The 71,144-nt window shown below is 44.8% G+C and overlaps 4 protein-coding genes across 5 annotated transcripts; all 4 read right to left on the minus strand.

Moving 5' to 3' along the window:
- Nucleotides 1-11,346: 11,346 nt before the first annotated feature.
- On the minus strand, nt 11,347-17,557 carry LOC133141935 (serine/threonine-protein kinase PLK2-like). The gene is made up of 14 exons (XM_061262767.1): nt 17,342-17,557; nt 16,942-17,049; nt 16,716-16,832; nt 16,424-16,553; nt 16,134-16,317; nt 15,812-16,010; nt 15,066-15,213; nt 14,735-14,823; nt 14,217-14,355; nt 14,017-14,097; nt 13,350-13,509; nt 12,982-13,111; nt 12,597-12,707; nt 11,347-12,206 (listed from the first exon to the last, which is right to left on the minus strand). Exons 1-14 carry the CDS (start codon nt 17,528-17,530, stop codon nt 12,015-12,017), a joined length of 1,977 nt encoding a protein of 658 aa, XP_061118751.1. The 5' UTR covers nt 17,531-17,557; the 3' UTR covers nt 11,347-12,014.
- A 4,815-nt stretch (nt 17,558-22,372) lies between these two features.
- On the minus strand, nt 22,373-43,041 carry LOC133141609 (MLX-interacting protein-like). The gene is made up of 15 exons (XM_061262174.1): nt 42,605-43,041; nt 38,560-38,666; nt 36,020-36,105; nt 35,537-35,623; nt 34,615-34,656; nt 33,760-33,985; nt 31,801-31,893; nt 31,204-31,280; nt 29,721-30,252; nt 26,755-26,876; nt 26,531-26,641; nt 25,447-25,574; nt 24,604-24,727; nt 23,329-23,458; nt 22,373-22,498 (listed from the first exon to the last, which is right to left on the minus strand). Exons 1-15 carry the CDS (start codon nt 42,916-42,918, stop codon nt 22,377-22,379), a joined length of 2,301 nt encoding a protein of 766 aa, XP_061118158.1. The 5' UTR covers nt 42,919-43,041; the 3' UTR covers nt 22,373-22,376.
- Nucleotides 43,042-47,711: 4,670 nt separating this feature from the next.
- LOC133105511 (B-cell CLL/lymphoma 7 protein family member A-like) lies at nt 47,712-57,077 on the minus strand. Of its 2 annotated transcripts, none has more exons than XM_061215655.1 (6): nt 56,752-57,077; nt 52,340-52,421; nt 50,974-51,067; nt 49,599-49,742; nt 49,083-49,186; nt 47,712-47,995 (listed from the first exon to the last, which is right to left on the minus strand). In XM_061215655.1, the coding sequence occupies exons 1-6, from the start codon at nt 56,841-56,843 to the stop codon at nt 47,921-47,923; spliced, it is 591 nt and encodes a 196-aa protein (XP_061071639.1). In that variant the 5' UTR covers nt 56,844-57,077; the 3' UTR covers nt 47,712-47,920. The 2 variants fall into 2 exon arrangements, with proteins under 2 accessions (XP_061071639.1, XP_061071638.1); XM_061215654.1 differs by having other exon boundaries at nt 47,719-47,995; nt 50,974-51,070.
- Nucleotides 57,078-62,523: 5,446 nt separating this feature from the next.
- On the minus strand, nt 62,524-70,913 carry LOC133141610 (butyrophilin subfamily 2 member A2-like). Its single transcript, XM_061262175.1, has 5 exons — nt 70,631-70,913; nt 68,457-68,798; nt 67,706-68,074; nt 64,901-65,392; nt 62,524-62,626 (listed from the first exon to the last, which is right to left on the minus strand). Exons 1-4 carry the CDS (start codon nt 70,911-70,913, stop codon nt 65,271-65,273), a joined length of 1,116 nt encoding a protein of 371 aa, XP_061118159.1. The 3' UTR covers nt 62,524-62,626; nt 64,901-65,270.
- Nucleotides 70,914-71,144: the final 231 nt, after the last annotated feature.

Raw genomic sequence — 71,144 nt, forward strand, 5'->3', positions numbered from 1 at the left:
TGGAAGTAATCGTGAAAAGGGGTCTCCACTTCACAAATGAGCAAAAATAACCTGATCAAACAGTTTATCTTCTGAAGAAGGACCTGAACCTGTACAATAAAGTGACCCTGTTGAGATTGATTCTGTTAAACCAGGTTTCATTTTTAATTTGAGCTAAATTTTCACTTATTGCAACAGGGCCGTTTCCCGGTTCCTACCATATCTCCTAGCCTGTGAGTATTTCCAGAACAGGAAACTGAGGCCTGAAGGAGAGCACACTGTTGATCATTTAGTGCCGCAGTTCTGCCACGCGAATGTTCCCTCAAAGACATGCCCATATTTCCCAGATTCCAGAGGGGCATGCAACATCCTTTGAGGGTGTTTTCCAATACTCAAAAAATGGACCTGCCTCTCCTCCCCCATACTGGCCGAGGAAAGGAGAATACATTTTTTTGATTATTGGGACACAACCTTAAGGCGTTGCGTGAGGTATCCTTTGTGTTCGGACACCATTGTGTGATATTTCTTAGTGATGGAAAACTACGGCATACGGAACAGGTAACAGACCACCGAACCTGTTCCCGGAAAGCCCCAGGAGGAGCTGGGTTTTTACCGCAACACGTACTGGATCAACTGACGGTGTCGATAACGCACTGAAATCACTCGTTTTCTCATTTGAAGGGTTTGTTGACGCAAAAGTGGAAACAGATCAGCACCTCTGTGATGGGTGAACCTACCCCATGCTGTTGGACGGGTATGAGTCAAATGGAAAGCCTTTTAGTTCCCATCCGTTACAAATACAATTAACGTAACACTGTTTGTGCTATAGTGAGGTAGCAAGCTAGCTTCCAATATCAGGCTCACATCTCATTTGAACACCAGCCAGGAAAATGCATGAAAATGAACTTTGTCCGATGCCTCTTCAACACTGGTTTCTTCTCATCCATCTTAACAGGATCTCAGCTGACATCTATTTAGGCTCAAAGGAAAGGTGAATGAGAGGGAATTGCAACGAAACAATGAGGCAGCACACCTACAGGAGGCTTGTGTGGAAAGACGGGATGGGGGTTATGCTGAAGTCTATCCCAGCATGCATTTGCTGAGAGGCGGCCATCATAGGGCACCCCTGCAGTGAGTCCAGCTATGCCAGCTTCACCAGCTTGAAAATTTAGCTGACCAACCAGCTAGTGCTGGTAGCTCGGCTCCGACGTTTGTCACATATCTTCCCCTCTCTCGCTCCCATTCCTCCGGTCCCTCTACACTGTACTGTCCAATAAAGCTGAACAAGCACAAAAAATATCAGTGTGGTAAATGGTTGGCATTTATATAGCGCCTTTATCCAAAGCGCTGTACAATTGATGCTTCTCATTCACCCATTCATACACACATTCACACACCGACGGCGATTGGCTGCCATGCAAGGCGCCGACCGGCTCGTCAGGAGCATTTGGGGGTTAGGTGTCTTGCTCAGGGACACTTCGACACACCCCAGGCGGGGGATCAAACTGGCAACCCTCCGACTGCCAGGCGACTGCTCTTACTGCCTGAGCCATGTCGCCCGAATATCTTACAAAAAAATACTAATCATGGTGCAACGGACCTAACATGACTATCCTAAATGCACGTAAATCCTGGTTTTGATCCCTCCAATTTAGCAGGATCATCGCTAGAGTACGTTGCCCTGTATGACGGCATATGCCAAGTCATTGTAGTGTGTAATGACTGTGCGCATTGTGGGTGACCTTAATGCTAAACTCACTTTGATGAAACCAAAGATGTTTTTTCATTGACAAGACGCACAAATATCAGTGCCAGCATCTCGAGTTGTGCCTGGAGAGTCAAGTCAGGCACTGTGCTGCAAGTGTACTGCAAGAAGAGCCTTTTATTAGTGGAGGAGTCGTGTCCTCTCTCCCGTGGAGTTGTTCTTTTCTCACCCCCCGTTACTTAATTAGAATACACAATCATCCGTGATGTAAGGGCACAGTGCGTCCCGTTCTCCTGATCTACTGACTCACAGACTCAAATCTGCCAGTGTGCAGCAGGAAATGTAGAGAAGTGGGGCGCAGAGCTTGGACACTCGGACAGAAGGGGTAAGTAGGACAAGTGGAAGCTAACCGACGTCCTGACTCCTGCCAGACGGACGTTATGCAAGGGACGATTCACTGACTTCAGATGTTGTTGTTGCCTCAAGGAAACATGCTTTCCCTTCGATCGATGACTGCAGCCCAGCCCATCCGTCCCTCTCCCTATCTCTTTCTATCTCTCTCTTTTTCACTCACTCTATCACTCGCTCTCTGTATGGAGCACAAATGTGTATTCTCAAATTCATATAACTGTAACAATCACTGCATTAAAGTCGTGTCCCCGTCGAATAAAACCAGAATAGATTTTTTGGTGCGGCAAAAACAGTTATTTCTAAATATTCATGGACTTCTGAAGTTTATGGCCCATAAACCAAAAACCGGGTCTGTATGGGTTTATAAAGCTTTTCTGCGACTGCCATGTGTGGATGCATCGCTGAAACACTCCCTTGTTGTGTCATTGAAAAACTTCAAAAGACAATTAAAAATAACACAGATCTGTGAGCATGATAATTGGGACAGTTACGCAACGGAGAGGAGTGTTAATGAACCCGAAGCAGTGCGGCTTCCTGCACTTATGAGACAAGTAGACACCTACAGCCTCCCTTTAACAACATGACACCCTGTTGGAATAAGAGCTCCTTAAGATTGGCCAAAGAGCTACAGAATCATAGAATTGTTTTTTGAGCTCAGAATTTCTTATGTTTGCAGACACAAACATAAACACACACACACACACACACACACACTAGGCAGCTTGTAGCCCAGTGGGACCCGGACGGTTGGTGGTTCAAGCCCCAGTGTAGCCACGATAAGATCCGCACAGCTGCTGGCCGCTTGAGCAAAACCCGTAACCCCACATTGCTCCAGGGGTGGATTGCCCCCTGCTTAGTCTAATCAACTGGAAGTCGCTGAGGATAAATTCTAAGTAAAAATGATCAGCTAACACACGTACATCCACGCACAAGTGCATGCAAACGTACACATACAAGCCTATGGTGCAAACACCAATTACATTATTATTACATTAGATCATAATAGCACTTATATATAGTTATTGTTGTACTGGGGGTATTCTAGCTACCAACCGTGGTATGCTAGTTCCTCATCGCACTCGTCCCTGTGTTCGATCTGCACTTCGTTGTACGTCGCTCCGGATAAGAGCGTCTGCTAAATGCCTTGTAATGTAATGTAATGTGACGTAACACACACACATACTTCACCTCAGTGTTTAACAGTGGATAAGATGCACACAATGTGGCCCAGGCTCCTTTTGAAGGCCTCGGACGGGAAGAATAGAAAGCGTCGGCCGGAATCCTCAGAGTCACCCCAGAAGCCGGCTCTCATCTTCCTCTGCTGGGCGAGGGCGATGAGGGGGTTCAGAAGGAGGAAAGAGAACACCCGGAGAACATTTTTGTGGTGAAGAAAAGTTGGCCACAAAAGTTTGGGTGAAAGCCTGGCCACATTGTGAACGTTTTCTGGCGGACTAGGACATCGTCCGGCTTCATTCGAGGAGAACCTGACCTGCAGAGTAGCTATATTGCAGGTAACCTAATCCGCCGCCGTGATGTTGCTGCTATTGAGTGCAAGGCTTCCGGATTGTCTTCGCAACATTCGCACAATTAGCGGCACAGCTAATTAGCAGCCCGTCACCTCGGGCCACCTAGTAACCTAGTTTGTGTCAAAACGAGTGCGCGTGCGTGTGTTTGTTCAATTATGCGAGATCACCAAAGTAGTTGTAGTTGTTCTATGACAGTTCTTTGCTATTCAGCAAGTAAAAAAAGTGCTTTTCCGTGGAATAATGGCATAATGGGAAAACAATTGGGGGGGGGGAAATTTCACATCCAGCACCCAAACAAATCCTGAAATGGTGATGATAATACTCCACTGCTACTGCTCAAAGCATTTACCTCTCAGCCTTGATTTCCACCCCTGTAGATGTCTGGATCCTGCCTATTGCTCACTGTGGAGTAACCATGCCGATATCCGCCTAGCAACAGTCACACCTCCCAATGTGTACAAAGTGCACTCGCAGTATTACAGACACCAGTGAATTCCAACGAGCCGTTTTGCATCTCCCACACCTTGAAACACAAGCAGCCGTCGTGTTTGGCATATGATTGCCTGGCATTTAGCACAGGAGAGACACTTCAAAACGTACCCTTGAATGCTGCAGCTGTGAGTGGCTCTCAGATTATTAAAAGTAAAAAATAAACCCTGGTAGAAACTAGTAAAAGGCCAAGGAGGGAGGAGAGAGACAGAGAGAGAGAGGGGGAGAGAGAGAGAGAGAGAGGGAGGGGGAGAGAGAGAGACAGTGGCGCCAATAGAAACCAATGAGGGAAAAGATTCTGGGCACAGGGCAGCAGGTTTGCTCACTGCTCATACCCATGTGTCCTTGGTCACATGAACAACCAAGAAAACACACATTACATGCATGGGTGGGTGAACTACGCCCCACAGCAGATGAACCAATGATAAACACTTGCCAAAGTTGCCAAACAAGTGCGCAAAAAGGTTTACATCAGAGCATTCTTTGGGAAATAAAAAGCATCTATATCTTTTGTCTATGCTTCATATCAATTGGAAAAACTTGAAAGCTGGCCCCTTGGTCAGAACGACACGTGAAGGCGCACGCGATGTCAGCTCGATCGACCCTGGCCGGTGGATGAAACACTCAGCTCCAGTTCAATCCCAGTGCCGTTGCTGATAACAAGTTAATGAATAGCCGGACTGTCAGAAGAAAAAAATAAAAATAAACCGTATTTTTCAGCTCTCTGTTGCGCTTCCTGAGAAGAGGGTGGCCAACTACTACAGGAAGATAAATTACCACTTTACAAATGTGCCACGCTCCTTCATAGATCTAAAATCTGGAATAAAAGGTCACTTTGTTCAGTCCAGCGCACACTAACCTTTCGCATTGCCACAGAATGAGGGGTTTTGCATTAATTTACAGAAACAGGTTATGCTGCTCATTCACACACCACTCACGCTCAAGTTTCTCCAAAATGCCATATTCACCTACATATTTTCAAACTGAGCAATAATTTTGCGGAGCCAAAAAGAAATCCTTCCACCTTTGATGTGGTCACACGTTGTTCCTCTCTTTAATTTGAGAAGGTCAGGTAGGTTTTAGGAATTCTACAATGCTGCCAGATTAGCTGTGAAGGAACTGAATGATTCATCTTTGGATAAGCAAACAAGTTCAGCTGTTGTCCTGAAGTCAGGCTGCTCCGTTTATGAGCCACTTGTGAAAAATGCCTCTCCATTGAGCAAAGCAGGCCTCCAGGACATTTATCCCACTGTGACAAAAGAGTTAAAACCATATAATATGTGGGAGGGGCACAAAGGCCTTGTTCAGATATGCAGAAAAATCCAATTTCACCTGCCAAATCTGACTGGAATCTGATCTTTTTAACTAAGTCCAAACAGCAAGGAATCACATACAATATATACAAAGCATATGCAACCAAATACAAAACATGACCATTTGTCTCAAACATTGAAATGGGGGTGGGGTGGGGGGTGGGGGGGGGGGTGAAGATAAATAGAAGTCAAGAAAGAGAAAGAGGTGGAAAATGTTCATTCTTAGACAAACGTTGAAATGGCATGTCTGCTCTCAGTACGGGGGACGTCCCAGGACAGGACTGGCATACGGAAATAAAGACAAACTGAAAACTTTGGATTTTCCTGCAGTGTTAACGCTGCAGGAAAGGTTTTTAAAGGCCACAAGCATCAGCATTCTCTTCCTGGCTTTAGCATCTAAAATGCCACAAACGTTCGCAAATAGCAGCTTTAAAAGTCCCTCACCCTGCCCCCAGAGCCCAATTCACCTTCTCTGTGTTAGCATTTAGTAACATCGTCTGATAATTAGATAGATAGATACTTCATTCATCCCGAGGGACATTTTAGGCATCCAGTAGCTTATACATACACACATATACACACATATCTCACACACATAAAGATCAAAATCACTCACAGAAAAGTAAGAAGTAAAGAGCATGTGAAGTGATTACAAAGGCCTAGTAGGGACCGGCCCTGTGATATATTGATATACTGTGATATAATTATGCATAAACCAACGTTGTGCCACGCGGCAAATCATTTTACAAGCAGCTCAGAAAAAAATAAAATGAAATAAAAATAAATAATCAGTAAGACCCTAAAATATGCATACTTTGAGCAAAATTGCAATGGTTTTTCTTGGACTAGTATGGCACACCAATCAAAAGCTCCAGGAAGATATGAAAAGCTCAAAAAGAGTGTGAGCCTTCAGAAAAACACTTTTACCAGAGTACCCTTATCCTTCAGGGCATACATAATTCATAACCTGAAACATCACGCCACAAATTATTCATGACATGCACCCATACAAATTCCTTTTCTCGTTCTAGTATTATTGGTTTTCCCAATGAACAAAAGTCCCCCTGAATTGAAAGTCAACAACTTGGAATATGGCAGCAATTCAGACTAGGGGTAGCAGGTGTCAGAAAAACTTTAGGACACGTTTGTAGAACGAATAACAATTGCGGATTCATAGTTAATAAATTGGTAAATTAAAAAGGCCGTCTCCAAATTTGCTCATCTGTGACCGATAGCCAGACCAACATGAGAAAAAAATATATTGGCAAACATGTCCTCAAACACATTTCCAAGATTTAAAAATATAGTGCGTCAATTATTTGATAATTCACATATTGCAAAATACATTTCTCATGTCACTTTTCTAATTCTCATTTGCATGTTTTGGTAGAACCAGTACAGGTTTTTCTGCATGTGCAGAATCAGTAAAGATAACAATGAGATTGTTGTTCTGCAAGCGAAATGTCAATCTCGAAACACAAATCTGTTAAAATATTCACTCTGTCCCGGCATAAGGAGAAATAATGCGTCGGTTTTATTTTATCGCGGTTCTTAATATCTTTTGCACCGCAAAGTCGGTTGGTGCCCACTGATGTCAGAAAAGCTGGTCTCCAGGGTAACCGGTTGGCAAGGGTGGCAAACTTCAAAGAGACACGTCAGCTGATACAAGTCCGTTGCTCTGACATCATGTACCGTGTGGTCTAGAGGATTAATGAGAGAAAAATAACCATAATCAGCGACGAACACAAGGCCAGCTTAGCCAGAGAGAAATAAAACCCCTGGGCCGCAGCCTTAGCTCCATGGCCTTTGAGAAGTACTCAAAAGGATCTCTGCCCTAGAACTGCTGTTCTTACATCATCCAATAGGTTTTTTTTTTTTTTTGTGTTCCCACCATCTTACATCATCAAATGGGCGTTTTGAGTTGAGGAAGAAAAAGTAGGATCATTCGTGAAAAGATTTGGCATTTAGAAATCGAATTGTGAATGGATAAGCGAGCGGAGTGATCGACGGAGTGAATCGGGAGCATTTTTTTCCGCCGTCGTTCGAACGATGGCCTGAAACGGCCGTGTCGCTGCGCAGGACACACCGTGTTACACGAGGAACAGAGACGCGCAACGCCGTCCGAGAGGCACCGCTCGATCTGCTCGACCTATTACGTAATCTGGAGGCTGACGAGCGGACGACTCAGTGGCCTATTTCAGCGAGAAAGGCAGATGACAGCGAGGGAACTCCTGTTCAAGCAATCTGCGGCAGACCTGCGGGACGCTGCCTCCTAGACCAGCATGCACTGCTCTACTTCTGTCGAGCCAAGCCAATCGTCTATGGCCCAGATGGACGCCGAGAAGAATACCATTTGGATGGAAGGACGGAAGCCTTAAAAAAAAAACTGTTACAAAAGCCAACTGACATAATTTTTGCCGCGGCAAGACCGGTTCATTTCCCTGTCCTGGTTTACTTTCCGCAGTTACGCAACCGTTTTGCTAATGGGTGGTGGCCATCAGTGGTCATAATGTCCATTGTTTTTGGAAGGGGCTGATTGGGGGTGACCCACTTTTCTCAATGTTGCTCCTCTGCATCACGCGGTGACAATGAGCGTAAATGTTCTCACAACGTCACAGGAACGTCACAGAAACATTGCGGCAACGTTGCGGCCATTTTTAGAGTTGGTAGCAATGTTTTTCTTTCCTTGCCCCATGCGGAGGGATCTTAAGCCTGACCCCTGACCCCTGACCTCTGACCCCTTTGCAGCCCTGGCATTTCTAAATATGGGTCCCTGCAGGAGGCCAAGAAAACAGGATGTCCTGTGTCAGGTGGCCACATTTCACCTCCGCAGGATTGGCCTGGTTTCTTCTGAAGTGATTTGATTGGATGCAATTGCTGCCATTTCATGTTTTATCAATATAAAACGCCAAAATTCTTTTTTTTTCTTAGGTTGTGTTGAAATAATTGCTGAGTTGGTGGGGAGGTACAAAAAGAAAAATGGGGAATGGCAAGACTGCCAATTATCACAAGCAAATATGACTTTCCTGTTAGTTTCCTGTTTGGAGTTCCTCTCCTCAGAGACTCCTGGCCAGATTCCTCAAGCAGAGGAATAATAGGCTCAATCTAATCACTTCTTTATTTCCTCCTTTTCCTTTTTCTTGCCATTTTTTATATTCCTAGCTCCACCCATCAGGAGAGGCTAGGAAAAGTGGACGACGGGGAAATGGAGAAAACGTGAATTAGACAAATGGAGTGTCCTCGCTCCTTCAAACGTCAGTTGGAAGCCATGCCAATTACAGACGTGGCGTGCGTGGGGCAGTTGGGGAGAGGTGGTTCCACAGGTCGATCATTTATCAGGCTTTCTGAAAAAATACTTCTGCAAAGGATCCACTGATGTGGTCTTGCGCAAAGGAAAGATTGAGACTTGTACTTCTAGCTCCCAGAAGGAACATTTAAGGGGTTGGAATGTCCTTAAAGATGGTGGACCTTGATCGATTTCCGGGTCAGGAGCGAGGAAAGGAAAGGGGAGGAAAATAAGTAACGAACAGGAAATATGTATCCTCAACCCAAGCTATGGTATTATATCTTTGTTTGATGAGATTTACACACTGGCCTGTGGGTCTCTCAAGTGCTGTGTAGGAGGGGGATCAGTGAGTTTTTGCCCAGGGCCAAAACGCAGCAAATACTTTATTTCAGCAGAAACGGTGGGGCATTGAACATCCTGTGGGCCGACTGACTGGTGTAGTACAGTTTGCTCCCATGGCGTCTGAGAAGGTGTTCACCAAGCCTTAAAACGTAGGCTTTATTCATTCTGGCTACAGCCCTGACACACCCACCAAACAGGAGCAAAACAGCATATAGCCTAGTGGCTAAGGTACATGACAAGGACCCAGAAGGTTGGTGGCCACAATAAGACCTGCACAGCAAGAACCTTAACCCTGCATTGCCCCCAGGGGGGATTGGCCCCTGCTTAGTCCAATTAACTGTAAGTCGCTTCAGATGAAAGCATCAGCTAAATAATTTAAATATAACGTAAACATACCCCCCAAAGCCTTTCCGATTGAGCATGTTTTATTAGCAGGGCTGAGGTTGAGGAGTATGAATCGAGCTACTCACCAGGGGCACTATAGGGCCTTCCATGGCCATTTCAGCAGTTCACTCGTCCTATTTGGAGCAGTACCAGAGCCCAGAATCCACTGTGTCCTGAAGCCAACTCAGGGGTGTCAAAAACCCATCCGACAAGAGCTGGCATGGGTGTGTTTTGTTTTTTTTTGTTTTTTTTTGCTTTAGCCTAGCAATGCAACACCTGATTCAAATAATCAACTAACCGTGGTTGTGATTGAAGACCATGATAAATAGCATCAGGTGTTGTAGCACTGGGCTAAAACAAAAACCCGCAGTGGCCCCAGATTGCACACCCCCACTCTGGGTACTGCACATCGAGAAGACCAGTGGTGTCGAACGGCGGTCCTGGGGGAGGCCACAGTGTACCTGCAGGTATTTTGTGGTTTCCTCTCAACCAGCAGCCAATTAAGGCTTTGTTTCACATGGTGAGGTGAATGGATTCTTTAACCTGCCCAACCCTGTTCCTGGAGATCTACCATAGGTCTTCACTCCAGCCCAAACAAAGCTCACCACATTCAACAGCTAGGGATCTCCTCCAGCTGATAATTAGCCAAATCAGGTGTGCCAAATTAGGGTTTGGCACATGGACAGGATGGCAGATCTGTAATGTAATGTAAGGGGTTTACAGATTTTAACTAAATAAATAATGCCATCCTGTCCAAGATGAAGACACCTTTCCCCCCCGTCTTACGTTGCATATGCTTGTTCCTATGACCAGTCTTATCCGAAAGACCAGTCTTATGGGCCAGTGTGGTTTAAGCCCAGCATTACAACACCTAATTTGACTAATTAATTAATTATGGCCCTTTACATTACATCACATTACATGTCATTTGGCTTACATGTCATAAGGATACACTTGAAATCTGCAGCTGTAGCCACAACCCATACACATCAGATAAGATATGATTGAGTTGATTCAATAATTAAGACCAGAAGTTGGCCCAAAATCCTGAAATGGATCAGCCCCTTGTTGTGCACCCCTGCTCTATCCTACATCCTTTCCCAAAAATTCCCAACCTTGACTTTTAACTGTTCTACACAGACAATATTTCAGTAAACACTCAGTGGCTGTCCTGCTCATGAATGCAAATCGCTTGCTCCTCAAACTCAACTCAATACATGAAGCACGCAGATATGGTGAAGAGGTTAATTTTTTTATTTCAAACCAAACACTGGAAAGGGGGGAGGACATGTGACCCAAGTGACCTTGACGGTGGTGTTCCAGCAGCCATTCCGTGGGGATTCCAGCATCTCAGAAATAGCGGCTCTCCTTCAGACACAACGGGCAGAAGAGTTTGCAGCAGGAGCATGGGGCTGCGTGACCAAAAGGACCAAAACCCCAAAGGCATGCGTCAAGCACCTCGTCGAGTCCCTGCTACAAGGAATTCAGGCTGCTCTGGAGGCTAAGGGGCTGTACCTAATAAAGCCCTCACTGAGCGTATACTCACGGTAAGGTTGTTATTATGTAGAAGGTGTCATTGAATTTGTCATTTGTGTGATTCGTGTGGGTGTTATTTGCATGCGAGCACCAAACAGGGTGTTGCTGTAAAGGGAAATACAGTAGAAGACACGGACTAAAATACAGTGGAGGACACGGACATCACTGACTAATGGCAACATGGCCATGCGTTCAAAAACCAGTCACAAAAGCACAAGTTATTTTCAAGAATTAAATTTTATTAAATAAATAAATACGGTTACTTTTGTCCATAATAAGTTATTCCCCCCCCCCCCCCCGCGTGTCCATCGGAAAGCCGCCGGGACACAGATGTCTCTGCGTCGAGCCCCTTGTTTTACCCACCCCCCACCCCTCTTGATGGAATGTATTCACAGTTGACTCTGCTCCACAGAGAGCTACACAGTATCACCACACACTGCTGAAGACTCCCTCCCCACGCACACACACACACACACACAGTCAGAAGGACAGAACAGTGTCCACTGGTCCAGCACTGCTTCAACAAAGCAAGATGTCAATAATAACAATTGTAACCATCCCGTTGGATTTCATGTAAAAGTCCATCTGGTTCCAGCCCAGCATTGCTTCTCCTTTTACCTTCTACTCTTCCCCTTGGAAACATCCGGGAAAAACCTTTGGTTCCTCCTTCCCCCCCCGTTGATCCCTACTCAATTTCAGCCTTCCACGCTCATCCTCTTACTCATCAATTCCACTCTTCCCTCCTACTGGATCAAGTCCGTCCTTGAAATGTGTCCCCAGACAAAAATCGGCCCCACACCCTGAGGCGGTCCGTCCCTGAAACGGGGTTCCCCCACGAGCCCCACCCTCAAGTCCGTCCTTGAAAATGTTTCCCCCGGACAAAATCGGGCCCCGCGCAACCTCAGGCGCGGTCCCGTCCCTGAAAAACGGGTCTCCCATCATGAGCACCCGCCCTCAGGTCCGTCCTCGAAAAATGTGTCCCCCGGACAAAATCGGGCCCGCGCGCGGTCCGTCCCTGAAACGGGTCCCCCCCGGCGGACGGCTCAGCCGCTCCTCTGCTGAAGCATGCTCAGGGCGTACTCCAGCCGGCAGCGCAGGTCGGGCGAGCACCCCGTCAGCAGCAGGGCGCTGAGCCGGAAGGTGGCCGAGACGCGGTCCTCGTTGATGTACGTCAGCAGGCACTCCTCCTTCTGGCTGCACAGGATGATCTTGGTGTGGTCGTGGTAGAAGTTCACCTGGGGCCGGGAGGAGGAACGCAAAAGGGTCACGGGCGCTGGTAGGGACGGCCGGGGCCCAGCTCTGGGCTCGTTAAAACGGCTTAGAGCAGAGAACGTCAAATCATGGTCCACAGGAGCCTACAACTGCTGCTTTACTAAATATGAATAAATGGTGACCGCCCAAGAGGGAAGGGGAGGAGGTTGGCATAATAATATAATAATAATTTTAAAAAACAGGACAGTCTGGCTAATGAGTAGCACTAATTGTTCAGTTAATTACCTAGGAGAAAAGAAATCCAAACCCAAGCAAAGCCAGCCCTGGTTTCGAGGGCCAGACTTGAGGATTCCCTTTCGAGAAAAGCTCCTAAATCTCAAACGGGGGAAGAGCAGGGCTGAACTGGGGTTTACCTGGAAGGTGCCGTCGTTGAAGAGCATCATCAGCGCGCGGTCCGACTTCAGCCACTGCAGCAGGTAGAGCGTGGGCTTGTGGGCATCGGGTTCGCTTGGCAAATCTCCACCCTGTCAGAGAAGGAGGGGACAGGAGTTAGAGAGGAGATGGCCGAGGCCCTTTCCCGGAAGGCAGCAGGTTCTGCTTTTTCATTAACGTATTGTTGTCAAATCTATCAGCGTCTATGTTGCTGAGCGAGCCGGTTTGTTGCGGTCACGATTAGTTTTAGTTTTCTAGTTCCACAAGATCCTGAGGGGTAAAAGATTAATTAATTAATAAGCTGCTGATGGGCAGGGCAAGGCAGGGTCAGGGGGTGGGGGGGGGTGGGCTAGGGTTGGCACTTACATCCATCAGGTTCTCCTCCATGTAGTGGGCGAAGTATTTGAGGATGGTGACCTGGTTGACGAACTGTTCAGGAGCGTCCGATGTGGAGAAGACGGAGCACTGTCCCAGCTCAGCGTAGTAATGCACCGTCCTGGGGGGGGAGGAGGGGAGGGGACGTGGGGTCAGCCAAAGACCGGAAAACACACTCGGCACTCCCCATTCCAGACAACAAATCCACTTAAAAATGTACTGCCGCGGCTCAGCACATCGGAAATCGCACAAACTATCGTCACTTCCAGACATCGGGCGATGCAACGAGCCGCAGCGAGACTTTATTACGTCTGCATTACGTTTTTCCGCGGTGTTCCCGAAACGGAAGGGCCTCTCACCTCTTGTCGGAGAGCAGGCTCATGTGCGTGCCGTTGTTGAAGAGCACGCCCACGATGTGGTCCGCCAGCTGGTAGCCGAAGCCGTACTTGTTGGAGTAGTCCACCCACTTGGTCACCCACGGGAAGGTCGAGCCGGGGGTGTCCTTCGGCATGTCGGTGGCTGAAATGAAACCCAGCCAAACCGTTACTTTAATCCCCACAGGCACCCGTTTGGTAAGCAGTAGTCTTTAAAAATATATATATAAAAATGCTGAAGAGCATTACATTACATTACAGGCATTTGGCAGATGCTCTTATCCAGTTGATTAGACTAAGCAGGAGACAATCCTTCCCTGGAGCAATGCAGGGTTAAGGGCCTTGCTCAAGGGCCCAACGGCTGTGTGGATCTTATTGTGGCTACACCGGGATTAGAACCACCGACCTTGCGTGTCCCAGTCCTCTACCTTAACCACTACGCTACAGACCGCCCTGCAGTGTTACTCAACTCCACGTCCTGTGGGGCCGCAGTGTCTGCAGGCATCTGCACTACGCCGCCTGATTTCACTCATGTTCAGGTACATTAGCCAGTTAGAGGCATTAGATGGCGCAGCGCAGGGCGGGAGCAGACACCCGCGGCCCGCAGGACTCGGGAGGCCTCGAGTGACAGCTGGAAAGGGGAAGCGCTCACCTTCCGGCATGTTCTCCAGGCAGCCTCGCAGCACCCGGGTGACGGTGTCGGCCACACTGCCCATGGTGCTGTCTTCAAGACCTGCAAATAAAGAAGTAAATAAGTAAATAAATAGATAAATAAACACCCAGGCCTCTGCAGACAGTGGTTTGGGACATTTGGAGGGGCGGGGGCTGGGACATTCCGGAAGCCACGCTTACATTCGCTACTGCTGCTGGTGGAGCTTCCCAGCGTTCCGCGGACGATCATCCGGATGGTGTCGCGGATCTGCTGCTTGTTCCCGCTCTCCTTCCCCAGAACGACTGGCTTTCCCGCTGGAACAGCCGCGGGCTTAGCGTCCTGTGGGAAAGGTGGGAGGGCTCAGTGGTTAATGTCCGGTTACACCATAACAGGTATTACTTTACTTTTTCTTTAACGTTGACATTCTAAAACGGTTTTATAGTTATAATCCTTTGTCATCAGGTTAATCTACCTGGTTAATAAGTCCCTCAAGTCCAAATCCATGTGGGTCATTCCTATCACTTGGCTCTACTTCCCTCTAGGGTCTTTCAGCGCTCTTGTCCTTAGACACGCCGCTCTGAATAAGACGCCTATACCTGGCGAACGCCTCTGATGTAAGGTCTCGTCATAATCGACCGTGAGCGAAAAGGAATGTTGGGGTCGGTCTGTAGGTGCTCGCCGTTGCTACGGTAGCGGTGGAGAGGGTAAGCGGACTCACCTCGGGCTTGCTGGGCTGCTGGCTAATGGAGGTCTTCTTCAGCTCGTGACGCAGCTTGAACAGCTCCTCTTCCTCTTTGGTGAGTTTATCTACGAGGACAACGAGGAAGAAAAAAAAACAAAAACCAACAGTCAGCATCCCCGTTTACTACAAACGGGTGAAATCCACCATCTTGCAACGGTAACAGGCAGCAACACGCGTGGTCGTCAAAACTACAACTTACATATAGACATTACAATATTTACTACTTGAGATAAAAGAGGAGACTTTTTTTGCGGAGGTGCGGGTGGTAAAGACGCGAATGAAACCGGCTTCCTGTGAGGGAACTTACTCAGGCTTTCCCAGTACTTGGCCTTGTCCTTCTTCGTTCCAAAGATGGCCGCCGCCGCCTTCTTGAAGAAGTTCTTGGCGGGGCTGGAGAGGTGGAAGTCCGGCGCGGAGTGACAGCAGGACACGGAGAGGCGCTCTGGCGTGTAGCCCTGGAGGAGTGGGGAAGGGGGGGGGGGATCTTAAAGCTTGCTTCTCTTGTGACTCTGAGCAGTTTTAGATATATCATAAACGGCCTGTATGGTACCAATTGTGAACACACACTTATATAGTATGTATGTATGTATGTATGTATGTATGTATATGTATATATATATATATATATATATATATATATATATATATATATATATATATATATATATATATACACACACACACACACACACACACACATATATACACACATATATATATACACATACACACTCGTTTGTGTTATTTCTATACAAATCGATTGACTGTATGAGGTTTTTTTTATTTACATTTTATTATCATTCAGTTTTAACCATTTATTACTGTCTTTTTAATTTCTCTTTTTACATTTTCTGCATTTAATTTCTGATTTCATCTCCGCGTAAAGCACATTGCACATTGTGTTGCAGTTCTACATGGAACGTGCTATACAAATAAAGTTTTGCTTGCGTGTCCCTCGTTGCGTCTCTCCGACAGTAAATAAAAGGTTGACCGATTGGAGGCCTGAAACCGGACTGGCATCGCTACGGAAACTCAGGGGCTCGGAGTTCTCACCTGGATGAAGAAATCGTGTCTGAGGATGTCGTCTAGACTGGGTCGGTCCTCCGGGACCTTTGAGAGCATGCTGGAGATGAGCAGCTTGGCCGAGGGAGAGAGGGAGGTGGGCATGGAGTAGCGAGCTTCCCGGATACACCTGTACGTCTCCTTCAGGTTGGTGGTCTCAAACGGGGGCCTACCCAGGAGCATGGTGTACCTGCAGAGGAGAGCGAAGGGAGGACACGGCCTGGGTCAAACAGCTGACACGGAAGTAACGTTTCCCCGAAGCATTACTCTATAGTAATTGAGCGCAGCGCGAGTGAAGACGGCAGACACTTACATGACGCAGCCCAGAGCCCAAATGTCTGATTCGCAGCCGTGCCCTTGCTTGTTCAGGACCTCGGGTGACAGGTAGTTCGGGGTGCCGCAGATTGTCCGTCTCCTGTTCTCAAGCGGCTCCAGCTTCGCAGCCAGACCGAAGTCACCCACTTTCAGCTCCATGGACTCATTGATGAAAAAATTGCCTAGAAACACGGTGAGAAAGAGAGAGGATATGTTAGCGCACTGTCGTAGCGGCCGTCTTCAGATAATGGTTAATTTTGCATTGTGCGTTGTGTGCTAGGTGCGTACCTAGCTTCAGGTCCCTGTGCAGGATCTCCTGTTCGTGGAGGTACTTCATTCCAGACACGATCTGTCTGAGGTAGTACCGAACCTCCGGCTCCGTCAGTACTTTGCGTGCCTTCAGAATGTGAGCCAAAGACTGCAGGAAACAACGCAAAGGAAACCGCGCGTTATTCGGGAGCCAGAACATTTGCGCAGGACACGATTCCAATATGCAGCCGAAATAGGCGGAGAGCAGCCCAGTAATTCCTTGACACGGAATACAGGCGGGCGCCAAGGTTAACATTCAGATTTAGCGTACCCGTCTGCTGCAGTATTCCAACAGGATGTAAATATTGTCTTTGTCCTCGAAGTGGTGGAAAAAGTGAACGACGTGCTTGTGGTGAAGGATTCTGTGCAGTTCGATTTCTCTGTCAATCTGTCGGGAGAAAAGAATTATATTTTAGTTGTAGCCCACCTTTCCTTTTCCTTCATCAAAACGGTGCGATGTTTTAAACGGGAGGCAGAAGGCGAATGGTTCTTTATACCTTTTCCCGTTGGTGCGGTTTGGAAACGCGGGTGTGAGGAATGATTTTTGCAGCATACAACTTATTCGTTGTCAAGTCTGTAAATTCATAACATTTGGCAAAACCACCCTGTGAAAAAAAAGCAGACAATTTTGCAATTTAGTTGCCTTACTACCCAACGTAGTCGGTATCTGTTACAGTTGGTTCATGCAATAACCTTATGACTTGTTTGATAATAAACAATAGGGAGTGGGTGGCAAGTTTTGGAGAAAGAACCCAACAAGTGAATAAACTAGAATTGATGAAGGCAATAAGGTACCTACACGTCAACCAGCGAACATTATTATTCTCAAAACAAGATCTCATTGAGGCCAACGTGCCTACCCGTAACGATTGCTACTTCATTTCCATGTCGACTTACCTTTCCAAGAACTTTTCCACGGCAATAACATTTCCCAGTCGTGGAGTCTGTGACGATCCGCGACATCTCCGGGGGAGCGAGAGCACTCTCGTCGGCTTTCTTTCTTTTAATCTCGCAGGATTTGTTGCGCGTGTGCTCGCACATTTTGTTGTTTGCAGGCTGATACGCGATAGTCCTTAGTATATCCATTCGCCCTCCTCACTGTTCAACAGATTCGCGAACACTGTGCGGCGGAGGCTGAGCTCCCGGTTCTTTATATCGGAGCGGCCGCCCCTTTGTGTTGCTGTGAGTGAGACGTCACTGGGTAGGATTCTCCAGCGTTTCTGCCTTTCCTGGTGGCTCTCGCAGAAAGGAGGCTATTGTAAACGACGCCAATTCATGTACAAACAGCTCTGTCATTGGCACGAGGCGTATACAAATGGTATTGCATTTTTTTTAAGAGAGCTTGTTGTTGATATCTATGACCATGCTGTTTTGCAATTGTATCAAGTGTGGAATTGAACCATTTAAGCATATGCTGGTCGTAAAGCCAAAACTGTATTGTATGCGTGTTTAACCATTTCTACGGGCTTGGCAATAACTAGGTCTATCAGCTCTATCGAAGAAATGTATGTATAACGTGAATTATATTAATATTAATATATAAAACAATATGTATAGGCTATATAACGCGTGCTTTCTGTATTGAAACAGAAAATGTATAGCGTACGGTTGTCAGCTCTTTATTATTCATTGAAATATACAGGGATGTGTTATTTTTTGAGAAGGGAGGGGGGTATCTTATAGGAACAGTGTAACCATATCACCATCCAGCGGATGGAAGCAGCAAACAGAGCCCGAACTTAATATAGCTCCATTGCGGAAGGTTATTGGACTTCGTCCATTCAATAGACTAGCGTTGAATTCTGCGTATAATAAAACGCGTATACTGACTTCCATGTTATAATTAAGAACTTCACATGAGCAAACCCAAAATCAACCTGCTACTAAAATGTGCCTGTTCAACATCTTGTCTTTGGGATTCATTTGATCTTCGTGTGGTTCTACTGCCATCCAGTGGCAACAGTGATAAACAGCAGCGTGCGCCTGATCACATTCGGGACCAAGCACGGAGGACCAAGCACGGAGCCCTGTGGGACAGAAATGAAGGCAGGCAGGCAGAGGGCACAGAGCCTCTCCAAAATTTTTAATCTTTAGTAGGCACACCACTCCTCGGCCACAGTTAAAACATATTAAACATTTGAAATATACACATTTGTGAAAAGTCCATCCTGGACATCACCAAGGCAGCCACTCATGAGCAAGTAATTCCAGTTCAAAGATTATTTATATTATTATTATACATATACACTCAGTGAGTGCTTTATTAGGTTTATTAGATTTATTTTTTAGACTTCTATTTCAGTAGCCTATCCACTTAAGAGTTATGATGCTGTGTGTGTTCAGAGATGCTCTTCTGCACACCACTGTTGTAATGCGTGGTTATTTGCATTACAGTCACCTTCCTGTCAGCTTTGACCAGTCTGGCCCTTCTCCTCTGACGTCTCTCACTAACAAGCCATTTCTGTCTGCAGAACTGCTGCTCATGAGATACCCAAACCACATTTTATGCATTGCACTGCTGCCAGACAATTGGCTGATTAGATAAACGCATGAATAAGTACGTGTAATAAAGTAAAAATGTTCCTAATAAAGCGCTTGGTGAGTGTGTATATATAGAGTATATACAGATGTTACCCGATTTCGACGCGTTTCATTTTTTTATGTTTATCCTCTTTTATGATGGAATGATCGACCTCTGCAGTGATACAATCCTTAAAGGTCAGTCTACAGAAATATTCATGAAACTTTCCAAGACCCGGCTTGATATGGCGTAAGTTAATAGATCTAGTTTGTAGATACGCTTGTAGGAACCAGTCGTGGAACAATGACAAGCATTGTTGGGCTCAATAGCCTCTTCTCATTAGTATGTTGTTAACGTAAAGTTACAATTGGTAGGATTTTTTTTTGTTAAAACATTGCAACAAGACCATTGTGAATCCCTTCCTATCGTTCAAAAGGGCTCATTGACATGTTTATAGTCCTTAAATGAGGGTTTCAGAATATGCAGTTGACGGGCCAGCACTGTGTAACATAACATCGTATAGCTGCACAATAATTCAAGCCAATTGCCACATCCAATGGCGTTTCAACATCAGCGCGTTTGCAGAGAAGGGGAGGGATAAACAGTGTTGCAGTTTGTGAGTGTTGCTGCATTTCCTCTCTTGACCGTTGGAAGTCCGAAATTACCTACTGTACCTTTTAGGACACCTTTGATTGAATCCGGGCTGGGAATGAGGATCAGAACATACACAACAAGCACAGAATTTCTGTTCAGAGCATACTTTATAGTAGAAATATGAGCCATCCGTGGACAATTAAACATTCCACACAAGCCTTCGTTCCGTACAGATTACACAGCAAACCTGCAGTACGCATACAGTGCGAAATCAGTCCCACTCAAAGGCACACGCGGCTCCACGGGAAAGTAGCGGGTGGCATGGTCTTAGCGGCAGTTAGCGCTGATGTCTCGCGAAAAACGGAGGTCGGAGTCCCGGGTTCGGCCAGCTTGGGTCCTCTCCGCGCGGGGTGCTGCCCGTTCTTCCCCGTGTTTTTAACTGGGTTTCCTCCCACAATTCAGAGACGTGCAGCCCTACCGGTGAAAATAAGCCCCCCCTGGCTAACGCCGGCACATTTACAGAAATGCTATTAATGTGCATTGACCCTGTCAAATACAGTAAAAATAATAATAATAATAATAATATATATATATTTTTTTAAAACTATGTGCAAGGGTTTGAAAAAAAAAAAAAAAAAAACCCTCCCACTTTGGGGGGCTAGCCCTTGAAGGTCCACAGACAGTTCCTTTAGCAATCAATGATTCTGCGGTTTGCCCTGCTGAAAATAACAGCTGGTAGTTGGTTGACCAGTTCTGACCAGCGCCCAGCTTGACATGGTTTAGCTGGTTGACCAGTTCTGACCAGCGCCCAGCTTGACATGGTTTAGCTGGTTGACCAGTTCAGACCAGCTCTCAGTTTGGCCAGCTGAAGCTATGTTTTGAAACAGGTCAACCAGCTACTAGCTCAGACAAGCTACCAGCGCTAGCCGGTTGACGAGCTCATACCCAGGTAGACCAGCGTCATGACCAGCTTGATCAGCTCAATTTTCAAGCTGACATGGATTTTACAGCAGGGTGATGATCAATCCTTAAAAACGATGAAAGTGCAAGCTTGCCACACTGACATTTAACAGACATTTTATCACACATAATATTTCATCTTAACAAAATATAGAAACAAAATATAACGAACATGCTAAATGACAATTAAAATATACATATACTCCACAGGTATTGCGTATGAAATTACATTAATTGCAGTTCAGCAAAAAATAATAATATATTTATATATATTTTTAGTACACATTCATGTTTATAACAGACATCCCTCTGTTCACACGAGCACAAATGCATAAAGTTGCTGGCTTTGAATTCTAAACATGAACAAGAATGACATTTATTTTTGTAACAATATACACAGAGCCAAAATGGCACCCTAAGGTGGTTTAATGCAGTAACACGACCCTGGGAAAGCACTTTGCCAGGCACACCAATTCAGAATGGTCACAATTTTCAGTTTTAAACAGGTCAAGTTCCTTTTTGCTGCTTTTCCGGGTTTGCTTCCTCCCTGGCGTTAATTTTGAAAGACTTTCACTTTTCTACAGTACCATCATGAACATGTTCATAAAGTGTCATTTAAATATTTGATAACTACCAACGATAACCGGAGAGATGCTGCAATGTGTCTGTGGACAGGTCAACATGAAATGCATCATGGGATTGCTTAAAATTGCAGCGCTTCAAACTGCTGTAATCTCTTCTCCGGTTTTGCCGTGACCTTTCTTCGAAAAGCTACGCACACCAACACAGATTAGGGTCTGAACCTGAACACACATACACAGGTGCAGGAGCTGTTCCATCCCCTTTTTGATCATCTACTTACCACAGAATGAGGGAGGGAAGGGCTACGAAAATAAATTAAAGTCAGGACATAACTTTGCATAACTGGAGATACATCGAATAGTAAAGCATCGAAACCTGCTGACAAAACGGGAGGGGGATTGCAGCTTCCCGAGGAGTGGAAACTTCTGGAAACAGCATGGGTACAGTAGAGAGGCGCTCCACTTCTGAATAAGACCAAAGTCTTTGCACTAATGAAGGTTTAAAATGAACATAACAGACACACCACTGACTTTGGTCCCTTTCTGGTCCCTTTTTTCGAATGTTATACTTATTTTATATATTCTCGTTTCTGTATAAACACACATTCACCCCAGAAAACACAAAGTGTTCTCACAATGTTGCTGGAAAGTTTTGGCAATGGTATACCAGTGTTATAATGCTACATGGCAGCAACAGTGAGAATATTTTGTGTTGGCTGTTTGTGTGTGTGTGTGTGTATGTGTGTGTGTGTGAGTCGGATCGTAACTTATCCACCCTGTTCTGTAGTTTGCTGTAATGACCTTGGATTGCTCTTTTCATGCGTCACTTAGGACAAAAGCGTCTGCTAAACACGTAAATGTAATGCAATGCAATGCAATGCAATGCAATGCAATGCAATGCAATGCAATGCAATGTAAAACAGTCATTCTTAAATTAGAGTTCAGTTATGGAATAGCTTCCCTCCAGATCCTGTTCTCGAAGTGGAACATTTGCCCCAATGCGCAGATAAAGATGGAGGTCGACCCAGTTCACCTGAGAAGGCAGCCTCTGACGGGGTAACAGTAAAAGAAGGCCCATGCAGAGAGAGCAGCAGGAAGTGTAAACAGCGCCGCCTACAGGCTCGGAGGTACAGTACAAGACAAGGGTCCGGGATGGAGGCGGGCAGCGTCAGAGCCGTTTTAAAGGTCACAGAGAAGTTAAGGCAGCTCTCCTCTGCCCCTCTGCCCCCCTGCCCCCCTGACCCCGCCCTTCTTATCGCCCTCCCGGTCGTCGTGGCTACGGTTCGGCTGCGTTCCCAGCCGAGTGCCCCACCGCTCGACCGGCCTCTGCCGGGAGCAGGCCGGGGTCGGTCAGGATGGAGCTGGAGGTGCTCAGCTGCAGCAGGGCGTCCAACACCACTGGGAGAAACCACAGAGACAAACAGCGTGAGCTGAGCGCTGACTGCCACCGTGTGGACAGGAGGATGAACTGCAGCACAACCCAGGTCCTAATAACACCAGTGATAGCCAGCCCTGTTCCTGAACATCTACCGTCCTGAATGTTTTTACTCCAGCCGTAACAAAGCAAAAAAAACTCCTTCAGCCGCTAGAGCAGGGCTGCCCAACCCTGTTTCTGGAGACCTACCTTCCTGTAGCTTTTCACACCAACCCTAACAAAACACAGTAGGTGTGCCAAATTACAGTTGATGAAATGAAAACCTACAGGATGGTAGATCTCCAGACCTCAGAAAAAATAATGTAAAAATAAAGTCCAATGGGAAAGTCCAATGGGAAAATAGGATTTTTAAGTGAATATATAGATATCACGAGGGGGCGACTTCTTATCAATTGGCAAAACTAGGTTCTTGGAAGCTGTGGTTGGATCGCTCTTTATTGTTACTCCCTGGCAATGCAGTGTAGAGTACTGTAGAGCAACAAAATTCAGTGCAGTGTAGTGCAGTGTAGTCTAGTCTAATGTAGTGGAACACAGTGCAGTGTAATAAGGTGCAGTGTAATGCAGTGTAGAGCAGTGTTATACAGTGCAGTGTACAGCCGTGTAGTGCAGTGCAGTGTAATAAGATGCAGTGTAATGCTGTGCAGCGTACTGCAGTGTAATAAGGTGCGGTGTAGACCAGTGTAATACAGTGAAGTGTAATAAGGCGCAGTGTAGTGCAATGCAGTGCAGTATAGAGCGGTGTACTGCAGTGTAATAAGGTGCAGTGTAATGCAGTGTACTGTAAGGCACTCACTGGGCCTCAGTGCCAGCAGACTGCAGTGCTGCTCCAGCCATAGCAGGGTGGTCTGACGCAGCTCTAATACGCTGGCGGTGGACACCGCGCTGTTAAACGACTCAAACAGCGGTTTGATGATGATGCTGAACTGTGGAGGATGAGGGTCAAGGGTCAAACTGCAAAGCAAAGGGTACTTATTCATGTCTAGCTCGCCCTGTGCATTGCACATAATGTACTGAAAAAGAAGTCTGTGTACAGTGTTTGAGGTGTACTGAAGCTTAGGGGCTTCAGGCTGGACAATAATAATAATAATAATAATAATAATAATAATAATAATAATAACAACAATAATGGCGGCACGGATGGTGCAGTGGGCAGCACTGCCGCCTGACAGCAAGGAGGTCCTGGGTTCGAATCCCCGTCGGCCGGGGCCTCTGTGTGCGGAGTTTGCATGTTCTCCCCGTGTCTGCGTGGGTTTCCTCCGGGTACTCCGGTTTCCTCCCACAGTCCAAAGACATGCACGTTAGGCTGATTGGAGAGTCTAAATTGCCCGTAGTGTGTATGAGTGTGTGAGTGAATGGTGTGTGTGCCCTGCGATGGACTGGCGACCTGTCCAGGGTGTATTCCTGCCTTTCGCCCAATGTATGCTGGGATAGGCTCCAGCCCCCCTGCGACCCTGATCAGGATAAGCGGGTTCAGATAATGGATGGATGGATGGATGGATAATAATAATAATAATAACAACGTTATTTGTAAAGCATTATATGAACCAATGTTACGGTATCAAGGTTGACTGAACTGTCCTCATGTCAGTGTAAGTTGAGCATTTTCCACACCCCTTTTCACTTTTCATTTTTTCATTCAATTGCGTGCATTTCCTTAATTTGTGCAGTCTCCAACCTCTATGCCAGACCTGGCCAACCCTGCTTCAGGAGAGCCACAGGGCATGCTGGTTAGTGCTGTTATTCAGCACTTAATTGATCAATTAAAGCAGTCAATTGCACAGTTAGCTCACTCCTGGTTTCTTGGTTCTGTAGTGGTTGTTGTATTTGAGGTGAGACACTGTGGTTGGCTACCTCTGCTCAATGCTACGCTGTAGCTTTAACATACTGAGATCAGAACAAATTTAAATTAGGGGAAAAACTGTTGCTCTAAAATTGTAATATGTAATATGAATGATTGCACAATAAATTCACATTCACATTTACCCTAAACTTAAAACCTAAACTGCCATAAACCCATCTCCCTTCTTAGCTTTATAGATCGTATATAGATGCTCAGTTAAAAAGATACAATCCAAAACTTCCAGTTCTGAAGAGTTCTGTTCCTCACGTACTCGTTGAACCTGTCCCACATGCAGTCGAGCCGATTCCGTGTAACAGGCACACCTGTGGCCGGGAGTTTCTGGTGACAAGAACTGGGAAGAACACAGGCGCATAATGATGATGATGATGATGATGATGATGATCTCTCTCTCTCTCTCTCACTCTCACTCTCACTCTCACTCTCACTCTCACTCACTCACTCACTCACTCACTCACTCACTCACTCACTCACTCACTCACTCACTCACTCACTCACTCACTCACTCACACACTCACACACTCACACACTCACAATGACCTCATCTCCCCAGATACATGTATATGTGTATGACCAACTATGCTATATTTCAGATGCTAAAACACTCAATAAAGTAATATTTGACAGTGTCCAAAGATTATTTGTTGTTGAGGCAGATACATTATAATATCACAGGAATATTTAATTTTGTCATGTTACATTGTCTCTGAAACATTTCCATTAAAGACAAGCTGGGAACGGAAGTGGGAATTAAAAATCGAAAGAAATCCAGTGGGTAAAAAAAAAGAAAAAAAAGTTACTTAACTAAATCCTAAAAATACTTAAATACATAAATGTATTAATACATATGCATTTTTTGGAATATATACCTTTAAGACGTGTTAGTGTGGTTATGAAGACTCGACTAAACTGAGATAAAAATGAACTTTGATTTCAGCTTGTCTTTAAGCTCAATGGCATTACTCGCTGTCTGTGCCTGACATTCCCCGGAGGTGGAAGAGATCTCGTATTGCTGAATGGCGCTGAATGATGATGTCATGCACAGCGCCCTACCTGATGGAGGCGTTGAGCTCCTCCATCTCCTCTCGGAGACGCCGGGCTTCCTCCTGCATCTGCTGTCTGTCCTGCTGCAGCTTGCCGATGTACTCCACAGTCTTCTGCAGAGTGGCCGCGTTCGTAACCTGCTTAAAAACCCAAACAGCAAGGGTCCAGTACCGCAGATAACGAGGTTACTGCACAACTTAACGCAACCAAACATCTATGGTTAATTGAGCTTATGGTCTGATGTAACACAACACAGACATCTATGGTTAATTGACATTACTGTCTGATATAACACAACCCAAAACATCTATGCTTAATGGACATTACTGTCTAATATAACACAATGCAAAACATCTATGGTTAATTGACATTACTGTCTGATATAACACAACCCAAAACATCTATGGTTAATTGACATTACTGTCTGATATAACACAACCCAAAACATCTATGGTTAATTGACATTACTGTCTGATATAACACAACCCAAAACATCTATGGTTAATTGACATTACTGTCTGATATAACACAACCCAAAACATCTATGGTTAATTGACATTACTGTCTGATATAACACAACCCAAAACATCTATGGTTAATTGAGCTTACAGTTGTAGAAGTTACTGCCTGAACCATAGATGATTGAAATGAGGTGACTACCTGCTGCGTGCCCCTTCACTCACATAACCTTGCAGACACTGGGCAATGCATTTAACTACAAAGCCAGGAAACTGGTTTCCCAACCCAAATTTTAGCAGCAGTTTAAACTGATGTAATTACATATATTAAACTTTCAATCTGTAACCTGATAATTAAGAAAAAAACAGAACCATGCATCTTTTAGTTCTTGCTTACTTAACCACAGGACCTGTGTGTGAGAGTGAATGTGTGTGTGTGTGTGTGTGTGTGTGTGTGCGAGTGAGATAAAGAGAGAGACAACATAATCTTTCTAATAAAAAAAAAAGTAAGATAAAATACATATATAATACTAACTAAATATACTAATAGGAGGCAGCTGATTCAAAGTGAGTCACAACCATTGTCAAAGAGGGAAAAAAAAAGTTTTTGGAATACAAAGGTGTTCTATTCTTACAGGTTTAGAGGAGGACTTGGTCTTCAGCGTAGGAACCAGGGTGCACAGGGTGCGGAAGCCCAGATTAATGCTGAAGCGTCTCTTCTGCTCGGCCGAACTTTGACGGCAGCCCTGCGAGACACACGTTAAGGCAATAGCTCAGTACCCCCGGAGCGGCAAAAAAAAAAAAAAAAAAAAACGGCGGCCATTTTAGGGACGGAAAGAGCGGGAAATAGGTCCGTCACCTGAGCGATGTCGCCAGGGGCGATGACGATGTTGGCAGGGGGCGGGGCTTCTGTTTGCAGAGGGCTGGGTGCGATGATGACCGTGCCGCTGTGGGCGGGGAAGGCACCTGGCGAGGTCAAAGGGCAGAGGCGAACATTTCAGAGGCCATTTTGTGCCGAGAGCGGGCGTACGGGCAACTCCAGCGTGACTACCGCGAACCTTTTCCCAATATTTTCTCAACCGATGCCAAGAGCATGTGGGACTGGGGTGGAGCCTCTTGGTATCGCGCTCGGGACTGAAAGGGCTAAACGCACGCTCGGACAGAGTCGGGACTTCAGTCCTCCAGTGGCTGGGCACCTCACCGACAACGCAGAGGAAGACTGAACACAAAATGCCTGTGGCAACACTGCCCTCTGGTGGAAAAGAAGCTATAGACATGCAAAATGAAAAGCGGTTCCTGACGTCAGGGGACCAAGGATTGACCTTACCCCTGAAGCGCACAAACTCCAGTTTGTAGCCTCTAGTGGCTAAAAGCAAATTTCCACATTGAAGTCTATAAAAACTATACATTTAGCCTGGCAAAATTATACTATTTTTACTTTTAAATAAAAACATTTCTTCACACTGAACTAATTACTCTCCAGGGACTATTTTCCTCTCCAGAGCCACACAGAATCTTTTCATTCCTATTCATCCCGTCACGTTTAGGTACCCAGTGCACGTGCTCTGGTGGCAAAAAGCCCCAAAATTTGTCAAACTTGGACCATTGAGCAACACCCATAGGAACCCATGGAGCCGGTAAGCAGAAGCCAATTACATATCTCCATGGCTCCAGCACTCCTGTAGGGCCACTCAATATTTAAGAAGAAAATAAAAAAATTTGATACCAAACTGACTCAATTAGAGCATAATTTGACAGGGAGGTGAGGTTAAATCTTCACGTGTACGTTGATGGGCTGCTTCCTGCACCCACATTCATTGGGGCCGGTGGCACTCCTGACATTTAATCATTACATTACATTACATTATTGGCATTTAGCAGACGCTCTTATCCAGAGTGATGTACAGTTGATTAGACTAAGCAGGAGACAATATCCCCCTGGAGCAATGCAGGGTTAAGGGCCTTGCCTAAGGGCCCAACGGCTGTGCGGATCTTAATGTGGCTACCCCGGGGATCCACCTTGCGGGTCCCAGTCAGGTACCTTAACCACTACGCTACAGGCCGCCCTTAGCAACACCACTTAGCGTGGAACTAAGCCTTAGCCTCAGTCGTTTTCCACAGGAAGTTCCTCGGCTGCCTTTGAACAATAATTACATGGGTGGCACCAGAGTACCTTGGGGGATGGTGGTACTCATAGTTTTTGTTCTTTTTTCACGCTTGGCTCTGCCGCTGAGGTAACTTTGGCGACAACGTTGCTTAGCCCACTGACCTCTGACACTGGGCCTGTGTCACAGTGAACGTGGCAGTGTCCAGTACAGCAGTTAGGCAGTTAGGCATGCTTTATTTGGCCAAATGTTTGGTATTAGTTTCAATATCTTGCCCGTGAGTGGTGAGTGGTGAGCTGAGCAAGGACTCCCATGAAGTCTTGTTATCGAAAACAAAGAAGAAGAATGAACGCTTATTTTAAACACTGATTTTCCCCTTTGAAGTCCTTTTATAAGGATTATTCTTGTCAGGAGAATAATCATGGCATATCTTCATGGTTTTGCTTCGATCCCCGGTGTAGCCACAATAAGATCCGCACAGCCGTTGGGCCCTTGAGCAAGGCCCTTAACCCTGCATTGCTCCAGGGGAGGACTGTCTCTCCTGATTAGTCTAATCAACTGTACATCGCTCTGGATAAAAGAGTGACTGCCAAATGCCATTAATGTAATGTACACTAGCCTTTTATTAGCAACCGCCTTTAACTAGTGAGCCTTTAATGGAGGGATGAGGGGGTGAAAAAGAGCCAGGGGCTCATTCCAACCGCTGATTTTTCTCCACTCTTATCCTCCCCTCGCTCCTGACTCGGAAACCGATCGAGCTCCGCCATCTTTAAGGACATTCCGACCCTTTAAACGTTCCTTTAAGGAGCTAGAAGCAGAAGTCAGGAACTCCCAACCTTTCCTTTGAGCCAGAAAACACGGGCGCGGAAGTATTTTTTCAGAAAGCCAGACGTATAAATGATCCGCCTATGGATCCACTTCTCCCCGTCTGCCACGTCTGTAACTGACCTGTGGATCCACCTCTCCCCATCTGCCACGTCTGCCACGTCTGTAACTGACCTGTGGATCCACCCCTCCCCATCTGCCACGTCTGTAACTGACCTGTGGATCCACCTCTTCCCATCTGCCACGTCTGTAACTGACCTGTGGATCCGCCTCTCCCCATCTGCCACGTCTGTAACTGACCTGTGGATCCACCTCTCCCCGTCTGCCACGTCTGTAACTGACCTGTGGATCCACCTCTCCCCGTCTGCCACGTCTGTAAATGACCTGTAGATCCACCTCTCCCCATTTGCCACGTCTGTAACTGACCTGGGGATCCACCTCTCCCCATCTGCCACGTCTGTAACTGACCTGTGGATCCACCTCTCCCCGTCTGCCACGTCTGTAACTGACCTGTGGATCCACCTCTCCCCGTCTGCCACGTCTGTAACTGACCTGTGGATCCACCTCTCCCCGCCTGCCACGTCTGTAACTGACCTGTGGATCCACCTCTCCCCATCTGCCACGTCTGTAACTGACCTGTGGATCCACCTCTCCCCATCTGCCACGTCTGTAACTGACCTGTGGATCCACCTCTCCCCGTCTGCCACGTCTGTGACTGTAACTGACAAGGCTTCAAACTGACGTCTGAAAGGAGCAAGGACACTCCATCCGCCTAACTCCCGTTTTTCTCAGTTCCCACCCCCCCCCCCACGTCTTCACTTCTTTTCCTCTCCACTTTTCCCACTCTGATGGGCGGGAGCTCGGAGTAGAACTAACAAGCCCCAGGTGTCCTCACCTGTGATGAAGAGGGGCGGGGCTGGGCGGGGCCGGGCGGGGCCGATGTTGGGGACGATGTTGGGGACGATGTTGGGGACGATGTTGGGGACGCGTCGGGCCCGCGGGTTGGAGGCGCCCGCCTGCCGGGGCTTGGGGGCGGTGAAGGCCGGGGGGGGCGGCGTTCCCTCGGCGACGGGCCGGGGCAGCACTCGGGGTTTCTGGGGCATTCTGGGTAGGGGAAGGGCGGACGGCCGAGCGGGTTTCGGGGCGACTTTAGGGGGGGCGGGGGAACGGACGGCAGTGCAGGGGGGCAAACGGCTGCCCACGGCCGGGTCCCACCTCGCCACTGGCCTCTGAACTAGAGAGGGGCGGGGAGCAGCATTTGGGAGCCGAGGGGCCAGCGGGACGGTGGCAACAGGGGTGGGGGGTGCGGAGAACAGAGGGGGGTAGGTCCCGGGGTAGGGGGGGGCGCAACGCATTCCTCCGATGTGATTGGACACGCTGGCAGATGGAATCTTGGGTGATGTAGTCACGGAGGGCAGCAGGGAGGTCTGAAATGACATCACAAGGCAGTCAACACGGACTGCAGCACTACTGATCTAGGATCAGTTTCACCCGTTAGTAGATGGGAATAGGGTGCAGACAGGGGAAGCCTGATCCGAGATGAGCACTCTCCACACCAAGAACTACAACTATAACGATAACTACAAATGTGCAGTTTTAAAAGATCACACTACCTCCCGTGGATAGTAGAGTCCACCCCACAACTACAACAACAATGACAGTGACGAACGATATTTTCTGGCTGAATGAACAATACAATTAAACACTGACAGCCAATCAAAATTAATCCGAATGTACTGGGCGTCACGTGAGATGACAGCCGAAAGAGTACTTACATGGGTGTGGATGCCCACGACGATAAGGTTGTAGTTATGGTTATAGTTATAGTTACAGTTCTTGCTGTGGATGCCCACGTTATGTTGTAGTTATGGTTGTAGTTATGGTTATGGTTATAGTTATAGTTCTTGGTGTGGATGCTCACGTTGTTATGGTTGTTATGGTTATAGTTGTGGTTGTAGTTATGGTTGTAGTTATGGTTCTTGGTGTGGATGCCCACGTTGTTATGGTTGTAGTTATGGTTCTTGGTGTGGATGCCCACGTTGTTATGGTTGTACTAATGGCTATTGTTATGGTTGCAGTTATGGTTGTAGTTAAGAGTTCTTGGTGCGGACAGGCCTTTACTTGGAGACCAGTCTAAAGCAGCAGACCTGGGACAAATACGCAATTGCTTTAGATTCAAATACTTTTCTATGCTTTACTTGTCTGGTGTATTGAAATACTCTCAAAAAGTGCCAACCGCAGGTCCTCTCGCTTAGCTGACTTGCACAAGGCAAGATCAATCGAGCACAGAGAAGTATTTCAACCCGTAACAATTAGCGTACGTATTTGACCCAGGTCTGCTCCATAGATGGCGGTCGGGTGAAGGGGCGGTTCTGTACCGGAGGGTGGGAGGCGGGAACAGCAGAGGAGGGGAAGGAGGTAGAGGGGGTGGGCTGACGGTAGCTGTGGAACAAATCTGAAGAAAGCCAGAACAGAAAGACCGTCAAACACGTACCAATACTCACTGACTCTGCTCCTCTATGCATTTAAGTAATATGTATACTGTATATTAATATATACAGTATATTGCTTGCATTATATATGTTAGGGGTGTAAATCTCAAATTTCTCTACCATTCGCTTTGATTATTTTGATCCAATTCATTCATCCATTTCATTCATTCATTCATTCATTATCCTAACCCGCTTATCCTGAACAGGGTCGCAGGGGGGCTGGAGCCATGCCGCCCCTTAATATTTCATGCAATATCAAAATAAAAGCTAATCGTTAACCCCCCCCCCCACTGAAAATCTTTTCAAACGTACAGTGCTTCTAAAAGTCAGTAATTTATTTAGGGACTGCATTTTGCACACCGGATTTGGACAGAAAACCATAGCACGGTTACTGTCGTGCGTAGTACGTAGCGCCACAGTACGCAGTACATGCAGTACGGCCGGTGTGGCACGCGATTCGCGGAGTGCGTAGTCCTGGGTTACCTTGAAACAGCTCAAAGGTGTCGAGGGAGAAGTCCAGGTTGGGCTGCAGGTTGCCGAGACCAGGCTGGATCATATCCGCGTTCCCGCTGTGCGCTTCATAAGGGGGCGAGAGGGCGAGGGGGCGTGAGAGCAGGACCGGGCCCCCAAATCCACAAACACTGAACCTTGCGCAAGGATGACCGGAAAAGCCTCTTCAACATTGCTAAGAGCTAACGCTGCTTGTCATCATCACATCCCGCAAAGTGCTAACAAGCTAACCTTGCTTAAAATGCCAGCGCTGTTTGTCAGTAGAGCAATGTGCAAAGCGCTAACGAGCTAACCTTGCTGAAAATGCCAGCGCTGTTTGGCAGTACAGCAATGCGCAATGTGCTAGCAAGCTAATCAAGTTAACACTGAATAAAGTCAATTTCACCATTGCTCTCCACATGAAACTTTGAGCTATTCTTTAATTAGTTTTTAACCCAACTGTAACTTCTGGCCGTGTCGTGGCTTTGATGGGGGTTGATGGGGATTGATGGGGGTTTGGAAAGGGAATTAGTTTCCGGCAAAAGGTGTGTGGCTGTTGGGGTCAGGGGTCAGGGGTCAGGGGTCAACTGACCTGGGGGGTCTTCAAGAAGGATGCGAGCAAGGGTCGGGCTAGTCAGCTTTCAGTTACAAGACCATTGTAAATCCCTTCCTATCACTGAAAAAGGCTCACTGACATGTTGACTCACACTCTGCCTGTGTTTATAGTCCTTAAATTCGGGTTTCAAAATATGCAGTTGACGGGCCGGCACTCTGTACCTAAACATCGTATCGCTGTACAACAATTCAAGCTCATTGGTTGAAAAGTGGTTCTAATTGCCACAGCCAATGGCGTTTCAACGTCAGCGCGTTCACAGAGAAGGGAATGGGATAAACACTGTTGTGGTCTGAAGGCGTTTGTTGCTGCTATTCCTCTCTTGACCGTTAGAAGTTAAAAATTACCTATTGTACCTTTAGCAACATGATGTGCATAGAATATGACAGCCATTTGTCAAGTGAGGAATATATTATAATTTCACTTTGTGAACTGACTGAGCCAAAATGGATGAGTGCGTTCAAGGCAGCGAACGTTCGCGGCAAACTACGTTTAAATTAACACTCCATTTTATTCACCACCATCTCCTTCTTAATAAAAATAGATGCAACTTAGGTCGAACAACAACTAGCTAATTTATTGTTCACCTGTGATTTATTTTTAAAGGTAAGAACAAGTATTACATTGATTAAAGTGTACTTTAACGGCCAAATACACTCACCGAGTACTTTATTTGGTATTTAATATTTTTTGAGACTTCTACTGCTCTAGCCCTATCCACTTAAAGAGCTATGATGCGTTGTGTGTTCAGAGATGCTCTTCTGCATACCACTGTTGTAATGTGTGGTTATTTGTGTTACTGTCAGCCTTGACCAGTCTGGCCATTCTCCTCTGACGTCTCTCATTAACAAGGCGTTTCTGTCTGCAGAACTGCTGCTCACTGGATGTTCTTTTGCACCATTCTTTGCAAACTCTAGAGACTAATGTGCGTGAAAATCCCAGGAGATCAGCAGTTTCTGAGATACACAAAAAGTCAGGTGTTGAGACCCCAATCACACCATAAACCCGTAAGTTACAGAACTGAAAATGTTGCCGAACGTTAGCTAACGTTTGCCATCCCGAACGTACGTCCGGTCGCGAGTTCGGGGGGCAGGGGCGAGGGTCGGGGGCGCAGGGGCGAGGGTCAGGGGGGGCAGGGGCGAGGGTCAGGGGGGCAGGGGCGAGGGTCGGGGGGGCAGGGGCGAGGGGCGAGGGGGCAGGGGCGAGGGTCGAGGGGGCAGGGGCGAGGGTCGGGGGGGCAGGGGAGAGGGTCGGGGGGGCAGGGGCGAGGGGCGAGGGTCGAGGGGGCAGGGGCGAGGGTCGGGGGGGCAGGGGAGAGGGTCGGGGGGGGGGAAACACACCCATGTCCCTGGGGTTGGGCCCGCTCAGGGTCTGATGGGAGGCCAGCGTGGAGAACAGCGTGTCCGAGCTCTCCGACATCAGCACTTCGATGTCGAACAGTGAGTCCATGTCCATGGGAATGGGGGAGTCCAGCTGCCGGGCGAGGCCACGGCGCACTCCCATCTCATCGCTCTGCAAGATGTCCGCCGAGATCTCCCCGAACAGGGAGAACTGGTCTTCCGATCCCTGGGTGTGCATGACAGAAAATATTAATATAATAAAAAATAAAACACGAATAACTCACCTCACAGAGAGGCGCCATGACACCACAACCCACCCCACCCCACCTCCTCCCTACACACGTCTTGTTTTTAACCTTTAGTTCCATTCATAAAAAACACATGGAGGATTAAACACGGATTCCCGTCGTTTCCTCTCCTGGACCCATCAGACACCTTACGCATTTAAAACGTGTCCAGAAGGAAAAATAGAAACTCATGGTCGAGAATCAAACGCAAGAGGACAACGAGACGGTAAAGAAAGCATTGTGAAATATGGCGTCTCGTCAGCATGCTTTAGCCAGCCTGCTGAAAGCTTCCTTTGAGCTCGAGCCAAAGCGCTGTCGTAACAGCGCCAGTGGCAAGATCTCGCAATGTGATTCGTCAGGATGGTAGAGCAACTGACCAACCGGTTCATTTTAAAATGTCCTCTCACCAACCGGCTGGCCGCCGATGTTAGGTCAGCGTTAAATCACATGTAAAAGCGGAGAAGTCGACTCCGGTTTCGACCAATCGGCGGAGCCGTGCTAATGTATACTTTTAAAAAAGCTATTCTGTGGAATAATGAAAATGGCTGCAATACAATGGAGAGCGTACCTTGAGAAGGCCGGAGAGATCTTCGTCCTTGTGCTTCTGTAACTATGACAACAATAGATCTGTGTTAACGACAGCGCTGATGACATCATTACACACAGCGTGACATCATCACTATGGAATATAGAAGGCTGCCCCTCAAGAGTTAATTAGTAACCAATCAGAGCAGCATAAAATTATGTGTTTCTATAATTTTCTTCTGTAAATTCGTTCAGTAAAATATTCTAATTTAGCATTGTTTCTTTCCCCACTTTTATTTTCCAGAAATGGCTTTGATTCCAGAGCCAGATGTCCACACATTGATCCTCCTGATGTGTCCTTCTGATTCCAGTTTATAATTTATCCATCCATCCATTATCTGAACCCGCTTATCCTGAACAGGGTCGCAGGGGGGCTGGAGCCTATCCCAGCATACATTGGGCGAAAGGCAGGAATACACCCTGGACAGGTCGCCAGTCCATCGCAGGGCACACACACCATCCACTCACACACTCACACCTATGGGCAATTTAGACTCTCCAATCAGCCTAACCTGCATGTCTTTGGACTGTGGGAGGAAACCGGAGTACCCGGAGCAAACCCACGCAGACACGGGGAGAACATGCAAACTCCGCACAGAGAGGCCCCGGCCGACGGGGATTCGAACCCAGGACCTCCTTGCTGTGAGGCGAGTTTATAATTTAGATCAATAAAATAAAATGTAAACACATTTCAGAAAATAAATCCAGTTGTGTAAAGGGCAGATCTACAATCTGCAAAAATCTTATTGTGGCTACACCGGGGCTTGAACCACTAGACTTCCAGGGCCAAGTCACGTCTCGTATGTATATAAACAACACCTCGATCAGTGAGATATACTGGAGATTATCAAATGTGGAAAATCTGGTGCATTGTGTGTGAAAACTCTTTTAAAAAATCACTCTACCCTTTTCTTGAAATATGTTCTCCATTTGTGGTATTCTCGCACTACGTCAAGTCCCCTTATCCAGCTCTTCCCATCTGTGTAAATCGCCTAGAAGGAAGGGAAACAAAGAGAGAAAATGCAAAAATAGATTTCTTCATAAAGAAGCTTGCCATCCTGCACAGTACCCAGGACAGTAGTTGCTCAGGTTGAGAGCTGTCTATCAAACCCCCCCAAGCCATACCACTTCCTCGTCGTGGCAACAAATGTGTTCCTTCACGCACGCCCGAGAGGTGAGGAACTGTGGCTTGTACCTACATGCTAAAGGATATGACACATAACCCAAAAGCCACAGGACAGAACAAATCCCTTGCTCTCTCTACAGATCCATGTACGATTTCATCATACTTGGGGGACCGTCACGTTGGTCATGAAGTCACGGAGTCAGGGAAGCCCATTCCGGAGGAGTTCTCAGCCGCCCGCTAAAAAGGGGGGGGGGGGGCTTACCTCAGGGCGGCGACGGTCCTCGGTCTCGATGGATCCGTCCAGAGGAGTGACGAAGTGGCAGATGGGATTCTCCCTCTTCTCTACGTCTGAGAGGAGAGAACAGGGACCTGTGACATTCGTTCTGTCTATCCATCCATCCATCCATCTATATATACACACTCAGTGATCACTTTATTAGGTAGACATGTACACCAGCTTTAATCAGCCAATCATGTGGCTGAACGGGGAAGAAATGTGACAGTCTCAATAGTTTTTAGAGAATGGTGCGCAAAAAAAAAAAAATTAAAAAAAAAAAAACATCCAGTGAGCAGCAGTTCTGGGAGCAGAAATTTGTTGATAATGACAGAGGTCAGAGGAGAAAGACCAGACAGGTAGAAGCTGACAGGATGGTGACAGTAATGCAAATAACCACGCTGTGATATGGTTGGTTGGTTGGCATTTATATAGCGCCTTTATCCAAAGCGCTGTACAATTGATACTTCCCATTCACCCATTCATACACACACTCGCACACCAACGGAGATTGGCTGCCATGCAAGGCGCCGACCAGCTCGTCAGGAGCAAATAGGGGTTAGGTGTCTTGCTCAGGGACACTTCGACACAGCCCGGGCGGGTGATCGAACCGGCAAACCCTCCGACTGCCAGACGACTGCTCTTACTGCCTGAGCCATGTCGCCCCCCATATGGTAACAGTGGTATGCAGAAGAGCATCTCTGAACACACAACGTGTCAAAGCTTTAAGTGGATAGGCTACAGCAGTCTATTAGGTATTTATTAAAGTGCTCACTGAGTATACAGTAGTGTACAAATTGAGGGCACCCCTGCTCAAAAAGCCTTTTACAATTAATATCGAAGTGAACAGAAGTGAACCTTACCTCTAAATGGTACACAATGACACATTTCTTCATTTTAAAGCAAGATTAGTTTCAAAATAATTAAAAAAGGAAAACGACCCAGTGCAGAAGTTTGGGAGCCCTACCAGTTAGTTAGTGCTTGAGTCTTCAAATTCTCGCTTTTGGGATTTTCCCCCCATTCTTCCTGACAAAAAACCTCTAGCTCAAGAATATTCTTCGGCCTCCTTCCATGTACGGCATGTTTGAGATTTTCAGTAGTATTCAAGTCTGGCGACTGTGGTGGCCATTCCACAACATTCATCCGTCTTTCTTGGAGGTACTTCATGGTTGATATTGAGGAATCCTTTGGATCATTGTCTTGCTGTCATACCCAAACTCTCTTCAACTTCAATGTCTCAATTAACGGGTAAGGAGTTACCAACGAACACCTGGGTCTGGGCCTTAGAATCATCTTTTTTAAAAGCAACAGAGAATAATCATGAAAATGACCCAAACTTTTGCACAGGGCCCTCCCCCCTTTTTTAAAAAATTCATAAACAGTAAAACATTTAGATAAAAAGCAACCTTGCTTTAAAATTTGCAGAAAGGTCTCATGCTTAACTCTGTACCATTTTGAGTTCAGGTTTGCTTTCTTTGTAAACCAGGGGTGCCCAAATGTTTTCACCCCACTGTATATATGTTTATTTAGTTAACATAAAATAACATAACATAAAGATGAGAACAGGCCATTGAGCCCAGCAATGCTTTCCTACCACTAAAGTGTACCTACTGCTTAGTTTGCCTGACAGATAAATAGTATCTACAACTTATCAAGCCTGGTCTTGAAAACCCCCAGTGTTTCTGCCTCCACTAAATGTCCTGGCAAGCAATTCCACACAGTGACCAGGCAACAGTCCTTGGAACACACATTGAGGGTGCAAGCTATCATTTGCTATGAGGCCCAAGATTACAGCAACATAAAACACAAGTTAAAAGGTACAAGGTAAAATTGTAAAGCCATGTAAATATATTAAGTGCCCGTGTGCCCATGAATGCAGTGCTATCCAATGAGTGTGTGGAGAATGTGGAATTTCATGTTTGGGGTTCGAAATATTTACTAAACCCTAATCAACATAAAACATAGTGTACATAGTGTACCCTTAGTCCTCCCTCCTGATTTCCCCTGCCCCTCCTTTCTGATATCCCTATCCTTGTCTAACCCCCCCCCCCCCCAAAAAAAAATAAAAATAAAAATAAAAGATTCTGATGACAACTATGTTTAGAACAGCATTTCCTGTGTATTTTGCTAGTTTCTGGATGTGATGCTCTGACTTATGGTAGAACCTATGCACTTGTAAGTCGCTTTGGATTAAAAGCGTCTGCCAAATGACTAAAATGTAAATGTAAAATGTACATTTGGTTCTTGGGATTTTCCTTTTATTGCCCAATTCTTTAGTATTCAACACATACAGAAAAGAACGGGCCCCAAACATTTCAAAGACTTTTTTTTAAAACGGCAATTTTCTTGAATCTTATGAAGGATGTTCTTTTCAGCACAGAGAGGTCACCTCATAGATTCACCAGTTAACTCACCGCTTGCCTTGCTTCATTTAAATGTAAAGAATAGAAGACCTGTGGTGAAAATGCAGCGGTGAAAAGGATCATGGGATTTGTAGTGCAGTGACAGTGGACAGAGCGGGCCCTTACACTGCATGTGCCAGGCCCTCCAGATGGCGTTGTTCAGACGGATCTTGTCCCTCCACAGCAGCTTGAGACCTTTGAAGTTCTTCCATTTCGGCGACACCAACATCCCACTGGAGTGAAGAATAATCACATTTTGTCCCGTAAGGAGCATCACTCGATATGGACACAGGGGGCCCGGGGGTGACCAATCGGTGCCCTCAACGCTGACGCTGACACTGACAAGCGCAGGAATAACCGTTTCAAGCCACAAATGCGATGATGCAATGAAACGAGTGGAATTATCTCACGATAAGTCTTTAAAACCTTATTGCCAATCCATTATTTCGTTTTACGTTCGGTTGATTCAACCAACACTTCTGAAGTGCTCCTTTCTGTCGTTAAAACGGCATAACAAATGTACAAGTTTGAATCGGAGTTACTGCACTGTTGTTTAAGCTAGTTTTATTCATAAACGTGTTGGTAGAACGTTTGCATAATTGCAGTAATCCACTGAAAATCATGACTCACTGCGGTCAGAGCACAGCAGTGGCCGATATCTCACTTCACGGCACACCGTCTCCCGTAATTATTGCATAATGTTGCAAGTCAAGACAAAAACTTCAGAGGCCGACAGTAACTGAAGTAAGCGGTAAATCGACTGCATTCATATCGCGCCTTTATCCAAAGCCCTTTACAATTAATGCCTCTCATTCACCCAGTCACACACTGCCATGCAAGGTGCCAATCAGCTCATCGGGAGCAATTGGGAGGTGCGTTGCTCAGGGACACTTTGACACACCCAGGGCGGGGGGACCGAACCAGATGATACTCTTACCTCCTGAGCTAAAGTCTGTAAGTTACATCATTACATTTAGCTGACGCTTTTATCAAACGCTAATTACAGTTGATTAGACTACGTTGATTCGGCTACACCCGTGGACCCGTACAACCAACGTTGCGGGTCCCAGTCGTGTACCTTAACCGTTAGGCTAGAGGCTGCAAGTAAGGCAGGAATGGACTTGTACAACAAGGACACCACATATCTCGTTCAGTACACCCTAACATCCCCTGACTCTGACAGGAATATCCCCTTACTACAACCTGAATATCCTGTTTCCCTCAGAGAGCAGAGAGAGGGGGGAGAGAGGTGGGAGGGAGTGGGAGAGGGAGGGAGAGAGAGAGAGAAGGAGAGAGCTTTCACTCGCCTTTATTTTAACAAATAAAGGTGACATACCATTTCCTTAATACCCACCAAAAAAATAATAATAATAATAATATACAATTTTATAGATATAAAATAATATACCCAAAACCAAACCAAATAGCCAAAATAATAAAACAGAGACACAGAGAGAAAAAGAGAACAAAAGAGAGAGAGGGAGAGAGGAGATGAAGGAGAGACAAAGCGCGGTACCTGTTAAGGCTCTGTTCTAGTGCCTGGATGGGCCCCATGCTCTGGTATCTGTTAAGGCTCTGTTCTAGTGCATGGATGGGCCTGACTCTCCACGGGCTTATGAAGAAACTTTACCAGCGCAGCCATGTTGTACAAACTGGCCAAAAGGGCTTCCTCCCCACTTAGCCGAGTCAGTCTGTGCAATGTAGGGACATCCACACAGGGGTCTGCTTCTGGCTAGAAATGAGGACCGAACTGCACTTATGCGCAACACTTTTACAGTCTGAGCGACGTCATTGCAGCCCACAGCCGGGTCAAATGCATGACTGATTTAGATTCTAATTCTTTTCTATGCTCGATTGATCCAATACATCAGACGAGCTCAGTAAAGCGTGGAAAAGTATTTGAATCCAAAACAATTACATATTTGACACAGGCCTGACCTGAACCAGCCCAACAAGTACTCAGCAAATTTTGAGTCTGAAGCTGATTGAGCCCAATCACTGAAATGACAAGCCAACAATGGTAAATGCTTGGCATTTATATAGCGCCTTTATCCAAAGCGCCGTACAATTGATGCTTCTCATTCACCCATTCATATTCACACCAACGGCAATTGGCTTCCATGCAAGGCACTAACCAGCTTGTCAGGAGCATTCTGGGGGTTAGGTGTCTTGCTCAGGGACACTTCGACACACCCAGGGCGGGATCGAACCGGCAACCCTCCGACTGCCAGGCGACTGCTCTTACCGCCTGAGCCAATGTCACCCCAGACTACAAAACAACCAGACAGCCTCTGCACAGTTCTGCACTTGTTATAACTGCAGATGCTGCCTAGCATTGGCCCACACGACTGCTCTTACCGCCTGAGCCCGAAGGAAAGCCGCTTATGAAGGTGTTTTGTTACACACCTTCCAAATAGAAGTTAGACCCGAAAATATGCATACTTCTACCAAAGTTGCATTTATGTTACTTGAATCCGTATGGAACACAAACCGAAAACTCCAGGATGATATGAAATGCATGTCTAACATCTACGTGCTTCATAGATCAAGATTCACGTAATTTGGCAACTCGCGCAATGCAAATAGATTTTTTGCATATCTTTCCAAGGTACACGCACATACATTCAACATTTATAGGCCCCCTACATACACTCACTGAGCACTTATTCATGTCATTATCTAATCAACCAATTGTGTGGCAGCAGTGCAATGCATACAATCATGTCGATACAGGTCAGGAGCTTCAGTTAATGTTCACATCAACCATCAGAATGGGGAAAACATGTGATTTAAGTGACTTTGACTGTGGAATGATTGTTGGTGGCAGACAGGCTGTTTTGAGTATCTCAGAAACTGCTGATCTCCTGGGATTTCCACACATATTAGCCTCTAGAGTTTGCAAGGAATGGTGCAAAAAACAACAAAAAAATCCAATGAGCAGCAGTTTCCCAGACAGAAACGCCTTGTTAATGAGAGATGTCAGAGGAGAATGGCAAGACTGGTCTAAGCTAATGTAATAACCACACATTACAACAGTGGTATGCAGAAGAGCATCTCTGAACACACAACGCATGATAACTCTATGTGGATAGGCTACAGCAGTAGAAAAATATGTCTAAAAAATAAGTCTAATAAATACCTAATAAAGTGCTTGGTGAGTGTATATGCACTGTATCATCAGAGGTCATAGTGCAGGGGTCAGCCAGAGTTCAGCGCCACTGGGGCAGTTATGGGGTTCGGTGCAATGCCCCTGGGGCAGATATGGGGTTCGGTGCATTTACATAACACCCATTCTCCATTTTTTCTTTGTACTGGAATGATTGGTGTATGGTACCTTCCAGTCTTCTTGTTTCTGCCATTAAATGAGGCAAACAACTGAACTCTTGATCCTCAAAATACTTCCCCTTAAATCTGATGGCTAATAATCTACATCTGTATTGATATGTTTCTATTTATACTGGAGCGTACATAGCCAAAGCCTAGAAACAATTCCTCGTCTTCTTAAGGGCACAGTTGGGTTAAACAAACAAAAATAGAATGTGACATTAAAGACTACGTTTCACTTTATACAAGCAGTGGCAATCATTTATATTCAGACATTATGCAATACTTCTTTTACGCCCTGAAATGGGTTGTTTTGTATATACCGAAACGAGTGGTGCTACTCGCTTCCTGACGTTCTTATTTCCTCGTTTTTAAGTTGGGTTCATTTTCAGGAACTTCCGTTCTAGGCTATAGGCTACGTGATTTTTTAGCATCTTGCTAACAAGGATCTTCATACAAGTTTGTCGGGTAAACCATCAGGTTAACTCAGTCAACGATAGGTACAAACTAATGTTAAATATAAGTTATAAATGTATATTTTGAAGTATATATGTAAACATAAATTTGACACTCACTGCCACATTTCCCAAATGAGCAGACGATAAAAGCATTGCCTACGTAAATACGAAACCCAAAACCAAACCAGGAAGGCAATATTAAGTTCCGTCATGTCGATAGCTAGCTTAGTTAGTTGGTTAGTTAACCAGCTGGCTGACCATTACAGCAAGCGACAACAGTACCCTAGCAACCGGCTCCTGAGAATCCAGGAGTCTTTGCAGTAACATTAGCTCCTGTTTCTATAGCACAGTGCTTGCGATGTAATGTGATTTGGCTAACGTTACCCTACCTGTACGCAAGTGTCATGCACTCGAAGAGTTTCGTGAGAGAAGCATCAATTGACAGGTGTGATGTGCTGGTCTTTCCGAAGTGGTATGTCCGACAGGTCTGCTTGTTGACCGTGTCGAAATCGTAGCCCTTTTTCGGCGTGTGTTCCATGTGCAGAGAAGACACCATAAAGTGACCGCTGTGTATAATCTGAAGTTCGCGTCCATCCGACTTCCTTGACTCCAGGTTAAATTCCTCCACCTCGGTATCAGAATCGTCATCTTCCTTAAAAGTTACAGCTTTACATCGGTAATGTCGCTGCTCTTTGGTCGTCATGCCGCCGTTGTCGCTACTGGTTAAAAAAACTGAGATAGACGTGAAGCCGAATGACCTAGGCTATATAAAACTTAGGCTATAGCCGACTCTGTTTTTTCTCGTCTTCTCTTCTGCAATGCAAGTTCGCTCAGCCGCCGTAGAAGCAAACCTGATTGAGACAGACATATCATCTATGTCAGCGTTGTTGCTAATGATTGGCTGGTGCCGGGCAGAGCAACGCCCCTTAACATATCTAAAGATACTGGGGTTGTCTCGTCTCAGTCAAAGGCAAGATAAACACCACTATAATGATTTTCCCTTGTGTTACCGGACGGTAATAAAACAGAATGTGCTTGCAACTCCGAACGCGTATATTATGATAAATAAAGGATTTTTATGCGGGGGCTGAAGCAAATTTAGTTCGTTTGTTTAAGGCGTGTACTTCCTAAAGCAAACATAGATGGGTCATTGCAAAATATAAAATAATTAAAAATACAGCATAATATTAGTTAACCTCCACTTGTGTCTTTGATCATGAGTTTTACCCTTAATCTTTTTTTCCAAATGTCAGTATATTCGTGTATTTAAGTTGCTAAAAGTAACTTTTATTTGTATTAAGGGACGTGTAGCTTTGCAGGTGAGGGGGTGAGGTTTAAACTATTAAAAGTCGAGTACCCTAAATACAGTATATACATGTATATATATAAAAAATGTTTTTTTTTCCAATATATACTACAAATACATGTACATCTAATTGAAATATTGTCCATACACCACACATCAAATATTTCCCTAAAGTTGGCCAGACATCTGTACATTAGCATCTCTATGGTACAGGACCCAGTGTACATCCAGTCAGTGAAAGCATCATTACCCATTGACATATCTATATTTTGGTGCCAAAGTATATTCAGTATGCACTCCATAATATTACAAGTATGCATTTATACTGTCGTTAATTATATGCAAAATGTTCATTTTCAATTATCAGGAGGCAACAATTTCTTCAGATATTTGATGAGATCTGGTGGTCATAAACTGAATGAAATATATAGTTTTGAAATGTCTTCAGCCTTTTATAACTATATTACAAATTTATAGCTTCAGTCTTCACAAACAGTTTACCTTTAGTCTCTGACGGATCATCGGAGAGCAATGAAAGGTTTTAAGTTGGCTATAAATCTGACTGCTTTTGGAAAGCCTGTAATAGAATTTCGTTTTAGTTATAAATAACATTTCTAAATGGTGAATACATCTGCTTCTATGTATACTGAAAAAAGGATGACAGTTTACAAGTACTTTGCAGATTTTTATTATTTTTTAAAAATCCATCAGACATGATAAAACCAAACACTACTGAGGGAATAAATAAGTAAACTTCTGTACAAGACAACACTATTCAATGCTCAAAAAAAAAAAAAAAAAAACAAAAAAAAAACACATGGTCCCAAAAATATATTTTATAGTCCTTGTTTGTTTTTGTTTTTTTATATCTAGCGATAGTTTCAAATGATCGAATGTGAACAAATAAAGGCAATAGCCCGACTTGATACAACGGTGAAATGGAAATCAAAATATCCTATATATGTTATTTCAAGCGGAGAGAATGTCATGATTTATAAGTCGATACATGGCGTTTAAGTGCCTGCACTGCTGCACTATGAATGAGGTATTTGCTGAGGCATTGTAACAGGTCCCAATTGCAGCCCAGTATAATGATGTTATATTTTTGATGCTTTCCCCCATGAAAATAAATTCTTGACCCAGGGGTGTCACAATAATCCACTACATAGGGACTGGCATTGTTTTTCTGATGCTAGAAGCTCTCGATTTGTGTTACAACCTAGTCCAGCTTGAGTTTCGTTCTGTCTTGTCCACATATAAAAAAGCGAAGAGGTTTCAGCATCACTCCCAGGGCCCAGTAACCTAAGACACGGGGTGCCCAGTCTTATCTGAAGAACGTCCTGCGAGGTATACATTTTAGCACTAAGCCAGGCATGTCAAACTCCAGTCCTGGAGGGCTGCGGTGTCTGCAGGCGTTTCTGGTTTCCTTTCAATGCTTGAGAACAAGGTGCGTGCCAATGAAAGACTTGTATCTCTCGTGCTGAAACACCCCAAAAACCAGCAGACACTGCGGCCCTCCAGGACTGGACTGCACTAAGCACTAAAGGCCCGGACACACCAAACCGACGGTCGGCCGCGGAGCGCCGACAAAGATCGCCTCGCGTCGATACGCGTCGTTAATGTTGGCTGTGCCGAACACACCGCAATGACGGTCCGCCGACGGCCGAGTTGCACGTACGTTCTGCGCCTGCGTGAGAGGTAATAACTCTCCACACCAGCAGGTGGCGGTAGTCTGTATTTGTCTTTCAAAAAATGGAAACCGGAAGACCGGGGAATGCGTTTGCATTGCGTTGGACCTAGAAGCAGCCATTGTCTCGCTCACAACAAACAGTTTGCAGCAATTTCCTTGTTCTCTCGCTATTTAGTAATACTAATCGAAAATTATGTCTGGTAGTGATAGTAACTTTGGAATGGCTTGCTTTCGTCGCTTCCGTTTCTCTTCTCGTGCACTGATTCGCTAGCTGGACAGCCAATCAGAGAGCTCTCTCTCAACATGTTGAATCGGCGTCGGAGCCCTCCAAAACACGCCGACGGAGTGTCGGCGTGCGGGACACACCGGAAAGACTCGGCCGACAGGGCGCCACCGACGTCCGACGGCCGACCGTCGGTTTGGTGTGTCCGGGCCTTAAGACACCTGATTCTAATTAATGACACACTAAAATCCAAATTCATTTTCTCCTCAATTTTTAATTCTGCATAACCATACAAACAGGTCTTATTCCAAGTATATTTTCCAAGAAAAAAAGAAAAGAAAAAGGGAATACTTGCGTATTTCCACACCAGAGTTTTTTCCATCCCCTACCTGGAAAACAAGATTTTACGAGATTTGACATTATCCTGTACCAGCGGATCAAATGTCCTCAATATCAACATCCTTTCACGCAGCGGTGCGTATTCTTACCCCCCTGAGCCACAGGCTATGGTTCTCCTTCCCCCCACCTCATTAAACATCAACGTAATTTTGGATAAGACTGGACATCCCTGTTCAAAGAAGAAAACCAGAGTACACAACTGATGAACAGACTATGGACAAGTCTGTCCCAGGTCTAACTGACACACTCCTTGAAGCTTAGAGAAGACTGCGGTCAACATTAAATAAATAAATCAAATAAAAACCTCAAGCAACAAGTGCTATATCCCGTGTTCTGGCCTGGCCACCAGCAGTGGGGCATATGACTCTTCTCTTGCTAAAGACTTGTGCAAACTCGTGTAGTGCTATGCAATCTGTGACACTAGATAATGCCATTCAATTTAGTATTTCAGTTCCTTCAAAAAAATGCAACAAAAACCAATGAGCAAAAGCAATCGTTCAAACATCTGAATGTCTCAGGCCTACACAATAGTACCAAACCTGATCTCTCACCACCAAATAGCCATCAAAAAGAGGCTCTTTATGCAATCTTAGGGCTTTTATAATTGGCAATAGTGTTTTAGAATTAATCTCAAACAAGTTTTGTAAAACATTTTAAAATGCTTAATTTCCTATGAGCTGAATTATGACTTACTTAAAAGCTTAAAATCTGTGTCTGCCATTTAGTAGCAGGGTTCTCTGATAAATTTGGACAGGCCTGCAGTGGTTTCTGAACGAGGAGGGCCAATGGGGTGCCCCACAATCCGAGCCAATCAAATCCAACGCATTGGATGTGCTAAAGCACCCCAAGTCTGAGAGTGCAGTATAAATGCTGAAAGGGAGGCAGGTATAAGCTTAAAATTTAAACATTTAGACTGCTCCCTTATCTGCGTTTCAGTAAAGGGATACTTGTGCACAGTATTGTGGTTAGAACAAAAACAGTATAGAAGGCATGTACTCGAAAAACCGGCCCATCTTGGCTCGAAAGCTTTGGATATTGAAATCTATTGATACACTGTCCAGCATAGCATAATGATCTGCACTGGCCCATATGTAAATATATTTGAACATAACTGCCATTCCAACTGTAGATTCTCAGATTTTTCTCAGACACGGCCCGGGAACGATAATGCTCAACATCTCCAGACAGGCCATAATTACATTGTGACACAATAAGATTACGTCCCAAAGAGGGGAAAAAATAATAATAAAAACATTTCTGTCCTCACATTTGCTGTTGCTGGTTGCAACCTCTATATCTGATGTACAAACGTTTGAAAAGTTGAGTTACGAAGTTAATTACTGAAGTTACTGCTTGGCTGAACGAGTCAAACAAAGCACAGCAAATGAGGATAGGGCACTTTAAAATGCTTACAAAAGTAAAAAGCATAATAATAATAATAATAATAATAATAATAATAATAATGAACAAGAGCTTATTGATTTGGTAACACAAGGCACGTGACCAAGCAGGACCTATGCTACGTGCTACAGTCTTCACAAAACTGGAGGGGAACAAAAAGAGAGAAAATGTGACCTGTACCATTCATTAAAATACTCGCACTGCTGTTCTTATGGCTAAATAAAGAGAGATTCTAAACAGAAATGTCAAGACTACCGACAGTGACATTACAGCAGGGAACTGTGCGGACAGTAATAAACAGTGTGATGACCCTCCTGAGGAAACGTAAAACAAAACCGCTTTTAACAGAAACTAAACTGGGGGAAGGGGGGGGGGGGAAGCGGGGGCAAAAAGGAAGGTGTGTTGGGGTGGTGGGGGTGGCCTTCACAGGTGTGTTTCACAGGTGCAGTTCTTCAGAGTTTAGTGCCGTGGTGTTGAAGCCCCCCCTGGGCTGGGGCTTTTATGGGCTCCTGGAGTGGAGTGGGGGGGGGGGGGGGGGTGAGGGAGGCTCAGCAGGAGGTGAAGGCAACCCCTTCCTCCTCATTCTCCTCCTCCTCCTCGATGGGGAGTCAGTGCGGAAGTGGTGGGCCAGAGGTGGTGAGACACATGGAGGTGTAAAGAGAGGTTTAACCTGCAGGAGGGGAAGTTTAGCTCTCCTCAGAGTCTTGGGAGGGGGAATCCAGCTTGCCCTTCTTACAGGGAGGGGCCCCAGATTCCAATTCCTGTGAAGGAGAAGGAGAAGGAGGAGGAAGAGGAAGAGGAAGAGGAGAAGGCAACGGAGGGGGAGGAGAAGTAGAGATGGAAGGAGAAGGAAAAGGAGGAGGAGAAAAACTGAGATGCTTTTCCTTTAACCTCAACACAACGGCAGACCTGGGTCAAATACATGATCGTTTTGGCTTCAAATACTTTTCTGTGCTCGACTGATCGGGTCAGGTCACAACCAAGAGGACCAGAGGGCAGGGTTTGTGATTTTTAAGAGTATTTCATAGGTTCCAATAGACCTAAGAACAACAACGCATCTGAACCAGGCCTACAGGTCAGCACATACAGGTCGAACATCCAAGCAAGTAAATCATTTATACATAGAAGGTCCAAAGAAGTCATACTTTGCCCAGTGCTATGAGTCCAATTGGCCTTTGCAATATGGATTATAGCACACCTGGATGTACACAAGTCAACCATGCACACCTGGATGACACAGGTACACAAGTCAACCATGCATAAAGCCAAGCTGCTGTGTCGGGCAACATGATGTGTAAAGGGCACGGGGTAGGTGATCTGTGTGAGTGGGCTTCTAACTGACTGTATAGGACCCGTATACACCTTTCCACTGTTTTATTGTAGGTCCTGATATCCATAAGAAGTTGTTTTAAGTACCAAAAGCAATCTTAATCTTTACCAAAAGCTTCCCATGAGCTTTACCAAGAACAAGGCCATTTTAGCCAGCCAATCGGGAAGAGAGGTTCATTGATATCAATAATCAATTGATATCAATGAACCTCTCTTCCTGATTGGCTGGCTAGCTAGCCCCCAATGAGCTGAGCGCTTGGATTGGTTCCAGCTACGAGGTGGGTGGTGCTGAAGCAACCAAGCGTACTGTTGTGATGTCACCGCACGGTCTCCATGGCTCGTTTAAATGCATGACATTTAATCTTCATACGGATTGTGTGGATATATTTGAGGACTTTATTTTTGAGTGCGTTTTGGTACTTTGACTGTGTCTTTATAACACCTTTACAGTCCACACATTTCCCCCAATACCAGACATTTAATGTGGCCCGTGTGAACGGGCTAGCAGGTAGGTCGCACCTGAGTGTTCTTAGCGGTTTCTGTAGACAGTTCTTGCTCCTCTGAGGACAGGTCTTTCTTGCTCGTGCTGGACATGGAGGACTCTGAAGATGGGTGACTCTTGCCTAAGGAAACCATAAATTGCACAGCTGTCAAAAACCTCTGTTACAGGAACACATTTGTCCTCTAACTTTGTGAAACCACTAAAAATGCGTGTTTACCGCGTCCGCGTCAGAACAAAAGTCATGAATTAATTTATGCTGGTTGCAATCTCCCAACATGTAAAGTATGTATAAGAGGTAGTGGTTTCATTTCCATTCCCCTTTAGCACCACCTTGTGGTACAGATAGAAAATGGCACGGAAAGAAAAAGGCCTAGATGTTATATAGATGCTTTTTTTTTTTTTTTTTTTCAATTTCACAACTCTTTCTTTTTTTAGTAGTCTCGGCCCACAGGGCTCTTGCCATTTCCTGACCCAAATATTTTGCACTGATGCGTTGTAACCGTCAACATCCATTCTCCACGCGCGGGCCTTACTCGGGGACTGGCTGGCGTCACTCTTGGCCTCGTTGCTGTCGCCCTGGGAGACGGCCGGGGGCTCAGGGGTGGGACTCGCGCCGGGGCTGGCCTCCTGCTTGACTGGCGACGAGTCAGCGAGGGAACTCTGGTTACTGTTGTCGTCTGAGAGAGAGAGGAGAGGGAGAGAGGAGAGGGAGACAGAGAGAGAGAGACAGAGAGAGAGAGAGAGAGAGAGAGAGAGAGAGAGGAGAGAGAGGAGAGGGAGAGAGGAGAGTTGAGGGAGACAGAGAGAGAGAGGGAGAGGGAGACAGAGAGAGAGAGGAAGAAGGAGGAGAGAGAGAGCAAGGGAGGGAGAGAGAGAGACAGAGAAAGGGACAGAGAGGAGAGGGAGACAGTGGAAGGGAGAGAGAGAGAGAGAGAGAGGAAGGGAGGGAGAGAAAGAGGGAGGAGAGAGAGGGGATTGGAGGGAGAGAAAGAGGGAGAGAGGGGGGGAGGGGGAGAGAGAGAGCGGGAGGGGGAGAGAGGGCAAGGGGGAGAGACAGAGGGGGAGAGAGGGGGAGAGAGAGAGGGAGAGGGGGAGAGAGAGGAAGGGAGAGAGAGGAAGAGGGAGGAGAGAGAGAGAGGGGAATGGAGGGAGGGAGAGAGGGTAAGGGGGGAGAGAGAGACAGGGAGAGAGAGGGGGAGAGGGTGAGGGGGGAGAGAGAGAGGGGGAGAAAGGGGGAGGGGGAGAGAGGGAAAGAGAGAGGGGGAGAGGAAGAGGTCTGTGAACATGTGTCTCAAACCGCCTGCAACACCTCCCTCAAGTACAAGGATTTTTCTCTTTTTTCTTCTTTTTTTTGGAGACGCCGGCGTGATAAAGCAGCGGAGATGGCAAAACTCAATATTTCAGTACAGGGCTGCACGATATGAGGAAAATACCATATCATTGCTGAATATTGCGATGACGATATTTTTCTTGGCAGATTTCCCATGCTTTTTTGGCATGGGGATTTAGTTTTCTGTCAAGAATAACGTAAACGTAAACGTTTTGTTCAATCGAGTTAAATTACGCTGGCCAACATCTCAGGCGTGAATTTCGAAGCCGTTGTGTGCTTAAAAAAACGCAAGTTGTTAGCGCACGAGTGCCTTGAAATTCACATTCGAGACATAAACGGATGTAATTTAACTGGAACGAAACGTGAAACTCTTTAAAGCTTACATCAACCACAGACCTTATCTTAAGACAGAAAATGAAATCGCTACGGGAAAAGGGCATTAGAAATCTGCCGAGGCAACCCACAGCGGAGGAAAAACCTGGGTTGGCCCAGAAGAAGCCCAAAAAGACGTCTTCACATTACCACCATCTTGAACGTATCAATACCAATCAATACCCATTCCAATCAAATAGGCCCACCCTGCATGTCCATCATCCCAGGAGAGGAGCTGTTCTCTGGGGTCGTCACCTCCGACCGATACTTCTCATCTTTGCTTTTTTTCTTGTTCTTGTTCTTCTGCAACACATGGGCAAAACCAACAGGAAGGCCAGAAACGATTTATTAATAATTAAATAATAAATCACGCATAACAAAAACATATATTTATACATTCGTTCATTAGACAGTCCAGTCACCCTCATATGTAATTCATGTTAAGTCCTTAAGCATTCCTCAGTTAAAGGTACAATAGGCAATATTTTTGTGTTAAAACATTGTTAAAAGACCCTTCCGAACATTGAAAAAGGCTCACTGACATGTTCACGCATCCTCTGCCTGTGTTCACAGTCCTTAAATTTGGATTTCAAAATACACAGTTGATGGATCAACACTCTGTGCCAAAACATTGTATAGCTGTACAATAATTCAAGCTCATTGCTTGAAAATTGGTTCTAATTGCCACAGCCAATGGCGTTTCAACGTCAGCGCGTTCACAGAGAAGGGGGAGGGATTAAACAGTGTTGTGGTTTGAGCGTGTTTGTTGCTGCTATTCCTCTCTTGACCGTTAGAGGTTTGAAATTACCTATCGTACCTTTAAACGCAGAGATGAACATACTCCTTCAGATGTGCACACTGACTGATGAGACCTCAGTAGTAATGGCCCCTCAGGGGATAAGGTTTAGTCAGCTCAGTGGCACACTCAAACAAGGAGCTGAAGTGCTACCCATCTGTCTACTGAGGGAAAGGTGGAAAACTGAGGGAAAAGCTGGAAAAATGAGGGAAAGGGAGGAAATCTGAGGGGAAAACCTGGAAAACTGAGGAAGGAAAAAGTGGAAAACTGAGGGAAAAGCTGGAAAAATGAGGGAAAGGGAGGAAATCTGAGGGGAAAAGCTGGAAAACTGAGGAAGGAAAAAGTGGAAAACTGAGGGGAAAGCTGGAAAAATGAGGGAAAGGGAGGAAATCTGAGGGGAAAACCTGGAAAACTGAGGAAGGAAAAAGTGGAAAACTGAGGGAAAGGCTGGAAAAATGAGGGAAAGGGAGGAAATCTGAGGGGAAAAGCTGGAAAACTGAGGAAGGAAAAAGTGGAAAACTGAGGGGAAAGCTGGAAAAATGAGGGAAAGGGAGGAAATCTGAGGGGAAAAGCTGGAAAACTGAGGAAGGAAAAAGTGGAAAACTGAGGGAAAAGCTGGAAAAATGAGGGAAAGGGAGGAAATCTGAGGGGGAAAGCTGGAAAACTAAGGAAGGAAAAAGTGGAAAACTGAGGGAAAAGCTGGAAAAATTAGGGAAAGGGAGGAAATCTGAGGGGAAAAGCTGGAAAACCGAGGAAAGAAAAGGAGGGAAACTCACATCATCAGACTTGGGCTCAGTCATGGGGACCCACTTGTAGATCCGTAGGGAAGTGTCGCCCACCGTCACCCATTTTTTCTCCCTGTGAGACAGAAACGCCAAGAGAATGAGGAATGTCACTGTATAAGATGCATCCACATAAATGCGTAAATAAACGAAGTAAATTAGCTATAAACAGCCCCTATTTATTTTCAAACTGCTCCAGCAATACTCCAGGAAAATGTCCAGATTTTTTGATCTGCATAAACCTTCCAAAAAAAGCATTTTCACTCCATCCTAACAAAACAATATTTTCTTTTTCATAATGTACAGGGGGCTCCGGAACCGCACCCATGATACGAAAAAAGCGGCTAAGATAATAATCTGTGTTACGTTCAAACATACAGGAAAACAATACTTTTATTACAATACATTTATTCTCATGTTTTAATGTTTTTTACTATGTAATCTCAACTGCATAATCCCAAAACCATATGCGTAATATCATTGTAAATAAATTATGAATAAAAAAAGAGAAATTGGCAATTCAATTTTACTTAATTTAACCTTGGCCTAAAGGAACTACATTTTGTGATCCAATCCCTTCCTGTTTCATTAGAGTATAAAAATGAGGTAACAAGCACGCAAACTCCCTTTGTCATCCATTAGAATGGGAAAAGCTGCAGAACTGTCAATTCAGAAGAGACAGATGGCAAGTCGCAAGTAATGGGTACAAACAAAAATACATACCACTAATCACTGTAAGAACAATAACAACACATTTTAGAAAGTATGGAATAGTTGCAAACTTGCCAGGAAGAGGAGGCAAGTGCACACTGACCCCAATAAAGAAAATCCAATCATCTGGAGTTTACCGAACTTCACTGGAATCATGACTTGAAGAGAGTACTATGGTCAGATTTTGGCCATCCACACCATCTGCATGTTTGGCAGCAAAAGAGGAATGCAATGCAAGGAGAAGCACCTCATACCTATTGTCAAATATGGAGACGGGTCATTGATGTTTTGGAGAGGTTTTGCTGGCAGTGGTCCAGGGGAACTATTTAGGATCACTGACACAATTAATTCAACAAAGTACCAGGACATGTTGGCAGAAAATATGGTCTCTGCTAGGAAGCTGAGGCTTGGTCGAAGGTAGGTCGTCCAGCAGGACAATGACTCCAATTCACAAGGAAATGGTTAAGGCAACATTCATGTTCTGCAATGACCTTCTCAGTGCCCAGACTTAAATCCCATCAAAAACCTGTGTCTGAACTGAACAGGCGGTCCATAAGCATAAACCCAAGGACATCAAGGATCCTGAAATTTTCGGAATGAAGGAATTGTCAAAAATCCTGTGCATTTTCTAACCTCATCACAAATTATAGGAACAGACTCATGGCTGTCATTGTTGCCAGAGGTGTTTGCACAAAATATATAACCAGGGGTGCCAATAATTGTGAAACCTGTTCTTTGGGGAGATACATTATTAATTTAAAAATGTAAGACTTTTGATTAATAAATCACACTACTTTACGAATAACTAACTGAATATAACATAACTGAAAACAACTATTATCTTCTACAGTGTTTAAGCATATGTTTGCCAATAATTCCAGAGTCCACAATTTCCTTTTATTTGCTAATTTAATGCCACACATTTTTAAAAGGCAACTGTACAATAAGCTCAATAATACATGCACAGCAATACAGCAGAAATAAGACATAATAATGGACAGGATTTATTTAGTGTCATCATCTCAGGATCTCCAAGTAATTATTTATGCACTGTATAATATAGTATTAATATATTATAGCATGAAATTTCATTTTATTTATAGTTTGGATTTGATCTTCAGAAATGCAAATAACACTTATACCTCCCCACTGAACTGAATTACGAATGAAAAAGCAAGGAAATATTTAAGAAATATTTAAGGAACTTCCTTCACAAAATTGTTTCATCGCATGCCCATGCAAACAGCCCATGTTGTTACACTGGCACCTTGCCCCAAACTAAAAAAAAATTATTTTTTCATTCCAAAAGTTCAAAGTCACAAGTGCTCAATTTTCTAATCATAAACCAATGGGTCACAGTTAATTCAGGAGAAGCGCAAATTAATTTCAAAAGACATGAATTCCAATCTCAAACTGAAATCCCAAACCCCACCCCCGAAATCCACTGACGGGACAGAATGAGCCCTGGACCTCCCCGGCCTGGCAGTCCAGAGACGGTAGATCCATTCAACCGTTTGTGTTGGGCAGCAGTGCAACACGGCACTGCAGGTTCCCCGGTGGTGCCAGACGCCCCGAAGCAGACGGGCCTGGTGGAGCACACACCTCTCCAAAGGGCCCTCACTTCCGATTGTACGATGAGGGGGCAAATACCCCCTCAAATCAGAGCTGGAAGTCTGCACTTTAACCTCGCGTGTATCGCCTCACTTCAAACCCAGCGGGCTGGACTGCAGAGCCACACTGTGCCCTGAATTTATTAAAAAATATAATATATATCAAAAAATGAATAGTGCCCCCCTAAAATCTGTGACCCCCCCCCTCCAATCGGACCAGGGATACCTGACATTATGGTCTTTTGAAAAGCTTATGAGAAAAAAAAAAAACTAAGAAAAATCAGTCACACCAAGGGGGAGAATCCTTAACCATTTGAAAATGTCCCTAGAGACTCTCTCTGCCACAGACAAACCGTGTCCAAAGGGTCCAATAAAGCCGGGTTTTGGTAAAAGGGCTGCGATACACATCTCCGCAGTTATACGCGCTAATCGATCCAGAAGCAGTTACTCCCCCACACAATCCCCTCAGGGGAACTATAACTCAATCCATTCCCGTCAACTCAACTCTGTGCGTAACCTCTTATACTTCCCCATCAACAGCAATCTGCATTTCAAAAATTTTAAGTCTAATTTACATTGTGACTTAAGTGAAAATGACCCTAGACTGGAGGTAGGAGAAACAGATGTTGTGTCACCTAGGCAACGTGATGCAGAGCACTGGCAATTGAGCATGAGGGGCCTACAAGTTGTTTATTGTGTGTAACACTCAAACGGTTGTTCGTGTACTGGTAAGTGTCATCATTCCGTTGTGACCAATGGGGCATTTGGTTTCAGAAATATGCAAAATGGCTTTGATCGCAACTCGATCTTGAAGAGAATTCCCAGCCAATGTATTGCATCAACTGCATACAATGGTAAATTGGCTTCAATCGGTAGAAATACTCCCTGCTTTACTTAACTTACTTCCAGCGTGTTTTTTTGTTGTCGTTTTTTTTTTTTTAAGCATTTTTGTTTGCAGTCGCAGTGCAACTGTAGGCTACCCCAACGGAAACTCAACTAGGAGGAAAAATCTAACGGTCATTTCATGGATGATGGGCAAAGTTTGGTTTGGGTCTCCCTCCAAAACATGTGCAACAGAACTCCTGGGTTATGATGTTACTGCTGTTCCATATTTCTGTATTTACACACCGAAATGAAACCAGAGCAACACTAAATCGAGGGGGCTTTGTATTTTATATGCAACTGCAGTTGCTAGAACGGTGCTGATTGACCAAACAGTCAATAACACTTCAAATACAATATAGGAACAATGTCAAAGATGAAAACATAGGTTTAAAAAGCATGGACGTAAAGCTTAGTGAATTCATTTGGAGAAAGAAGAAAAAAAAAACCCGCGTGTGATGCATGGCTTGTTTCTCTAGTACAGTGTATATATATATATATATAATACTAATAATATACACGAAGGCATATTAGCTACATAATCAATGGCTGTGATTTCAATTTAAATACAATACAATGTTCACCTCCGATGCGTAATTAAACCAATGCTAACGTTACCGTATATTTTTCAGTCCGAGTCATATTGCATGCTCAGCCAAGCACGAGCCTACTTCCCTCTCCCTGCCCCCTCCGCACACTACTACATCTATGTGAACGAAAGAGCGACTCTAAGCGCTAAATTTAAAACCCCGCAACTGTATAAAACTATTCGGAGTCGAGAGCGCCGTCGTCATATAGTTAGAAAGTGGAGATTATATCACTATTTTTTGCCTAGCTAGTATCCCGAAAGACTCGGCAGTTCCACCCGGCATTTCACCAGGCTGAAGACAGCAAAGGCTTCGTGTGACTGCAACGAAATGGCTTCTGTGGTTCAGCCCACATTAAATCATAATGGGGGAAAATGCATAATAAAAACTACGGAAACCGTTCGGTTTGGAATCATTCGGGATGCGCGGTATACGACGCGCGATCGGCACACCTGAGCAGACGGTACAAGCCACACGAATTCAATTCAAGATGACCCTGCTTTCGTTTTATTCTTTCTTCTCGTTCTCCCTCTCGCTCGCTCGCTCCGTCTCTCCTCCCCCACAAGCGGATCTTTCTGCTCTTGGATAACGATTCACGCGTTTTCTACTCTCTTACCATTTCCGCACTTTCTCAATAGCGGCCATAACCCGCTTGATGTCATCTTTCGCTCTGCTCCGGGTCTCTGCACGGACCGACCTGCCCGACATTGCTGCTGTTGGTATAATATTTCTTTAAAGCTCGCCCCGGCAGTTCAGACACAATGCAAACACTCAATGTGGAGCCGCGAGTGGAGGCAGCGCGCCTGCGCCAAGCAGCACGGCCGCGGCTTCGTCACGTACTGTGAGCTTCAGTACGGTAGAGACAGCACGACAAAGACTTCAAAGTTGTATTGTCTAGGCGCAGAAACTTGGTGCGATACTTTAATGCAGCGCTACACAGCTTCACTGTCTGCGGGCATTTGCTTCAACCGTGCGCCACACCAGCTGATTTCACTAATTAGCTTATTGTCTGAACCAGGCAGGTAAAATAATTAGTGAAATCAGGTGGTGTAGCGCACAGTCGGAGCAAATACCTGCAGACACTGCGGCCCGCAGGACGTGGAGTTCATTAACGCTCCTTTAAAGTGTGTCCACGGGTCGCAGTACTGCAATCCGGTTCAGGATCTAACTGCAGATGTAATAAGGGATTCTTATGTTAAGTTAGCTCTGTTTTTCTTCTAGAAACTCACAAGCAGGCAAGTTTCAAACTTTGCATAATCAATAATACCTCAATGTAGAAGTAAACTCGATTACATATTTCATAGTTCTTCATAAAAAAATGTCTTACAAATTGATCCAATGTAGTGCTAAAATAAAATGAACATAATATTGGAACAATTGAGGGTAAATGGGCCTATTTCAAAATATACTAATATCATATTATAAAAAATGTGTTTATTCAGGGAAAATTATATTGTATAGCCTGTATTACGTTACATGTAATTTAGCTGACTTTGTTTTATCCAAAGCGACTTACAGTTGATTAGACTAAACAGGGGACAATCCCCCCTGGAGCAATGTGGGTTTAAGGGCCTTGGTCAAGGGCCCAAACATTGTGTGGATCTTATTGTGACTACACCAGGGATCGTATAACTAGATTTTTCTTTGGGAATTTTAGAGTGTTTTCAGAGTAGAAATGAGGAAACAGTAATAGAGCAAATATACCTTATAAACATATGTACAGCAGAGGAGCACACCACTGTTTCAGGGAGCCCCTATATGGCTGCTTAGCTACTGCAATTCACAACATAATGTAATATGCATTCATATACACTGGTACACTCATATACACTGGTACACTAATATGCACTCATATACACTGGTACACTCATATACACTGGTGCACTAATATTCACTCATATACACTAGTACACTCATATACACTGGTACACTAATATGCACTCATATACACTGGTACACTCATATACACTCATATACACTGGTACACTCATATACACTGGTACACTAATATTCACTCATATACACTGGTACACTCATATACACTCATATACACTGGTACACTAATATTCACTCATACACACTGGTACACGCATATACACTGGTACACTAATATGCACTGATATACACTGGTACACTAATATGCACTCATATACACTGGTACACTCATATACACTCATATACTGCTTAGTCTAAGCAACGTCGCTCTGGATAAGAGCATCTGCCAAATGCCAATAATGTAATAATGTAATATACATTCATATGCACTGGTACACTCATATACACTGGGACAATCATATGCACTCATATACACTGGTACACTCATATACACCGGTACACTCATATACACTGGGAAAATCATATGCACTCATATACACTGGTACACTCATATACACTCATATACACTGGTACACTCATATACACTGGTACACTCATATTCACTCATATACACTGGTACACTCATATAAACTCATATACACTGGTACACTCATATAAACTCATATACACTGGGACGACATTGGCTCAGGCAGTAAGAGCAGCCTTCTGGCAGTCGAAGGTTTGCCGGTTCGATCCTGCCCTGGGGTGTCAAAATGTCCCTGAGCAAGACGCCTAACCCCCAATCCTGACGAGCTGGTTGGTGCCTTTGAATGGCAGCCAATTGTCATTGGTGTGTGAGTGTGTGTATGAATTGGTGAATGAGAAGCATCAATTATACAGCACTTTGGATAAAGGCGCTATATAAATGCCAACCATTTACCATTTGGTTTATTGGAGTGTAGACTTAAAAATGACCACATTTGGAATGAGAACAAATAACGACATTGTGTTCTTTTGAACTAGCAAGAGCATAATATTAAAACAGTTTAGAAGGAGAAACTGCCTGAAATATCTTTTTAACAATGCTTTAGAAAGGAATTAATGAATCACTACAGCCTTAATTAATCACTACTAATCACTAGTTTCACAACTGAAGCAGCATTTGTTTCACTCCATATTTTTTTGCCTCCTTGAAACTACACTTTTGAAAATATTATTTTAAAGTATTTGAATCCTAAGGAATGACATATTTGATGCAGGTGTGCAATATTTCCAACCATTTCAACAAGCTATGGTGTCTGACTGAGCCATTCGAATAAATGGAGCTCATCACACTTGTATTCAAACATTTAAACCATTAAAACCACTTCCTCATTAAAAAAAAAAAAGAAAAAAGAGCGGAACTGAACAGAGCAAGTACAATGTCAAAAAGTTTGGGAGAACACAACTTCCCACTTTTCAAATTAATTTCTTATTCAAATCGTGTCTCATAGCGGTTGGTGAAACAGGGAACATACATTCTAGCAAAATTATTTGAATAAGAAATGAATTCATCAAAGGTAGAACTGGTTCTCACGCTTCAAGAATGTGGAAATGATGTATGACTAATGAGCTGAAGAGCATTGGTTCTCAATGGCTCAGTCAGAGGTGGTATCTGGGCCAAATTCAGTGTGGCTGTCCATTGTTCCCAAACACGGTCCCTTGCAAATGGCCACCGGTCCTCATAATGAAAAGCATGATTTGTTGCCTTTACAATGTGTGGTGGTCCCTGAAACCTTGGGGCTTAGGAATGGCAATGCAAGTTACCTTGTCAACAGGGATTCATCACTGCTTGGAGGAGACATTGGCACAGGCGGTAAGAGTAGCCATCTGGCAGTTGGAGGGTGGCCGGTTTGATCCCGCCCTGGGTGTGTCAAAGTGTCCCTGAGCAAGACAGCAAGACACCTAACCCCTGACGAGCTGGTTGGTGCCTTGCATGGCGGCCATTCACTGTTGGTGAGTGAATGGGTGAATCTTCAATTGTGCTTTTGGAAAAAGGTGCTATATAAATGCAAACATGAACCATTTATCGCTTTGATAAGCAGTGATCTTCATTCATGGTCCTGGACAGACGCAGGATCTGTTGGTTTCTGGTGGCACTCAGGACTTAATTATTAATGAATCAAATAAAGTTCTCGATTCCAACGCATAACTCACCTCGCCTGGGGCACTCGTGATCACGGTGTAGCGTTTCAGAATTATCCGGATAACGGCGCTGAGTAAAACTTGGAACTTGGACATTTTACTTCAGTCCATGCTTTAGATTTCAGGTGTGGGTACAAACTGCGTCACTTACATCACCCTATTTCTGATCTTATCGTGACTTATCGACCCCTTAATGGATACAACTCTATCACGTGACTGTGTACTTTGAAACGTAGTTCTGTGCCTGCATCCGTATATATAGTTAAAATTACATTCGTTAACGTAATTGCTGACCGCTAGTTATTGCTTAGGCTACATAACTAGGAAGCTAACACTTGTGAATTACAGTAAGGAGTACTTTGTTGTGATTTCCTGGAATTTCCTGTCCACCTGGGTCATCATGGTGAGTTGCTCAGGTTCACTGACATCACTGGTCAGGAGGCACAGATTGTCTCAAAAATTACCGAAATGTCATCATTTTCCAATGAAAACTTTCATATACCTTACTGTGCAAAAGTCTTAGACACCCTACATCTCTTTAATATATATTTGGTCTTTGTAGTTTATTTGTTTTGTTTTACGCATTAGTGTGTCAGTAGAAAAGAGCAAATTTCCAAACATTCACTTTCCAAAAACGAAAAAATGCTACAGAGAAAATTCTGTATTTCATTAAACATATTAAAGGTACAATAGGTAATTTCAGACTTCTACTGGTCACGAGAGGAATTGCAGCTACAAACAGCCTCAAACCACAACACTGTTTATCCCTCCCCCTTCTCTGTGAACGTGCTGACGTTGAAACCCCTCCTCATGCCATTGGCTGTGGCAATTATAACCAATTTTCAACCAATGATCTTGAATTATTGTACAGCTGTACAATGTTTTGGTACAGAGTGTTGGTCTGTCAACTGTATATTTTGAAACCCAAATTTAAACATTTAAACACAGGCAGAGGGTGAGGGATTTACAATGGTCTTGTAACAATGTTTTAACACAGAAATCTCACCTGTTGTACCTTTAAGTAACAGACCACTTTTCAGATAAAAATTTGATCAAGGCTGTCTGTCTGTGAACCAATTATTCTGATGTGAGCCCAAATGAATGTTTTAATTTGACCCAAACACCCCGCCCACACACAAATCTTGTGCCTAACAACACCCTTTATACTGCAAATATACCACAACCTCTCCTGCCTCATTGCTTTATGATAGTTGTTAAATACATGCATCTTAAACATGTAGTGGCCTACATTCACATATTTTAAAGAGACAAAAATTACATTTTATCTTTTTAAAGATTTTCAAGCGACCCCATCCTGAAATCAAGCGACCCAACATGGGGTCCTGACCCACAGTTTGGGAACCCCTGATTTAGTGTTTAACAGTTTTCTGCTCTAACCGTTTGATATTTAGAGACTTTTCATTTCACTATTTTTGAAAGCATCTTGGCCTTATGGATTTTTTACATGTGCCTGAGAGTTTTGCACAATTTTGCACATGAACTTTTGTACTGTGCATGTATTATACAATTTTAAGGTATGGAATCCCTATAGTTTGGGTTATGCCAGTGTGAGGTTTTACGTTGGAAACCATTTTGTTTTGTAAGCAAACAATTAAGCACCACTGTTCCCTCGATAGTGGAACCTAGTGCATCTGATATAAAATGTTGTCTTTCATAGCATAAATAAAAATATAAGTAAGTATTTAAACAGTGAGACCATTTTAAAGGGCTGTAATTCCTACATGGTTCACCCCACATGGATGTCAATACTGTTGAGCTGAGGAATGTCTGTGCTTATAATGACCAGACATGACCAGGTACATCAAGAAGACAAAGATTTATTTTTCTGCAGAAAGAGTCCAGTGCTTGCACACACACGGTGGTTGAGCATGAATCGAAGAGATGGGGGCAGTCACCGCCATTTTATAATCAAAAAAGTGTTACATTCAAAATGCTACCTCTGATTGGTACATGGTTAATACCTGAGCATATAGTAAGATATAACAAAGTCAAGGGATTGGCTATGTCGTATCAAACAGAACGCGTAATGGATGAGCGCACAGTGAACCCTAGCCCTTAACATCACACAAACAGTTCTAAACCGGAAACAGCTATTTGGTCTCCCAGAGTCGTATGCGGGCGACATGGCTCAGGCAGTAAGAGCGGTCGTCTGGCAGTCGGAGGAGTGCCAGTTCGATTCCCCGCCCGGGCTGTGTCGAAGTGTCCCTGAGCAAGACACCTAACCCCCAAATGCTCCTGACGAGCTGGTCGGGGCCTTGCACGGCAGCCAATCGCCGTCAGTGTGTGAGTGTCTGTATGAATGGGTGAATGGAGAAGCATCAATTGTACAGCGCTTTGGATAAAGGCGCTATATAAATGCCTACCATTTGTCAGGATTCAAGATGAAGTGTCTCTTCTGGCTTTCTTCTGATATGATGGGCCACATGTCCTTGAGCCTGGGACGCAAGTACTGTGCGTCAAAGGCCACAGGCCTGCGGTGTTATAGAGAGAAGATAGAGAGATGGGAGGAAGAGGCAAAAAGACACATGTACACACACCCTCACACAGATGCAAGCGATAATTTGTCTCCTGGTTGGAATTGGGCAACTGAGAGATAGATAGGGGGGTCTCACATTCGGCCAGGGACAGACTGGAGTCCACTGCTTCTCTGCCTCCAGAGGATTTAGGGAATTTAGTGCATGTGTATAAGTTTCAATTGGTATGATTGTACAATGAGTATATACAGTCACCAAGCACTTTGTTAGGTATTTATGAGACGTCTTAAGTCTTCTGCTGCTGTAGCCTATCCACTTAGAGGTTTGACGCATTGTGTGTTCAGAGATGCTCTTCCGCACACCACTGATGTAATGTGTGGTTATTTGTGTTACTGTCACCTTCCTGTCTGGTTGGACCAGTCTTGCCTGTCTCCTCTGACCTCTCTCAACACCCTTTTGACACCCTTCTGAAAACACCCTTCCCTTCAGTATCCTCAGCGCACACCTTCATTTGGGGGAATTTATATCCACATGGAACCATGTAGGAATGGTACAACCCTTTAAAATTGTGCCACTGTTCAAATACTCACAGACCTCACTGGATATGTATAGTGTTTACACAATATAATGACTGGTGATTTCCATTTCCAAGGGTATGGTGGCAACTCATCCAGGAAGTCACACAAGATCCCAGAAGAACATCCAAAGAACTTCAGGCCTCTCTAAACTCAGCTTATGTCAGTGATCCTGACTCCACAATAAGAAAGAGACCGCGTGAAAATAGAATTCATGGCAAAGTAGCAAGCCAGAAACTACTGCTAACCAAGAGAAACATCAATGCTCACATGTGCACCTGCATGATTCCCAAGCCGTTTCGGATAGTGTAATATGGAGTCAACAGGGGAACATTTTGGATGACACAGGTCCCATTATGTCTGGCGTAAAGCAATTGCTACAATTCACAGTAAGAACATCAAATCAACACTCAAACAATGTGGTGGTGGCAGTGTGATGCTGTGTGGGGATGCTATAGTGTGGAGGTTCTTTGCTGCATCCGAAACCTGGATGAATTGCCATTACTGAAGGATATTGCTCTGTATGAGAATTCTTAAGGAGAATGCCTGGTTGTCTGTCTGTGAGGTCAAGGTGAAGTGTAATTGGGCTATGCAGCAAGGTAATGATCTAAAACTATCAGGGTTTTAGAACAACCGAACCCAGTCGTAGAAATCCAGCAAGCAGAAGTTCTTTCAGAGTCTTTATTATAATAAAGGCGGCCTGTAGCGTAGTGGTTAAGGTACATGACTGGGACCCGCAAGGTCGGTGGTTCGATCTGCGGTCTAGCCACAATAAGATCCACACAGCCGTTGGGCCTTTGAGCAAGGCCCTTAACCCAGTATTGTTCCTGGGGAGGATTGTCTCCTGCTTAGTCAAATCAACTGTACGTTGCTCTGCATAAGAGTGTCTGCCAAATGCCTATAATGTAATGTCATGTAATAAACAGGAACAGTGAGGATAATCCAAATCGGGGTTGTGGTCACAGGCGAAGGGTTGATAACAGACGGGCAATGCAGACAAAAACAAAATCCGAAAGTGAAAGTCGAAAAGCCAAAACGGTTCGAGAAACTGCGGATCAAAACAAGACAGACGGGAAAATCAGAATGCGGAAGTCGGAGACAAAACGGGTCATAACAGAAATCAATCAGGTATAAACGCTGAAAGGTAAGGTCAAAACCATTAACTGGACAAACAAGAACAAAACACAAATGTCCACATCCACATCTGAATATTTTGGAGTGGTCTTTTTTAATTAAATTAAGTAATTTAAAACTGTGTTTACTCAGGTTCCCTTTGTCAAGAAGATTACATTTTGGCTTAAGACCTTTCAATATGACATATATGGAATTATAAGTGGAAATCAGGAATGGGAAAAAACTTTTAAATGTTTTTCATAGTTGGAGTGAATCTGTGCGTTAGATGATCAGAGCTCAATTCAAAAGGAACCTGAGTTTCAAATGACTATTTAATTTATTTCATTAAAAAATCATGAAATGCCCATATCACCCATGTGAAAAAATCACTGACCCCTTAAACTTAATAACTGGTTGCACCATTTTTAGCAGCAATAATTGCAACCAATCTCTTCCTATACGTTCATATCTGGCTTTCACATTGCTGTGGAGGAATTGAACAATTTCTACAATAAAAGCAGTGCATTAGCTACAGGGCTAGGATGTGCTCATGCTAAAATGTGAATAAAGCTGACAAACTTACCATCAGGTGAGCAGAATGCCAAAAGGTCATCATGGATCCAAATCTCCGGCAATGTCCAATACGTCCTCAATCGTTCTCAACACGTTTTGGGGGCTAAATGGAGACTTTCTGTCTTTTTCAGACTGTATGCCTGTATTGTGACAAAAACCAAAAAGGTAAAACCCAACAAGCAGTACTTATTTTATGAAGATTTACTTATACGGGGTAAGTTGACTGAGCACACATGCTCTTTTGCAGCAACGCCCTGTTAACTAAGTTTTCAGTTCATGACAAAGTACCTGCCAATGTGCTTTGGCTCACCCATGGTGCTTGGACCCTGACATTGCTGCTTGCGGCTGTATTTCTATCTGCATTTTATTATTAGATGATTTTAAATGGAATGGAAAAGTAAAGAGCACTTACCCTTGCAGCATAACTTTGCAATGCACATAATAATAATAAGTCCAATAATTGGGAGAGTAATCAATAAAATCCATTGCAAGGTAGAAAACCCTATCAAGGAGAGATTTTAATGAATCAAACAGTGCATGAAATAGCATTAGCACTGCCTGAGGCATAATCTTGTTCCAAATGTTTTTATTGCTAAACCTGTAACATGCAACCAAACACATCCTGTAAATCTGTGTGTGTCCATCCTGGTCCTGGGGACCCACTGTGTGTGTGCTAGTTTTTGTTCCAACCACTGTAACAAGCTCTGTATTGTACTGGGCTGCTAATTGTGCTTAATCAAAACTTTTACGTCTATCAGAGGACAAATCAAATTGCCCCCTTTAAAGCCACATCACGCTTCCATTTTTTGTGTTCCATGTTTATGTGTTATATGGCAAATCGTTCAAATTCAAAGGGGTTCCAATTTTAATCGTGTCACGTCCGTGCCCCTTTCCTATTGTTTTTCCTTCTCTGCTTTAACTCTGTGTTACTTCTCTCCCCATTACCTGTCTCCCCCCCCACTCCTTATATGCACTTCCTGTCTTGTCCCAGCTCATTATCTCTTCCCCAGCACCCACACCTGATTATCCATCCATCCATCCATCCATTATCTTAACCCGCTCATCCTGCACAGGGTCGCAGGGGGGCTGGAGCCTATCCCAGTATACATTGGGGCGAAAGGCAGGAATATACCCTGGACAGGTCGCCAGTCCATTGCAGGGCACACACACCATTCACTCACACACTCATACCTATGGGCAATTTAGACTCTCCAATCAGCCTAACCTGCATGTCTTTGGACTGTGGGAGGAAACCGGAGTACCCGGAGGAAACCCACGCAGACACGGGGAGAACATGCAAACTCCGCACAGAGAGGCCCTGGCCGACCGGGATTCAAACCCAGGACCTCCTTGCTGTGAGGCAGCAGTGCTACCCACTGCACCATCGGTGCCGCCCACCTGATTATCGTTTAAGTTAATTTGTTAGTATATATTTTTTAAATATATTTTTTTCTTCCCAGTTCCTGTGGCTAGTTTGACTCTCTCTGTTCCTGAGTTCTGCCCTTGTGTGCCCTACCCCGGTTCTAGCCTCTGCTTCCCCGTGCTTTCGTCCCTGGATATTGTGTTCTGTTCAGTTCTGTTTCCCTTGTGTTAGGTTTCGCTCTGTTTTGCTCTGTTTTCTGTCTTTTTTATGTTCTGTTCTGGATTTTAGTTTTTTGACTCCTGCCTGGCTCTTTGGACTCTGTTTGTTGGATTATGCACCAGTCTGTCTTCATCAAAACCTGCAATTTCACTGCATCCCCGAGTCTGCCTATGGTTCCTCTGTCCCCCAAACCTGACAAACCTGATTCAATCACAAACTGACAGGAGAAAATCAGTTGGGTCCCATTTGCGCAATTAGCTTGTAATAGTGAAACCATCTGTGTGAAACGCAGTCTATATCAAACAGCCGACTTGAGACCATACAGGGGAAAGCTCAGAACGTCCGAGTAAAAACTAGGCAGCAGTCCACGCCAAAACACCAAGTAAACAAATAAACGAATGTTTTCATAACGACTGCGTGTTTGAGGGTTTCTGTTTCTTCTAGTGACCTTTATATTTGAATTTTGTTCATCTAGCTAACATTATTGTTGTATTGTCTATATTTATTGTTTGGTACCGTGTTTTGTTTCATTTTATTTTATTTTTTTGCAACAAGACATTAGTTAACAGTTTGAGAGACTCCTATTGCAAAATTCCCGCATTTGTTCTAATCCGCTGTGCTGCTTCGTGATTGGTTGAGTTCTAAAACCAGTCGACAACAAACGGTCAACATGAGATGAGACTTGACATACCCCGCGAGTGCAGACATTCTAAAACTGTACCGTAGCCGACACACTGCTAAAGACTTTCTTTAAAAAAACGTTACAAAACCGTCCGATCTCCTCTCCTCATCTCTCATTGCCTCATGTCGGTTGTTTGATGTAGACTGGGCTTAAACGTAATGAAACTTATTCCATGGCAATTATCATTTTCAACAACCTGAATTGATAAGCTATGACAAAAACCAGCACACACAGTGGGTCACCCAGGACAAGTGGTAAGAAACACTGCAGTAACTGATCATACAATGGCATACAGAAATAATTTACAGAAGCAAAAAAAATCCATATGATTACTTAAACGCATAAATGTATGAAAACGTTAATCTCAAATGTATAAATAAAAGGCATTAGTTCCAAAAATGAAAATGCAAGGTGGGGCTACATTATCTCTAATAGAAGATTGGAACTGAATTCAGAGCTTACGGGGACTCACTTGTGCACAATTGCACAAGACCACACATTTATCTTGAGAAAATCGTATAAAGCGTGTCATCATGCTACTTTGTACTTACGACTTATTTCGAGCAATGTCGTTGCATTGGCTGAGTATGTATAGAGGCTTATGGACTCTGCACATGTATGGACTCTGCACATGAATTCCCCTCCATCTTCAGGTTTTACATCCCTCAGTTTCATTGAGAAGTTGCCTTTGGGAATCTCCTCACTGAAGAACTCAGCACGCCCTCTGAATCTCTCAGGCTGTGACTCCGGTCTGTACCGCCCCTCCATAAACAGCAGCACCTGGATTTCTTCATTTGTCTTCATCCACTCGACTTCTAACTCTCTGAGAGGAACATGGGTGTCCACTGAGCAGTTCAGAATCACATCTTCACCAGCATATGCAAATACGGGCACGTCTGCACCAGTCACCACCAGCCGTTCTGAAAAACACAAGTAACTTTTGCAATTTATTGTTAACAAGGTGTAGCAAATTTCACCTTCATGCTCCGTTATGCATGTAAAATGCAAATTCAGTCTGTTGTCCAATAAATTGAATGCACCATTGAAATAGGTAGCCTGTAGCCTAGTGGCTAAGGTACGTGACTGGGCCCTGGTGTAGCTCCAGTGTAGCCACAATAAGATCCACACAGCTGTTGGGCCCTTGAGCAAGGCCCTAACCCCGCATTGCTACAGGGAGCATTGTCCTCTGCTTAGTCAACTGTAAGTTGCTTTGGATAAAAATGTCAGCTAAATAACAAATTATTATTATTATACTTCTCAAAATGGTAGACGGCATGTATAAAAAGTGGTGGGGCTACTTACCAGTATCTATTGTCACATTTGTTTCACTAGACTCGTGTTCAGTGTGAACTACACACTTGTACATCCCTTTGTCTTCGGTGGTTACATTCATAAGCAGCAGAGAGAAGTTTCCTTTGGAGATTTCTTCAGTGAAAAACTCGGCCCTGCCACTGTACGCTGGGCTCTGTGATTCTGGCCGACTCTCTCCTCCCAGGGACAGATGCACCAGGCTTCCAGAATCTTCCCTCATCCACTGCACCTCCAGCTCATGCAGAGGTATTGGGGTATCCACAGTGCAGGGCAACGTCACAGACGCCCCCAGCTGGACACGTAGTGGCATTGCAGGACCTCGCACTGACAAACCTGAGACCAGAACAAATCACTTTGAAAATGCGTGAGAATACGTGCAAAAACCTACAAAACATTTGGTGTCAAGTTTTAGTTAAGAAACAAGTATTTCATGAATAACACCATTCCCCGCAAGAATAGACACCATTTCAATATCTCATCTACGATTTCGCTCTCCTACAGTTTACGATTTGTCTCGCTAGGCATACTCTACTCAAGAAACACAAGCAACAGTGCAGATTTTGGACACAGGAAAGCTCAAGCTTCTATTGGAGGTCCCACACTGCCACAAGGTGGCAGCCTCGGCTAATCTGGTCATGGATTCTTTTTTAATAAATGGTGATTAAGTGTTTATATGCCGGCACCAGTTCAGCCAAATGCCACTCAAATGTTTCTGTCGTCAGTTCTCAAAGCAGTTCACAAAGGAAATTATTGTTATTTCATTTGTAGTTTGTTGAACAGTATTTACATTAGGTGCCTCTAACGGAATGTATGGCATTGTGCCGTGCTTGCATCCCGATAGAAAATTTGGGCGACGAGAAACACCACTTGCTTTGCTAATTGCGTAGTTGAATGTGTTCCTTTCATAGAGTATGTAAAAGGCCTTTGTATACACCACTGCAGCGTTTGTATGTATGTATGTACAGTAGGTAGGTTGGTAAAAGTTTCACTTTAACCACGTGAAATGTTTGCTCCCTAATCTAAAATTGTGTAATACTAATAATGTGCACCAAATAAATAAAAAAACCCCAAACAATATGGAGCTCACAGTACATATAAAAAAAACCCCAGTTAAAACACCAGTTATCCCTGTACTACTAAGAAAAGACAATTTACCTTCAGTCCTGATGGTAGTGCAGAACAGCAGAAACCACTAGGAAACTCTCATCTTGATATTCATCACTAGGTCAACAAAAGTCTGGACAAAATTTGTGTGAGGATCACAATCAACAGTCTCTCTCTAATGTTTATGAGACAATCTAACTTTGCCCTGCAAGGTGATACAAGTTGCGGCTTTGTGTTCAGTTGCGCTTTTTAAATTTTGCATGAGAATTTGTTTGGGTAGTGTGAAAGAGCAAGGTTTAACCTGATACCATGAATCTTAAACCAAAAAAGTTGTATCACACCAACACTGTGAGTTTTAATTTTGTTCTGACGTCCGTGCCATTTTGCCATCTGTGTTTCTCTGTTCTCCATTTCCTATCTAAGTCCCTAGCGTTTTTGCCTCTCTGACCACCGTAGTCTGTTTTCTGTTTCAGTCAGTCAGTGATTTGTTTAATTTGTCTCAGACTATGCCGCTAGATTTCGGACTTTGGCGCACGCCTCTGATTTTGGCCGTAAAGCCTTCTGTTTTGGACTTTCTGAGCATGTTCAAGATGAGTTTCAAAGATCTCCCTCAGACTCTGGAAGGCGTTATCAACTTGGTCATTCGAGTCGGCCATTGGTTAAAGTAAATGACTGGGACACGCAAGGTCTAATCCCGGTGTAGCCACAATAAGATCCACACAGCTGTTGGGCCCTTGAGCAAGGCCCTAACCCCGCATTGCTACAGGGGGCATTGTCCTCTGCTTAGTCAACTGTAAGTTGCTTTGGAGTTACGTCTCCTCCCCCCGCACTGCGTCTTCTCCCCCCACACTGCGTCTCCTCCCCCCGCACTGCGTCTCCTCCCCCCACACTGTGTCTCCTCCCCCCGCACTGCGTCTTCTCCCCCCACACTGCATCTCCTCCCCCCACACTGCATCTCCTCCCCCCGCACTGCGTCTCCTCCCCCCACACTGTGTCTCCTCCCCCCGCACTGCGTCTCCTCCACCCGCACTGCGTCTCCTCCCCCCACACTGCATCTCCACCCCTGCACTGCGTCTCCTCCCCCCGCACTGCGTCTCCAACCCCCCGCACTGCATCTCCACCCCCGCACTGCGTCTCCTCCCCCCCACACCGAGTCTCCTCCCCCCGCACTGCGTCTCCTCCTCCCCGCACTGCATCTCCAACCCCCCGTACTGCGTCTCCTCCCCCCCACACTGTGTCTCCTCCCCCGCACTGCTTCTCCACCCCCCGCACTGCGTCTCCCCCCCCGCACTGCGTCTCCAACCCCCCGCACTGCGTCTCCTCCCTCCTCACTGCGCACTTCATTTCACTATTTTTGAAAGCATCTTGGCCTTATGGATTTTTTACATGTGCCTGAGAGTTTTGCACAATTTTGCACATTAACTTTTGTACTGTGCATGTATTATATGGTATATGGTATGGAATCCCTATAGTTTGGGTTATGCCAGTGTGAGGTTTTATGTTGGAAACCATTTTGTTTTGTAAGCAAACAATTAAGCACCACTGTTCTCTCGATAGTGGAACCTAGTGCATCTG

Source organism: Conger conger, chromosome 12 (assembly GCF_963514075.1).
Source record: "Conger conger chromosome 12, fConCon1.1, whole genome shotgun sequence".
NCBI classification, from domain to species: Eukaryota; Metazoa; Chordata; class Actinopteri; order Anguilliformes; family Congridae; genus Conger; species Conger conger.

Bases quoted from the DNA above. Each gene is read 5' to 3' on its own strand.
- LOC133105511 (XM_061215654.1), bottom strand. From the start codon at position 56,843: ATGTCGGGCAGGTCGGTCCGTGCAGAGACCCGGAGCAGAGCGAAAGAT. The intron at 51,071-52,339 runs GTGAGTTTCCCT...CATGTGTTGCAG, and splicing joins CTGAGCCCAAGTCTGATGAT to AAGAACAAGAACAAGAAAAA. The intron at 49,187-49,598 runs GTAAGGCCCGCG...TGGTTTCCTTAG, and splicing joins TGACGCCAGCCAGTCCCCGA to GCAAGAGTCACCCATCTTCA.
- LOC133141609 (XM_061262174.1), bottom strand. From the start codon at position 42,918: ATGACGACCAAAGAGCAGCGACATTACCGATGTAAAGCTGTAACTTTT. The intron at 31,894-33,759 runs GTGTGTTTCCCC...CCCCTTATGAAG, and splicing joins GCCCAACCCCAGGGACATGG to CGCACAGCGGGAACGCGGAT. The intron at 26,877-29,720 runs GTGAGGACACCT...TTCGCCTCTGCC, and splicing joins CCCGCCCCTCTTCATCACAG to CTTTGACCTCGCCAGGTGCC.
- LOC133141610 (XM_061262175.1), bottom strand. From the start codon at position 70,913: ATGAAGTGCGCAGTGAGGAGGGAGGAGACGCAGTGCGGGGGGTTGGAG. The intron at 68,075-68,456 runs GTAAGTAGCCCC...TGTGTTTTTCAG, and splicing joins AAATGTGACAATAGATACTG to AACGGCTGGTGGTGACTGGT. The intron at 65,393-67,705 runs GTAAGTACAAAG...TCTCCTTGATAG, and splicing joins GACATTGCTCGAAATAAGTC to GGTTTTCTACCTTGCAATGG.
- LOC133141935 (XM_061262767.1), bottom strand. From the start codon at position 17,530: ATGGATATACTAAGGACTATCGCGTATCAGCCTGCAAACAACAAAATG. The intron at 16,554-16,715 runs GTACGCTAAATC...TGTTTCCTGCAG, and splicing joins TGGAATACTGCAGCAGACGG to TCTTTGGCTCACATTCTGAA. The intron at 12,708-12,981 runs GTAAGTGCCAAC...CTTCTCTGACAG, and splicing joins TGGAGGAGAACCTGATGGAT to GGTGGAGATTTGCCAAGCGA.